Here is a 71,765-nt window from a genome sequence, read left to right on the forward strand (position 1 = left end):
CCCTCCCACGCTTCTGACTGTGCCAGGTGCTTGTATGAATAAATAAATAAATCTTAAAAAAAATACTAACAAAAAAAAACAGCTTTTCCAATGCAAAATCCAGCCTGACTCTCCCTTGCCAGAAACCCTGAAGGCGAACTTCTTGCCTATGGAGTCCGCATTCATTAGTAAGGTCCTAGTGTCATCTACCCCGACCTCCTTGCAGCCCCATAAGGAACATGGAATCGCTCAGGATCTTTTTTGCCTCCTGCCACCGGCCTCTGTGGCCGCCACCTACAGCTTTGTTTCCTCCCGGGTTTGATTATCCACACGTGATAGGGTGTTGGTGTAAAAAAGTGCTTGGGAGCGTGAGCATGGGCACGCGTGCCTGTGATGACGGACACCTGCGCTGAGAAGCCAACGATCACAGAGAGGCAGAGGGGGAGACTGTGCAGATTGCAGGGGGAGGGAGCAGAAGGCACAGTTGCTGCCTGTCTTGCCTGCCTCCCTGCTGCTGGTCTACCTGTGTGTCCAGCCCCCTGCTTCAGCGTTAGAGGCACGTCAGATATACCTAAGGCCCCAAGACTCTTTCTGTTTCCCTGAATCAGCTAGGAGCCTGCCCAGCCTGGGACTGGTCCCCTACAACCCCGAACACTTTCTTAAACTACTTGCTGTCCCTCCCCTCCAAACCTGGCAATTCCCTGATTCGTGTATCAGAAATGCTCTTTCATCCCCCGCCTCCATTCTCTGCCTAAAGAACTCTTTATCACTCTACAAATGTGACTGAAGTGCCTTCGTAAAGCTTTTCCTGATCTCTCTTTACAACCCTCTACAGCCCCAGCACACAAAAGACAGGGGTGACCGCTGTGCCCTGCATGTTCACCCAGGACTAAAGTGTACCCCGAATGTAGGGCTCTGAGTACTCAAACAGGAGAGTCCCAGACAAAAAGGCTTTGTCACTCAAAATTGCCTGGGGACACTGCTTTGGAGTTAGTCATCGTTCTGACAGGAGTGGGCAGCTGAAATGCTGCCTGGCTCAGCTTCACACCCCCAAAGACCCAACCAGGCATGTATGAAGTCTGTACTCAGTAAGTATCTGCTGGCGAGATTTGTGGAGATAGCAATTACTTGGGGCAGGACAAAAGCTAAAGGTCAGGGTTCAATGCCACCCCCTTTCCTGTAGGACCTTGGCCAAGCTATCACTTTCATCAATACATTTATTTGTCCCTGAGCATTTAAGGCAAACGTCTTGGTCTCACGAGCCTATTTCCTCAGTTGTAAAATGGAGCTTATAATATACATTTCCGAAAGAGGCTGTAAAGATTAAATGCATGTAAAGCAGTTGCCAGACCACCTGGCCCCTAACAAGCGCTCAATAAACGTTAGCTGTTATTACGATTTATTATTATTTAAGGAGTTAGCACAGTCATTCCATGAGGGTTGGATTCCTTCCCCTATTAAATGAATGAATGCAGGTGCCCTTAAATGTAATTATACCAGAGAGAAGGCTCCCCTTAAAACAGTGGTCGGCCACCTTGGATAGGCATTAGAATCCCCCGGGGAACTTTTACCAAGAAGGATGCCCAAACCCTGACAAATTAATTCAAATCTCCAGCGATGGAGCCAAGCCTCAGCTCCTGGAAAGGGCTCCCCCGGTGATTCTAATAGGCCACTGGGTTGAAAACCTCGGCCTTAGGGCACTGGGTTAGTTGCTCTTTAACTCCTAATTGCTGCGCTGGGTCTTTTAAAACAGCTCTCCCTAATCGGCTGTGGTCAACAGCCAAGGCTGAATCCCCTTTTGCCCTCTCGTATTGTCTTCAGGGCCAGAACTGGGGCCTTCCCAGCAGACCTGAGGACAGCCAGGATCCCTCTCCTCTTTTTTTTTTTTTTTTTGATTGCTGATTTATTGTTTATTTCCTCTTTTTTTCTTTAATTTTTTACATCATTTCATTTTTAAACAATATTGCTTCCCCCCACCACCTCAGGTGGAGTCCCCATAGAGTTTCCTTCCCCAAGGCACCCGTGCACCATCACCTCAGGCCCCTGTGCTCCTCCCTCCCTCCCTCTGCTCCCTCTCCCTCCTTGCCCCCTGCAGGATGTCTCTGGTTTATAATTGTCTGTTTTTGCTTTGTTGTGTTTTTTATGATTACTATTTTTTTACACTGATGTCTTATTTGGTTCCCCTACATTCCTGCTGTAAGTAAAACCATCCAATATTTTTTTTCCTTCTGGCTTATTTCACAGAGCATAATTCCTTCTAGCTCCATCCACATTGCTGCGAATGGCATGAGTTTATCATTTTTGATTGCTGAATAATATTCCATTGTGTATATATATCACATCTTCTTAACCCCGCCTGGCCAGTACCCTCCTTCCTCACCCCTCTCACAGGCCCCGGCTGCCCCTTCCCTGCAGGGCCTCCACTGCCTGATTCTCTCAGGAATTTAGAAAAATGGAAGAGGTCACTTCATCAGAGTCCTCCCTAAGGAGACAAACTGTCCATTTTTCTAGCCTGTGTTCCCCAAACTGGGGTCTATAGACATCCCTGGGATCTACCCGTTCTGTGCGAGAATTTTTTTGTTTGCATTTCAATTTGCTGATCATCTAAAATACAACGATGGTACCTTATCTGGTGCCCGTTGGAAGAGAACCACTGCAAGATCTGAGTGCCTGTTCTTGTTTTGTAACATGAAGTCCGTGCACATATATTCACATAAACGTGAAGTAGTCCGACGAGAGGGAACCAGCGGGAAACTGAGGCCTCCAGAGCAGGAGGCAGGGGAAGAAAAACCAACTGGGTATGACCAGCAAGTGGCCATTACAGCCAAACTGGCTGCAGAATCGGGAGATGTTTGCGGTCCTATCTGTGGATGTGTAAGTTTGCAGCAGCTTCTTAGCTGCAAGTAGTAAGTATACATTAGGAGCTATTCTTTTCCCATTCCAAATACAGTATCTAAAGTAGATCCTAATAGGGCCTCCCTGGTGGGGCAAAGGGTTAAGACACAGCACAATGAAGCTATCCACAGCCTCTGCAGCACGAGTTCAATCCCCTGCCAGGGAGTAGGCCCACATGGCGCAGCAGACCTCTCCTGTCTCCCTGCTGCTCCCCTCAGCAGTGTATTTCAGTAGATCTACCTGTTCTGTTCCCCCCTCTGTTTCTGCTGACTCCTCTCAGCCCCTGCATCTCTGGTCTGCACTCAGTTCTTGTATGCATAAAATAAATAAATCTTAAAAAAAATGAAAAAAAAATTCTAAGTAATATAAATGCATTAATAAAGTCTAAGTTTTATTTTACTCAATCCTTTTTTAAAAGGGGTACAGTCATAGGCATTTTTTTATTAGATTCTTTTTTAATCCAGAGAAGGTAACAGTTGCACTAATTGCTGATACACGTCATCCTGGGGAGCTGGGCTTTCCCCCTCAAAATGCATACTGAAGTGCAGATAAGTAGATCAACCACAGCCATTATAAATATCCGGGGGATGTGATTTCACAGCTCTGATTTTCAGAAAACTGCTGACTTTTTTTTTTTTTAATTCTATTTGTTTGCAGTAACAACTTGGTAATACAACACTGAGAACCCTGGTTCTTTGGTGTGGCTACAGAGACTTGGTTGTGGCGGATGGCTAGGATTTTAGATAACATTTGCATAACCTGGACAGATTTTCTCTTCCTGCAACTGGGTGATTTTGCCCCTTAGTGACATCAGGCTGAAGAACGAGCAATCCCACTCACTCCTATGTGCACCCCGCTACCGCTGTGGAGTGGAGCTGCACCTCCACACACCCCCCCCCCCCACCCATATCCCCACCCGATGGCCCAACTCTCCTCTCAGGGCACCATGCTGGGATCCTCAGCCAGAATGGTGTTCGGTGTATTACTACAGTGTTGTTTGAAGGGTGACTGTAGAATTACCCTTATGGAAGTTATCTTCCATATCAGTGACTGCTACCCCTACCACCACCACCCGGTTTCAAATGCGCACTAAGCAACTACTATGTACCTACCTCAGTGAAAAGCACAACTATGTCATTCATCTCCCCCAGTGATCTTTCAAGATGGCTAAGAGCAATAACAAACTCACAAAAAATAGCTTTTGAGAAAGTGCCTAATGACACTCTTGCATCTGTAAATCCCAGCTCCACCACTTATGCTGTGCCCTCCTAGTTTCTTAACCTCTCTGTGCCTTGGTTTCTGAATCTGTAAAATAAGAATATTTGCACTACCTCAGAAGGCCACTGTGAAACTAAATGAGATCACGCCGGAGACACACTATATCAATTGCAAATTATCTTTAGCCACAAACAAGGCACAAGGTGTGTGTTCTTCTCACATAAAGAAATCATCTGGGGCCTCCCCAGTGGTGCAGCAGTTGAGCACTGGGCTGCGAAGCTGCCAGCAGCCTCTACAGCACCCGTTCGATCCCTGGTCACCGGCGAGGGTCCCACATGGCGCACAGACCTCGCCTGCCGCCCGCTGCTCCCCTCAGCAGTGTACTTCGTCAGTCTGCCTGATCTGTTCCCCACTCTGGCTCTGGTGAATTCTCTCACCCTCCCGCGCTTCTGACTGTACCCAGTGCTTGTATAAATAAATAAATAAATCTTTAAAAAAAAAAAAAAAGAAAGAAATCATCCGGAGGTGGGTGAGAGCTGGCACTGGCCCAGCTGCTTGAAGGTCCTGGGACTGAGGCTTCTGGTTTCTCATCCTCACCACGCACATGGCCGTGACATGCGATAATGTGGATGGAACTGGGAAGGCTGAGGCTACGTGAAATAAGTCAGAAGAGGAGAGACAAATACCAAATGGTGTTTCTTGTATGTGGGATACAGAGAAATCAAACAAAGGGTCAGAGAAAACAAGCCAATAACAAGCCCCTGACATCTAACCGCAAAGGAAGTCAACCAGAGGGGGTGTGGTGGGCGGGGAAGGCGAGGAAGGGCCCCACAGAGCATGGTAGAGGTTATGGGGGTGCTGGTGGTGGAGGCCATACAAATGGTGAGGTTTGCACTTAATAACCCCCGAAACAGAAACACCAAGTAAACCAACTTCACCTCAATAAACAAAATTGTTGGGGGAGGCCAGAAATACCCCGTCTCCACTATTCCTTCATGTTCAGAATAAAGATTCCCAATTTTCTCGATAATTCCTCCTTTCCAGACACGGAGCCTTTTCTGGCGCTTTTCCTCTTTCACGGATGTCACCAAGGGCTGCGGTGATCAGACTCAGCCGTGCCCTTCTTCCTGGCATGGACCCAGCGCAGAGAAGGTTGATTCCTGAGGATAATGCGCTCCCATCCCCACAGACTTCCATTCCTTTGTTTTTTCTGATCATCTGGTTCCCTTGTTCCTAATCAGTTTGTGTTTTTTGATAGATCCATAAAGTTTTATATTTTGAAGAGGGAAAATTCCTGGCAGGAAGTAGGAGGGCAGGGCTACAGCAGGCCAGAGGGATGCTCCTCACAATCGAGTTCCCCCTAAGCACCTAGCAAGAAGCCCCCCAGGGTTTCCAGCCCAGCCGCCACCGCAGCTGAGCTGTCACCTCACTGAAACAGCTTCCAAAGCACAGCGGTGACTCCACCTTGCTGAACTCAACAGACATTTAAAGTTCCTCTCGTCCTCTGACTATCAGCAGGTGGAGCGCCTCTTGAAATGTGCTCCTCCTGGGGCCTCCTGCAGCTCCTGCTCTCTGCTTCTCTGCCTGCCTCTCTGGTGGCTCCTTCTGTTCACAAAGCACTGGCGTCCTCAAGGCTGGGCCCAGAGCCTCTTCCTTGCTCAACGGCGTCTGTCCTTACACCATCTCAGCCACCCCAAAGCTGAATTCCCTCCTACAGGCTGATGTGTCTGACATCCCCTTTGCACCGCGGGCCTCCGAGCACCAACCTGTGGCGGCCATCATGGGGAAACATTCGGGCAGAGCGTGCACTCTGCGCACACAGTGCAGCAGGCGTAAAGCATGAGAGCACAGTGCTCCTCGCACCTGGGCAGTGACCCCCCCCCAGATACCATCAGAACCAGGGCACTTGGAAATAGAATTGATTCCGAGTCTGAAGCAAGAAAAGCACACGTCAGGAATATCTTATCCTAACAGGCAGCGAGGAAGCTGTCACACACTAATGAGGGGGTGTCAAATGACTTCGAAAACAATTTGTACACAAATTATGCCCAAAAGGAGACAATTCGAACATCAGTGTCTAATAACTGCAAACAATTGAAATAATCCATTTAAATTCATGAGTCTACACTCTGGTTTTTAAAATCTTATTGATTTATCTTTAGAAAGACTTATTTAAAAACTGATAAATGGGGCCTCCCTGGTGGCGTAAGGGGTTAAGACACAGCACTATGAAGCAATCCACAGCCACTGCAGCACGAGTTCGATGCCTGGCCAGGGAGCTACCCACATGGCACAGCAGACCTCTCCTGTCTCCCCACTGCTCCCCTCAGCAGTGGATTTCAATCAATCTGCCTGTTCTGCTCCCCACTCTGTTTCTGGTGAATCCTCTCACCCACACACCTTAGGCCTGTACCCCAGTTCTTGTATGCATAAATAAATAAATCTTTTTTTAAAATATTATTTAAGGGCCTCCCCAGTGGTGCAGTGGTTGAGCGCTGGGTTGTGAAGATGCTCACAGCCTATGCAGCGCCGGTTCGATCCCCAGCCACCAGGCGAGGGTCCCACATGGCACGCAGACCTCTCCTGCCACCCGCTGCTCCCCTCAGCCGTGTACTTCGTCACTCTGCCTGCTCTGCTCTCCCCTATGGCTCTGGTGAATTCTCTCACCCTCCCATGCTTCTGACTGTACCCAGTGCTTGTATAAATAAATAAATAAATCTTTTAAAAAATATATATTATTTTTAAAAAACTGATAAATAAGAAGAAAGAGCTTATACAAACTGTATCTCCAGGTAACTAAAGACTTCTTTATAGAAGTGTTTCAGCTAATAAATGAAGACCACATGATACAAGTAGATTCTCATCCTTGTAACCCTAATGAATTCAAGGACCAAGGTCAACAGCACCACTGAGATCACAAGGAGACACAACCTATACTAGGTGCCTCTGCGCAGAAGTCCATAAAGTCATCTATGAAGGATTTCTTGCCCAAAAAATAAAAGTTTAACCTCAACTTGGTAGAGTTTCCAGATCTCACAACCAATTTAAAGGAAATATAGAGGGCAGAGGAACCTGTTAACGTATAAAACCACAGGGGCACGGTCAGCAAATCCAGACTGTAGAAATTCAACATACGAGACATATCAATCAAGCATGTAAATCCTAATTATATCTTGATTCATACACCTAAAAAAAAAATGAGACAATTGGGGCACTTGGATTGACTAGCTGGTGACTAGCTTGACTAGCTTCTGATTGACTAGCTGGTGATATTTATAAAATGATCGTTTCCAGTTTTTAGGTATGATCATATAAAAATTATGTATCATAGTGATGATATTATAGAGGTTCATGCTCTTCATTGATGAAATGGTATGACGCTGGAACTGACTTCAAAGAAATCTATGAAAAGTAGGAATGGGTCAGAGTAGAAATGAAATAAAATTGATCTTGAACCACCCTCTGAATTAGAGTTTATGATATTATTCTACTTTCGAAAATGTTTTAAATGTTTGCATAATAAAAAGTTTTTCAGGGCCTCCCCGGTGGCGCAGCGGTTGAGTGCTGGGCTGCGAAGCTGCCTGCAACCTCTGCAGCGCCGGTTCGATCCCCGGCTGCTCCCCGGCCACTGGCAGCGGAGGGTCCCACATGGCACGCAGACCTCTCCTGCCGCCCGCTGCTCCCCTCAGCAGTGTGCTTCGTCAGTCTGCCTGTTCTGCTCCCCGCTCTGGCTCTGGTGAATTCTCTCACCCTCCCGCGCTTCTGACTGTACCCAGTGCTTGTATAAATAAATAAATAAATCTTAAAAAAAAAAAGTTTTTCAAATAGTGGCAAATGAAAAAAGAGGATGTCTACCACGCAGTTTATGTAAATTTAAAGTATTAAAGGACATATGTCAAACATTACAACAGTTGCTTTAGGAAGATTGAGGAATAGACATGGAGAATAAGATAAAAATATGTAAAACAAGAAAGGAAGCCTACATGGACCAACAGTGAGGTGGCATTCACCCAACCCTCTGCGTCTGAAATCAAAAACTTCACAGTTGTAAAAATTAAATGAGCTATGTGAGTACTATTCCTGGTATAGCATAGGTCCTTAATAAATATTCATTCTCCTCCATTCATTCTACTTCCTAACATATCCTACCCTACTAAGGAATAAAGGTGACCTGATAAGTTACTTTAAGGTACTAAGCACTGGACACAACTCAGCAGAGGCTTCCCAAGGAGGCAATACTTCAATAAATCACAGGGCCTCCCTGGAGGCTCAAGGGGTTGAGCACGGCACTGTGAAGCAATCTGCAGCCTCTGCAGCACGAGTTCAATCCCTGGCCATGGAGCTACCCACATGGTGCAGCAGACCTCTCCTGTCTCCCCGCTGCTCCCCTCAGCAGTGGATTTCAGTCATTCTGCCTGTTCTGCTCCTCACTCTGTCTCTGGTGAATCCTCTCAACCCCCGCATCTGTGGCCTGTACCCCAGCTCTTGTATGCATAGGTGAATCTTTAAAAATAAATAAACAAATTGCTAACAAGTAAACTTGGAGCATTCCAGAAATTCCCATTTCTTTATTCCAAGCCCTAAACAAAAGAGCCAACAGTGGCTGTTGTAAGGGGATCCCAGACAGGCTCTTCCCACCAGCCCACAACTCTTCAGGATGGGTTTATTTCCACCTCCTTCTAAATTGAACAGCTCGACACTAAAAGCACACCACCTGCTAGCTCGTCCAGGGATGCAAGAACTCTGGGTTGCATCTTGATCTTAGCTGAGCATCAAATGAAATATTATATTCTGAGCTTTGCTCTTCCATCCAGCTGGAAGGATTTCCATTTCATATCCCACCGTGGCCATGACCACACTCCAACCTCTACACACCCTTTCCTCCTCCCGGCCTCTATAGCTGTGGCTGGCACATCTCTGCAAGCACTAGACGAATTTTGAATTCAAAATCACATTCCGGGGCCTCCCCCGGTGGCGCAGGCAGTTGAGCGCCATGCTGTGAAGCTGTCCGCAGCCTCTGCAGTGCAGGTTCCATCCTGGCCAGCCGGCGAGGGTCCCACATGGCACAGCAGACCTCTCCTGTCTCGCCCGCTGCTCCCCTCAGCAGTGTATTTCGTCAGCCTGCCAGTTCTGTTCCCCACTCTGTCTCTGGTGAATCCTCTCACCCTCCCGCGCATCTGGCTTATACCCTGGTTCTTGTATAAAATAAATAAATATTTTTTAAAAAATCCGGGTGACTGGTTCATTGGAAATCATTCAGAGGTGGCCAGTGACTCACCCCATAAATGTGAGGTCCAGCAACTGGCTTGCAGTCAGTGGTGCCTGACAGCTGTTTTGAGGTTGAAGGTGAAAAGCAGCCAGAATTCTGCCAGCCTTTTATAATAGAGACACCCCTGGTCCTTCCCTTTGGGGCTGCTAGGATGAAATGCAATCACTCAGTGGTGTTCCTGTCTACAGTTTGGCCCCAAAAGGTCAAAGATAAAGTCAGTTGTAAGAAAGGAAAGGACATTCCACCACCCAATGCACACGTCTCTAGCATATTCTGTGTGTCCATCACCATGTCAGAAGATGCAAGAGAGGATCACTCACTCTAACACCTCTGCTTTCAAAATTTTAATAATCTTGTGAGGAGTGTAGAAAACTGCACAGCACAATACGAGACAGCACACCTAAGTGACCAGATAACTGGGGGGCACCCCTCTCTGTGGGATAACTTTTCCCGAATAGTAGACCCGAATTCTCCATGTGCCCAGATGCCACTGCCTACACAAAACCCTTCTCTGGTGACGTATCTAGGCCCTCCCTTTTCCGGCTGGTGCCTCCACGTGGCAGCCTAGGACTCAGGAGACCTCATGCCCTCTGCAACTCAGGCCAGGAAACAGGCCTGCCCTCCACCAATTTCTTGGCTGTTCAAGAGGAAGATGGAAGGCTTCTGGGGGTATTGCTACATTGGAGTGAGAGTGGGGTGAGGTTCTCTCCCCAGATTCTTGCTTCTTGGATCCGGATCCAGCGTTATTTTGAGCAGATGCCCCCATGTGTGTTTCCACAGGGAGGTCAGAAGCGCTGACAGGAGCAAGTAACTGATAAAATCATCGAGGATCAAGGCAAGCCTTGCCTTCTCCCAGCAGGCACATCCCGACTCGCTAAGCCCCCTCCAGCAAGGTGGGATTAGACTCTGCCACGTCCGGACCACTCAGCCGCCTTCATATTGCTGGGAACAATGTCAGCCTCCCGCGGCCCAGAAGGCTAATATCTGTCACAAACTCTTCCTTGACTCATTCTTCTCGCCCCTCGTTCTCAGCCTTCTAAGCAAGCAAATGAAGGCTTTCAGCTAGAAGTGATTGAGTTACCTAAGCCGACTAACCAGAAAAGGTAGAAGCAAACAAAATAAGAGCTAAAATTTAAATTTAGCCAAAGGGATTGTACAGCAAGGAATAGCTTTTCAATCTGAGAAACCAAAGGCATCTGCCTAAGAAAACTGACTTAGGCATTGCTTATGCATCAGGGGCTCCTGTGTTAGCTGAGAGAGGCTCGGACGCCTGGACGGGGCATTGTCTTGAGAGGCTGTGGATGCTGAGAAAATTCAGGACAAACTGGCGTGGATGCGTGACCTAACCCATGGGACTGGCTGCCTCTGCGATCATCCATCTTCTTGGAGCTTCCACAAAGAAATGCAGTCCAAGGAGATTGAGCCCATTTTAAAAAAAAGACACTACAGGGCCTCCCCACTGGCACAGCGGTTGAGCGCTGGGTTGTGAAGCTGCCCGCACCCTCTGCAGCACCGGTTCGATCCCCGGCTGCTCCCCGGCCACCAGAGGAGGGTCCCACATGGCGCGCAGACCTCTCCTGCTGCCCACTGCTCCCCTCAGCAGTGTCCTTCGGTCCTTTTGCCTGCTCTGCTCCCCGCTCTGGCTCTGGTGAATTCTCTCACCCTCCCACGCTTCTGACTGTACCCAGTGCTTGTATAAATAAATAAAAATAAATCTTAAAAAAAATTAAATAAATAAAATTAAATTAAAAAGCACACTACTCAGGACAGCCTCCAGAACCATTAGTGCCCTCAGTGCAAACAACCAAAACCACCTCTCTTAAAAATTGGGAAAGTGCTGGGAATATGCAGGGTGACCTGCACCAGCCTGCAATGTAGGGATGAGCCATCAGTCCTGGGAGGCTTGAAACCAGACCCTCTCCAGGGGTCTGAGAAACTAGAGCTGATTGACAGCTCTTGAGGTCCCTAGTGCTAAGATAAATATGGAAGCCAAGTCCTTCCTCCCTTGTGTGTAACTCCTACTCAGGATTCCAGGTTCCCACAGAGAGAGCCTGACACCCAGCTGGTTCATATGCCCACCCCCTGTCCAGGCTGACTGAGGCATTTTGACTGACAACCCCAACAAGTGAGCAAAAAGGGATCTGGGCACCACAAATACACACCCGCTTTGCCATCTCTCACCAAACTGGGAGCCGTGGGCTTGGAGGGGGGACATCAGGGCTGGAGGGAAAAGCTAAGTCACGAAGGATTAAAGGGAAAAGTTTGGTCACTGAGAAATGATGCTTTCTCTGTCTCTTCACCTACTTCTCTACAGGTACAAAGTCACTTCATGTCTCTTGCTCTGCTACCTTTCCTCCATACACACAAGCAATCTACTTTCATCGTTATCTACTTCATCATCACTGTTTCTTTAGGTCTCCCATTGAAAATTTTCCATGTAAAATGATTATTTGTAGGGCCTCCCCTGGTGGCGCAGGCGGTTGAGCGCAGCGCTGTGAAGCTGTCTGCAGCCTCTGCAGCGCCGGATCGATCCCCGCCGGCCTCAGAGCAACCCACATGGCGAGCAGACCTCTCCTGTCTCGCCCGCTGCTCCCCTCAGCAGTGTATTTCATCAGTCTGCCTGTTCTGTTTCCCGCTCTGTCTCTGGTGAATCCTCTCACCCTCCCGCACATCTGGCCTGTACCCTGGTTCTTGTATAAATAAATAAATAAATCTAATCTTTAAAAAAAAAAAACACGATTATTTGTAAATCATCACCTTTTCCCCTGGACTGCCTTTGCCTTCCAGAGGTAAAGTCAGGGGGGCGGGGGGCGGGGGGTGGAGAATAGACATACTTAGTAAAAACCACAGATGGAACCTGCTGTATCCTTAAAAGAATGTCCTCCCTTTGACCGAGTCTGATTGATGAGTCTGCAACCCTCCCACTGGACATCTGCAAGAAAAGTTAGTCAAACAATCAATTAAGAAGAACACTACGTTAAAAGTGTATTTATTACTTATTAATGACCTTGTTTGATGGATTTGCTTCCATTTTATTGGTGTTTTTCTAAATGACCCAATGTAAATTGACCACTTAATCATTCTTACTTGTAACCATTCACCCAGCTACTCAATGGAAACTGGCCGCAGGCCCACCGGGCAGCACAGGCTAGAGACCCCTCAACACCCTCCTCTTCTTGGTCAAGGGTCACTGTGTCCCAACTCAGCCCGCACTCCCCACTCGCAACCCCTCCCCTGATCATGGGACAGTCCTTCCACAGCTGACCTTGTCCTCGTTCTCAGCTGGGGATCACATTTAGTCCTTGAGCTGCACCTGCCGCTACTGTCTTCCCACCCCAGGGTTCTGCCCAGCATGCGTTCATCCACCTGTTTTCCCTGAAGTCCCGCACTGATTTATGCAAATATGCTCTTTCTTTAAAATCACCTCATGTCCTTCTAGTGGCAAGCCTACAGCTGGCAAGGAGGGGAGGGGGGGCAGGGGGAGGGGGGGCAGCACTCCCAGCCCTCAGTGACCTTTATGCTCTCTCTTTCCTCTCTCTGGTGTTCTCTCATGGTCTCGCCTTCTCTGTAGCCACGTCACTTGTCTCCTCCCGCAGCCGTCCCTTATGCCCTGGCCTCTAGGATCAGGTGTGCACTTTCACCTGCGTGCGCACCCGCACTCCAGGTGTCCACAATCAGGCACGTGTGCCCCGTGCCCACGCTCCCAAGCACCTTCTGCATCAACACGATCAAGGCCGCAGGTGCTAGCCACAGAGGATAGTGGCCCCCAATGCCTGGTTAATTCACTTACCCTACAGTCAGTAACTAGAGTTAAACCGAAACTGCATGGTTAAATTGGCTTCAGACCCAAAAGTGCAAGTCGAGGGCAGCGAGTATCTAAACTTTTGGCTGAGACTTGCTTTTACAGACACAGCAGAGTCTGGAGGCTCAGGGACAGCCCGCGCGGCGCACCGAGGCTGGTGACTGAGACCACAGAGGAGGGTACCTGGAGAAAATTCCTTCATCCTTCATGTAGGAACTGCCCTGTAACTAGCCAGTCATTCAGCCGAGTCCACATTTCTTTGCCCCAATCCGCTTTTCAGCCAGTGAAATTTAACTCCATTGTTCTCAACCCTGGTCCCCAAAACCTATAGAATCTCACTTCCTTTCTTAATTGGGGAGGCAGACTGGCATTAACCTCCTTGCCTACTGATGCACAAATAGAGCTGATTCCTCCTCTGAAACCCCTGGGGCACCACTGGTCTGCTCCCACTCGCTCCACTGTCCAGTAAGGCCGCTGTGACCCTTCAGCTTCAGACTCTCAGAGAGGGGCGGGACGCTAATCTTTCTGGTTTTGATGTTAGGTTTCTCTTGTTGTTGTTGTTGCTGTTAGCACATCAGGGGTGCTAATATCTCTGAGGCACATGCCTGCCTGGGTTATCACAGGTGTGAGAGCAACACTTTCCAACAAGCTGTCACTGAATATAACCTCCTGAAAGCTCACCTGAGCACCTGACCAGGCTCCATGGCATCCAAACCCCTGTGTGAGGTGTGGGGCTGTTCCCAACCAGGCCACAGCCAGAGCCCGGGAAACCAAAACTAATGGAGGCTCATGAAGCATGTTCTGCTGAGCAATATAGGCCTCTGTGCCAGGTGCTTGGCTAGTTGTTTGTGAAAACTGGTCAAGCCCATTAAATTGGCTTTACTGTTGAATCACATCCCACTGTTTGCCAAACACATTCTCCTTGCTGAAGAATGAAGCCTGAACGTGTCCCCGGTGGACAGGCTGGAGTCCAGGGGGAAAGTGCTGGGAATTGGGGCCGGGTGCCTGCTCCGCCGCCACCACGCTGATGAGCAGAGACAACTGTCTTGCCTCGCTGCGACTTGCTGTCCCTCGGAAATCAAGGTTCTGCCTGCTCCACCCTAGTCACAGCCAAGCAGAGGGAGTTAATGAGATGAACCACGTAGAGCATTTTGAATAGATGAAAGCGCCCTTCAGCTGTAAGAAGGCCGAGTCGGTCACCGAGAAGAAAGAAGGGACAGAAGAACCCGCTGGATTCCACATTTCTCTCTGACTCAGCTCTGCTGCTTGTAGATCAGGTAGAGGCAGAAGACAGCTGGGGGGTCTGACTCGCTTCAGAGCCCAGCACTGAGTGATGGAAACCGGGAAGAGGAAGAAAGAGCAGGAGACTGAAAGGCAGATGCACACCCCAAAGTAAGCATCACTTGACTTGCTGGCCAGAGATTTATACCCGTGGCTGAGGGTCGTCTACGCCAAGAGATGGCACAGAAATCCTCCAACACTGCAACACACTTACGTAATTCTATATATAATATAACACACACTGTATATTACATTATATAACACATGCTAGTGTCATCGACAGGATATAGAGAACCTAGATCATAGGCAGTAGCATGTTATGTATATTCGCATAGAGCCTATATCCATCGTGTACTGCTGTGCAGCGGTGACATATATTCTGAGAATTTCCTCACTGTGCAAGCATCATAAACTGCTCACAGACCGAGGCGGGCCGCCAGCCACACCCCTGGCTATCCACAAGGCCGCCGACGAGGATGCTGCTTGCTCGTTGTTGGCCAAAGTGTCTGTAGGGTAAGGAAAAATGTCAGGCTTTTCTGCCCTCCTGCCATCAGGACAGATGATGGATCCTTGCGGTCCTGAATGCATGCCTGACGGCGGGCACCTGGAGTAGGGTGTGGGCATAGGTAGATGGGATTCACCTGGGCTGAGACTGGGCTTTTAAGGGCGGCGTCACGGGGACGCCAGCAGAAGCCGAAAGAGAAGCAGAGCCATGAGAAGAGCAGAGAGAAGGCCAGAGAGAGCCCAGATAGAGTGAAGATTTGCTGGAGGCTGGGAGTCCTGCCAGCCTCCCGGCCCCCCAGCACCCCTGCCTGGCTTGTACCTGGTAATCCCAGTAAAATAGCCTGCAAAACCACTGAGGGCTCCAGGACTCCTCCTCAACCCAGTCTGCTGGATCAGAAAACCTGCACTGTGCTCCGTGTCCTGACCCCACAGTGTCATTACGTGGCGCGTGACTGCAGTCAGGGACTCCAGGGTTGCTGGGCTCTTGCTGAAATTCCCTCATGTTTGAGTGCTGGCTCAAACTTTAGAAAAAAAGAAAGTACCATGTGGGGCAAACAAAACACTGGCAGCCAGAGAGCAGGGGCGTGCTCGGGTGGAGGCTTCCTACCCGACTCCTTCTGGAGGCTGCGTGGCGAGGGGATGCCAGCAAGTGTGTGCATTTGTGCATTTGTTTCATTTTGTCTTGTTTCCTACTTTGAAAAGCTAAAGGTCAAGTTCTGGAATATTTTTTTTCCTCTCATGATCTCTGTGGCAAAGGGACTTCAAGGTAAACAGTCGCCTTCAGACATTCTGGCTCTTTCTCCCTCCTGCCCCCAGGACCCAGCAGATAAGCAGCTAAATCCGAAGATTTGAAGGGGTTGGATTTCTCCTCCCTCCTCAGGCTGCGGCCTTGTCCTGTCCCGGGTGTTGAAACACAGTGGTGTTTTGTTGACGGCTGTTTCCCTGTGACTGGGCGGTGGGGGAGGGAGACACTGAGGTTTCGTTTTACCCGATAAGATGTTATCCTGCCTTAGGAAGCAGGATGAAAAGCAAAGGTGTCCAATGAGCTCCAGGCACGAGCAGGCGGTTCAGCCCTGCACAGCCAACTCCTGTGTCTTCTGAGGCACCGTCAAGGCCACTTGCTGGGGCTCTGCTGCTCAAGGCAGTGGGCACCTTCTCGAGGCAATGCCTCCAACGGTCACAGAGCATCCATGGAGGGTCCCTGCACTAGTGAACCATCTCCCACCAGCACCTACCTCCCAGCAGCAAGAGAACATTCCAGGTCCCTGAAGCACCAGCGCTGCCATCAAGCATGAGATGACAGGGGCCGGCTCGAATCCCCCACCCCTACCAGACCCCCAGAGAGGGGCTGGCTGCAGTGCCGCGGGAGGTGGGGGGCGTGAAGTGCCCGGGCGAGGGGACAGAAGAAAATGTTCTCAGAGCTTCCCTGCCCAGGCACTTGGATTGCCCGGCCGCCTCCCACCCCCCATCTGCCCCACTTTCTGCAGAACCCTGAGTGGCCCAGGCCCAGGGTCCATCTCCTTAGTGCTTCCCCATCAAGGCCACTCAGCGCGCAATTTTCCACAGTGATAATCAGTAAGCTTGCAGGGAAGTGTCTCTCTTCACCCTGGATCAGACAGAGCTGAGGCCTGAAGGCCACCTGCTGCTCTCCCAGCCCCTGCTCCAACATCAACCCCCCTGGACCCACAGAGGGAGAAGCTGCTGGAGCAGCTGTACTGGGGACAGGGGAAGGGGGGACTTCCCGCGGCTGGGGGGACTGGGGAATGCTGTGTGAAGAGTCAAGGTGTTGTGGAAGGAAAAAGCCACCCCACAACCCTCCTTTGGCCCATGGGGGCCAACAGTGTCCTGAATTAGGGAGGCTTTGTTTCGGAGGCTCCGCTCTGGAAAAAGCAAGAGCCCATTCTCAGAATGATGCAGGAAGAGAAGAACTGAAGAGAGAAACAGGCAAAGTAGTAGTCCTGCTCGGCTAAAGGCTCCCCCCACAGTCTGAAGGAGGTTTTGGCAGAATCCGCAGGTGAGGATTTACAACAGAAAAGTGCCAGTCGTGGCAAATCATTCCACCTCACGTTCACAGGGGGCCGGGCACCGTGCTAAGTGTCCGGCACCTGTGAATTCTTTGTTTCCTCCCAGCAATTCTGTGTGGTAGGCACTTCCAAGCCCCAATTTGCTAAGGAGGAAACTGGAGCACAGAGAGGTTAAGTGAGCTGCCAGTGGTCACACAGCTAACAATTAGCAGAGCCGGGATTTAAAACTCGACCCTGGGAGCGCCTATGGAGGGCTGCCTCCTGCACTTTGATACTATAAATAATAACAAAGGCACAAAGAGCACGTCCTCAGAAACAAGCACTTTATTTCAAAAATATTTTTGTCTAGCACTCTCCTGGTGTAGGCCCCAGAGACAGAGTGGGGAGCAGGTGACATGGGGTCCTGCCCTCACAGGTTTCTCTCGGAGCAACAGAGAAGTCTCGTCAACTGCTCCTAAAATCAAATGTGTAAGATGCACTTGCAGAAAGTGCAACAAGTAGGATTTTCCTCATTTTGCAGATGAGGAAATTAGGATTTTAGAATAGAATGTAATATAACAAAAAGAACATACCAAATTTTAATTTTCTGAATGTCATTGACATTTGCGTAGGTGCTCAACATATGCCGAAGACCTGACAGAAGACACTGAAGGAGGGCCTCCCTGGTGGCACAAGGGGTTAAGACGCAACTTGTGAAGCTGACCGCAGCCACTGCAGCACGAGTTCGATCCCCGGTAGGCCAGGGAGCAACCCACATGGCGCAGCAGACCTCTCCTGTCTCGCCCGCTGCTCCCCTCAGCAGTGTATTTCAGTCAATCTGCCTGTTCTGCTCCCCACTCTGTCTCTGGTGAATCCTCTCAACCCCGACACCTCTGGCCTGTATCCATAAATGAATAAATCTTTAAAAAAAAAAAAAAAAAAGACACTGAAGGATAAACTGAGAAAAGTCTCCTTCCCCGCCCTGGCCCAGCCCCAATGAGTTCCTAGAGCTACCAGTGTTGGGCCCCCTCTAGAGACAGATCTGGCAACCACATATACACCTCCCCTCGCACCCCCGTCCTGCCCCGGGTGCCTCCCGGCGTGGGGCAGCTCCTCGCACAGGCACGTCCACAGTGTCTCAGCCAGTCTCCTGCAGGGGTCTCAGGTGACCTCCAGTCCTTCACTAGCCCAGACAAGGTTGCCCCTAACGATGCAGAACGTTTCTCATAGGTGAGTGTATCTGCAGAATAAACTTCCAGAATTCCCAGGTACATGGCTACGTGCACTTGTCATTTTTATAGACATTAGCCATGTCAATCATCCCTGAGGTGCCCCCAAGTCACACTCACCCGGGGACAGGAGTGCAGTGTCACCAGAACCCCAAAACAGTGCAAACCTCTGCTTGGAGAATGAAATACTAGGGAGACTGCCCCCTCCCTCACCACCTGGGGCCTTTGGGCAGCCGCTCAACCTCAGCTGCTCAAGTACCTCACCATAGTAGACTTAGGAGCACCCCTGCCCTGTGTTGCTGGGTTGTCCCACACGCAGCCCCTTGGAGCCAAGAGGAGGACACTGGAGGAGCAGAGAGAGTAGCTCGGGAGAGACAGCTCCACGCCAAGGCCAAGATGGAAGCCGACCATCCCAGCCAGGGGCACGACAGGCCAGCTGGCAGCAGACAGCAGCTAAACGGTTCCGGCTCCAAGCCGGCAGGCACTGCACAAGCTGTGTGACCTTGGACAAGCTGCTCCCTCTCTTCTTCTCTCTTCTGTAAAAAGAGTGAGGTGGCACATGCAAAATACCAAGCAGCCAGCAGAGTCTCAAGCTAGAATCATGATCTGCAGGGCGGAGGGGTGCCAGATCCAGGTCCCCAGACCTCACCATTCCTGAACACATCTACACCTCTCCCTAGATCCCTCCGGTTCTCCACGGAGCATGAGGCCTGTTCTGCCCTTGCAGGCCCTGCAGACCTCCATCTCTGCAGGATCTGTGAGGACAAGAGTCCAGCGTCTCTGTCCCTGGGGCAGGGCCCTAGGCCATTCAGCACAATCCCCAGAGGTCCTTCCTTTCCCCAGTTCACCTCGGACTCCCCAGCTGCCAACCTATGCTTGGTAGTCTCCTCTCCAGAGAAAGCACCTGCACACACCCTGTCTCAGGGGCTGCTTCTAATAGAGCCCAATCACAACAGTCAGCACCACTGAGTAGAGACCAGAAGGTCTGCGGTGGGACCCAGCACCCTGTGGGTGAGGCAGGCACCACCCACACCAGATCTCAGACTCTCAGGCTCAGAACAGTATATCCATTTCTATTTTTCCTCAACTTTTATTTGCCAACTGTTTACATAACTAGACAATTTGGGGGGTACAGCTTCACCCCTCCCCATGTGCACATGCTCACTCACCCAGCACTCGCTCTCCGGGATGCCCGACTCCCTCCCTGCCTAGCGCCTCCCCCCACCCCAACCAGTATATTTTTCACAGTCTAAGAATTCTTGGGGTTGTGTTTTGCCAGTTTCTTTTCTTTGGTTATTTACTTTTCACCAATGAGTGAAGCCATCCAGTAACTACAATATCTTTCACTCAGGCGCATCACTTCAGGCTCCATCCGTTTTGTCCCAAGATACCATTTCATCTTTTTAATAGCGCAGCTGTGTTTCTGGGAGGACGTAGTCCACCGTCTCTTTACCCAGCACGTGTCGATGGCGCGGAGGCGGTCCCGGTCTTGACTTCTGTGGATACTGCTGCTGTGCGCCCAGGAGAAGCTCTTCGTGCTAGAGTTTCACATCCTCCAAGTACCCAGCAGTGGTACTGCTGGATCCTGTGGTATTTCCATTTTCTATTTTTTTTTAATAATTTTTTTTTTATTTTTAAAGATTTTTTTTTATTTATTTATTTTATTTATTTATACAAGCACTGGGTACAGTCAGAAGCGCGGGAGGGTGAGAGAATTCACCAGAGCCAGAGCGGGGAGCAGAGCAGGCAGAAGGACCGAAGTACACTGCTGAGGGGAGCAGCGGGTGTGGCAGGAGAGGTCTGCGCGCCATGTGGGACCCTCACCTGGTGGCTGGGGATCGAACCAGCACTGCAGAGGCTGCGGGCAGCTTCGCAACCCAGCGCTCAACCGCTGCACCACCGGGGAGGCCCTCCATTTTCTATTTTTTGAGAAATCTTCACAGCATTTTCCAGGGAGGATGCACCAAATTACATTCCCGCCAACAGCGGACGAGAGTCCTGTAGAACGGCTTCTTCTCATAGTTCGGTCACGGATGCTCTGGGGCCTGAGGTGGAGCCTGCTCAGAGGAAGCCGCCACCTCCAAGCATCTAGATCAATCTAGATCCAGATACGGTGCAACTATGACTCAGCTTCTATCAAGAAAGGAAAATGAATGACACTGTCCAGGCACAGATGGAAGATGGAAAGGTCAGGCCTGGGTTGGTTTCCAAACCAAGGCCTGTGATGGCAAAGGGAAGAGCAGGCGACTCTGAGGCCAAGCCAGGCGAAAGGAATGTAGCACGATCTTTTTCAGGGGGTGAATTCTCTGATAGAAGAAAATCAAGGCCAGGGGCTCCCCTGGTGGCGCAGCAGTTAAGCGCTGGGCTGTGAAGCTGCCCTCAGCCTCTGCAGCACGGGTTCAATACCCGGCCACCAGCGAGGGTCCCACGTGGCGCGCAGATCCTGCCGCCCACTGCTCCCCTCAGCAGTGTATTTCGTCAGTCTGCCTGTTCTGTTCCCCACCCTGGCTCTGGTGAACTCTTTCACCCTCCCGCGCTTCTGATTGTACCCAGTGCTTGTATAAATAAATAAATAAATCTTAAAAAAAAAAGTTAAAAAAAAAAAAAAAAAAAAATCAAGGCCAGCCAAGGGAAAACCTGGCCTCCGAAGCCTGTCCCACGCATGCCCGTTGTTTTGGGTCGTGCGCCCTGGCGGAGTCCTTGGAGAAATCATTTGGCCCAGGTGGTTGGGGTTGAGTCTGCTTTTGCAAATCTGCTCCATCCTCCAGGGTTGGCCTGAATTCAACATTACAGGTTAGGAGGAGAAGAAAAAGTCAAGAGGTTCCGCTGCCTCTTCCAGGAAAGGCAGAATGAACGCCAGCGAACTTTGGGAGCGGGATCATTAGCGTCTCATTAACGATTCTCATCTCTCACCCAGAGAAGGTACAGGAAATCAATGCCTAGGCCACCAGCTATAATTGCCACTGTCCTTCTGAGCTGGGGGGCTGGGGGGGGGGGGAAGGCCAGGCCTTGTGGCTTCTTGCAAACAAAAGCCCCATTCGCTAATGAGGCTTCCTAATCTAGGGCAGGAGACACGTGGGCTATTATTAGACATGCGTTTCACTTCACTGCGCCACTTCACAAAGGAAACTTTGCTTCTGTAAATTAAAGAACGATTTTTTAAGTGATGGTGGCCACTGGCTAACTTTGTATGAAGCCTCAAATGCTGTCAGGCTTTGGTGCCCAATCGGTAAATTGAACAGACTGGCCAGGCAATCCCACAGACTCTGTGCCACTCCAGCAATCTGTGGTTTTGTTCCTCTCAGCCCTTCTCCCCATAGAACGTCCTTCAGGGCCTCCCTGGTGGCGCAGCGGTTGAGCGCTGGGTTGCGAAGCTGCCCGCAGCCTCCGCAGCGCCGGTTCGATCCCCGGCCCCGGCCACCGCAGGAGGGTCCCACATGGTGCGCAGACCCCTCCTGCCGCCCGCTGCTCCCCTCAGCAGTGTGCTTCGTCAGTCTGCCTGTTCTGCTCCCTGCTCTGACTCTGGTGAATTCTCTCACCCTCCCGCGCTTCTGACTGTACCCAGTGCTTGTATAAATAAATAAATCTTTTAAAAAAATAAATAAAATATAAAAAAAAGAACGTCCTTCAAAATCCACTTTTTTTAATATTTTATTTTATATAATTCTTACATCATTTTTCATTTTTGCACAATGTATGCATTTCCATTTTGGTTATATTCCCCATACAATTGCACCCCCGCTCCTTATTTTGACCCTAATCCTTCCTCTACCCACCCTCCCCTCCCACCCAGTAATGTTACTTGTTGATTTTGATTTTTACTTTATTATACTTAGTCTTTTTCCTGGTCCCTTATTTAGGTTTTCTAAATTCCTGCTATGAGTGAGACCATCCGGTATTTTTCTTTTTCTTTCTGGCTTATTTCGCTGAGCATGATCCCTTCCAGCGCCATCCATGTTGCTGCAAATTGCATGTGTTTATCTTTTTTGCAAAATCCACATTTCTTAACGGAAAGAACATCTGTTCTTTCTGACCCTTGGTGGGGTCTTTTTGGTACCACCGCATCTCATGTGGCCTCAGAAGCCCCACCCAAGTTCCCCACAGGAGACCCCATCTGCAGCCCAAGAAGCTCGGAGGAGAGGGTGAAAGTGGCCCCCTGCCAGCGTGTGAAGAGCTCAGCACCTCTGTCATTCCAGAAGCCAGTCACCGTGGCTTGTGCCAGGTCTTGTCCCGACTGAGCTGACAACTCGAATCATCACCTTAGGGGGGAGTCAGTGGGGAGTGGAGGGACCAACCCTCATTACGAAGGCGTGAAAACCTATACTCATAAAATGGGAGAGAAAATTCATCTTTGAGGTTTACGGCCAACAAAATCTGCAGTGTCTCTTTTATGGATGCTTTTAATGTTCGCGGCTGTTCGCGGGTGACCCTGGGGAAAGCGTGAGGTTGAGCATCTTCCTGAACAGAAACAAGAGGAAGTGACTCTGTCTCCCAGGTGGGTGGTCGTGCTCAGACTGGAAACCAGCCACGGGGGTCCCAAAGGGCTCCTCTAATGTCTTTCTCAAGACCCCCAGCTCGCCTTCCTTCTTCCCTCTTCTCAGTTCTGACCTCCACTGCCCCCTGCAGAGTGTGCCTGGCACCTGCGTCAAGGCGTGTCCCCGCCCAGCCAGTCTCCACAGTTCTTAATCAAGAAGACTTCTTACCTGTCCCCCCTTCACACCTTCCATAGCGCCCCGTCGTCGTCTTCAAGATAAAACTCAAACTCTCAAGCAAAGTCTGACACAGAAAAGGCCTAACACGACAAGCCCCTGCTTCCTTCTTTGGCTGCCCCTCGCACCTACACAGTGACCACAGGGAACCTTCTACTCAGCCTGGGAACTACTGGAGGTTCTGGGCACGGCCTCTCCCCATCCCACGCACAACAGCGCTCATCACTGGCCCTGCGCTCAGACTCCTTCCTCCAACCCAGACCGAGGGCCAGGCCTCCCGGACTCCCTCCGTTCCACCCCTGGCCCTTGCCTCACTGCTTGTCCAGCTAGAACACACATCCCTCCCGCCCCAGCTCACACATCACCTCCTCCAGGCTGTTCTCCCTGACCCCAACTTGGGTCCTGGCTGACTGCCTCGCCACCGGGCCTCTGAGGCATGGTGTGCTCAGTGAATAGCTGCAGCCTGCCAGATGGTCTCCAGGCCCAGCCACAGTCCCTCAGAGCGGCTGCGGAACTTTCCTCTGCAACTCTCCTCCCTGGGAAGGCTTCATTTGCCACAGCAGCCCCTCAGGCAGCTCCTGTGCCATCTGAAATGTCTCCAGCTCCGTCCTGGGCTCTGGGCTCCTTGCGCTCCTTGGGGGTCAGGAGCCGCCCAGTTCCCGCTGCTCCCTGCTTGCTCTGGGCAGAGCCGCGCTCCATCGTGCTGGAAGGGTCGCTCCTGCCCAGAAAACAGAAACCTCCTCCTGGCCCAGATCCCAAAACCAACAGTCCTGCAGAGCCATGACCGGCTCTCTCCTCCCCACCTCCTGATTTCTGGGTGAACCCCTGAACCCCGCTCTGTCTCAGACCCCCTCCCGCTGCATTCACATCTGCCAAGGGGGCGCGCATTCCCTGGAGCTGCAGGCGAGCCAAGCAGGCTCCGGTTTCGGCGAGGGTAACCCCGGCCCTCCGGGGCCCGGAGCCGAGGCGCCCCCGGAGCGGAGACGCCCCCTGCTGCCCCTGCACCTCCAGGCGGGATTCCGGGTCCCTCGCCCCTTCTTGGCCTCCAGGCCGGGGAGAGGCAGCCTGGAGGGGGGCTGCTCCCCTCTGCGTTTTCTCCTCCTTCCTCCAACCACTGCCCGGGCCGCCCCGCCGCTTCCCCAGATGGCTGCAGCCTGAGACCCGCGCCGGGCGGGGCGTCCGTGGGGAGCTGAGCGAGGCTCCGCGAGGACGGGGGGCCGCGAGGGCTGCCCAGGCAGCGGCGGCGCCCCAAGGCGCGGCCTCTCCGAGGCGCCCCCGCCCCGCGCCCCAGGCCCCCCGCGCGCAGGCCGGGCCCTCCCGCCCGGCGCGAACCCACCTGGGCTCCGGCGCGCGGGCTCCATCTAGTGCTGTCTTGCGAGGCGCAAGCTCGGGGGCGGCTCCTCGCGGACGTTTCCTGCCAAGACAAGAACCGCGCCCCGTGGCTCCCGCTCCCACGGCGTCCCGGGGCCGGCAGCCAGCGAGACGGCACCCCGCGAGGGCGCGCCCCGGACCCGCGCGCCCCGACCCGGCGGAGACGCAGCGCCGGGCGCGGGCACCGAGGCGCGAGCAGCCCGAGGCTCGGCACGTGGCACAGGCGATCCCGCGCGCTCGCAGGAGGGGCCGAGCAGCAGGGCCCGCGCACCTGTCACCTGTCACCTGTCACCTGTCTCCCGAGACGCGCTGAAGGGAGAGGATCGTCTGCGGAGAGAGGAAAACGTACGTGCCCCCTAAAGGGGAACAAAAAAGAAGTTTCAAGGATCCCAAAGCACCCAAGAGGCCGCTTTCAGCCTTTTTCTTACTCTGTCCCGAGGATCGCCCCAGAAATCCAAGGAGACCCCGCGGCCTGGCCTCGAGGGGTGCAAGGAAGCCGGAGACCCTGCGCTGGGCTCTGCTGCGGGGACACCTGAGCGGCGGGGGCAGGGGAAGGAGGTCGCTGCACCTGCGGCTGGAGAAAGCCTGAGGTGGCCTCGGGGAGGATCGTCAGGACTGAGAACAGCAAGAGAGCCAGGGCCAGGGAGAGACCAGGAGGAAGATGGAGTGAAGACAAGGATGAGGAATGTGCTGGCTTTTCCTTATCGATAAAGCATTTAACTCCCCTGTGCACGGCTCACGCCTTTTAAGGAAAAAAAAAAATGTAAGGAATGGGGGGGGTTGCAATTGTATGGGGACTATAAAAATAAAATTTATTATTTAAAAAAAAAGCACTGAAGATACAGAATCTTGTCCATAGACTCTATAGCTAAGAGTGAATAAATGTTAAATTTCAAGTAAAAAAAAAAGAATAATTATAATGAACAATAAAAAAAAAATGTAAGGCAGTGAGGGTTTGTCAACTGCAGTCTTTTCTCTTCTTTTCTTCTCTTTTCTTTTCGTAGAGTTTACACTCTCTGAAGGTGTCTTTAGACAGCCCTGTTCTGGGAGTACTTTCAGTGCCCGAGACTTGCCTAGTGCAGTAGGGGGTTGTAACTCGGCGTGGAAATTTATTTTTTTTTATTTTTAAATAAATTTTATTTTTATATTCCCCATACAATTGCAACCCCCTTATTTTGACCCCAATCCCTCCCCTCCCCGCCCCCCACCCCCCATAGAGTGTCTCTGGTTCATAGTTTTTTGTTGATTTTGATTATCACTTTCTTATAGTTATTCATTTTCCTGGTCCCTTATTTAAGTTTTCTAGATTCCTGCTATGAGTGAGACCATCCGGTATTTTTCTTTTTCTTTCTGGCTTATTTCGCTGAGCATGATCCCTTCCAGCGCCATCCATGTTGCTGCAAATTGCATGTGTTTATCTTTTTTGAATGCTGAGTAATATTCCATGGTGTATATGGACCACATCTTCTGGATCCAGTCATCTATTTTTGGGCATTTGGGCTGTTTCCAAAGCTTAGCTATTGTAAACAGTGCTGCTATAAACATAGGGGTGCAGGTGCTCTTTGGAATTGATGTTTCTGTGTCCTTTGGGTAAATACCTAGGAGTGGAATTGCTGGATCCTATGGAAGCTCCATTTTTAGCAGGCTGAGGAATCTCCACACAGCTCTCCATAGTGGTTGGACCAGTTTGCACTCCCACCAGCAGTGCAGGAGAGTTCCTTTTTCTCCACAACCTCGCCAACATTTGTTGTTGCTAGTTTTTTTAATATGTGCCATTCTCACTGGTGTAAGATGGTATCTCATGGTAGTTTTGATTTGCATTTCCCTGATTACAAGTGATGTTGAACATTTTTTCATATGCCTGTTGGCCATTTGCATTTCCTTCTCAGAGAAGTTTCTTTTTAGCTCTTCTGCCCATTTTTTGACTGTATTATTTTCTTTGTTGTTGTTGAGTCTCATCAGCTCTTTGCAGATTTTTGTGATCAGTCCTTTATCATTAGTGTTGTGTGCAAAAATGTTCTCCCATTGACATGGAAATTTAAAGCAGGTTCTTATCGGTGCACATTGCAAATGAGTTACATGTGGGGATGGTAGTTTTTCATCCTCACTTGTCTCTGATGCAGCCTACATAAAGTAATTGTTGTTCTGTTAACTGAGTATCATTCTGTAATTGCAAAAAAAAGTTGCAGCTGTTTTGATGACATTCTGAATGCTTCTAAGTAAATACAATTTTTATTACAAAAGTAGTTTTCAACGTTTTATATAGAAGTAGTTCTATGATATTCTATAATGATATGATAACAATATAATGATATTTTAGGAGAAAATCAGCTTTACCACTGCTCTAGCACCAAGTGGTCAAGGCTTTTTCCTGAACATTTTCCATCTTGCCCATTGCATTGCCTTTTACAGAAAAACTGTGAAATAAAAAAGGAAGAAAGGAAACACTGGCATGGACCATGCTACTCATGCCGCCTGACAAAGGTCCAGGCATGGGGAAGATTTCTGAAAAGTCAGAAAACTCGATAGCTGGCTCCTGCTGCTTCCTTTCATTTGTTTGTGGCAGTTTTTGAAACCATGGAGATTTTCTATAAGTTTCAAAATAACACAATGAATGTTGGCATTAGTGCCTGTAATGCACACTTCAGTAGTTTGAGAAAAGCACTTTCTAACATGAAATCGCTCCCGACAACTCTCCACGCCCTTCAATTTATAATTCCGTTACTATGAGTAACACTGAGTTCTCTAGCAAGCCACGCTTGGTAGAGCTCTTGGAATCGAGGCCGGCAAAAGTCCCCCCACAAGAGAAAGCCCCTGAGATGCCCCAGGAGGCAGAGGGGTCCGAGAAGAACACACCACATGCTGTTCCCATGACACAGGGACCCCCTGGTTCTATATAGGAAATAGAAGGCCGCCCTCAATTTTACAATGCCCACTTAGCCTTGTTTTAATTACCTACTTGACTGTTTGAATCACATTATGTGTAGCACCTGTTTCTATTTTCTGAAAAACATACATCACCAAGGAAAATATGTTGCCATGTTAATGTAACCAAGCAACCAAGTTAATCATATACTGGGAAAATTAGAAAAAGGACTGTGCACTGTTAATGATCATTAATAATTTCTGAAACAATGTAAAAGTGAAATCACATGATTGCATGATGTAATGATGACATAAAAAATTTCTGATGTATAAATAAAGGCCCACTGAGACCCTCAGCAGAAGATACTTGCACCAATATAAGAGTGTCTGTGTCTGCCTCACCCCACTTTCCCTCAGCCCCCCGAAGTTTTCGCACACCGTCCTCTCCTTTCAGGGACTCCTGACACGACATTCTGCTAGAGCGGGACTCCAGCAAAACACAAAGTTTTTGTGCTTAAATTTTTATCAGATCCATAAATTGATAAGGGACTGACCACAAAGGTCTACAAAGAACTCACACAACTCAACATAAACAAAGTAAACGATCCAGTCAAAAAATAGGCTGAAGAGCTAAAAAGACACTTCTCCAAAGAGGAAATGTGAACGGCCCATGGTATATGAAAAAATGTTCAACATCACTTGTCATCAGGGAAATGCAAATCAAAACCACAATGAGATACCACCTTACACTAGTGAGAATGGCACATATTAAAAAAATTAGCAACAACAAATGTTGGCGAGGGTGTGGAGAAAAAGAAACTCTCCTGCACTGCGGGCGGGAGTGCACACTGGTCCAACTGCTATGGAGAGCTGTATTGAGGATCCTCAAACTGCTAAAAATGAAGCTTCCACATGACCCAGCAATTCTACTCCTAGGTATCTACCCAAAGGATACAAAAACATTAATTCAAAAGGATACCTGCACCCCTATGTTTATCGCAGCATTATTTACATTAGGTAAGATATAGAAACAACCCAAATGCCCAAAAATAAATGACTGGATCAAGAAGATGTGGTACAGGGCCTCCCCTGGTGGTGCAGTGGTTGAGCACTGGGCTGCGAAGCTGCCCGCAGCCTCTGCAGTGCCAGTTTGATCCCCAGCCGCCGGCGAGGGTCCCACATGGCGCACAGACATCTCCTGCCATGCCCACTGCTCCCCTCAGCAGTGCATTTCATCCGTCTGCCTGTCCTGATCCCCGCTCCGGCTCTGGTGAATTCTCTTACCCTCCTGTGCTTCTGATTATACCCAGTGCTTGTACAAATAAATAAATAAATCTTTTTTAAAAATAGTTAAAAAGAAAAGAAGATGTGGTACATATACACCATGGAATATTACTCAGCAATCAAAAAAGATAAACTCATGCCATTTGCAGCAACATGGATGGAGCTGGAAGGGATTATGCCTAGTGAAATAAGCCAGAAGGAAAAAAGAAAAATATCGGGTGGTTTCTCTTATAAGAGGAATATAGGGGAACCCAATAAGGGATCAGGAGAAAAACAATAATAATAATAAATAATAAACCAAAAACAGGCAACTATAAATCAGAGACATCCTGCAGGGAAGAGGGAGGGAGAGGGATCAAAACAGGAGGGACGAGCACAAGGGACTCTGGTGATGATGCACAGGTGAACTAGTGGTGGGAATTTTATGGGAACTACACCTGTGAGGAGAAAGCATACATTGTGCAAAAATGAACAGTGATGGAAAATATAAATAAATAAGTAAAAAAATAATTTTTTATCAGAGCCAGAAAAGGGGCAGTGTAAGTAAAATATTTTATAAAGCCTTGTTTACTACTGTCACAACTCCTTACTGCATGTTAAATAGTTACAAGTAAATTTTCTTGTTAATATAAAAGCAACCCTGGTACAGGGCCAGTGGTGCTAACTGATGAAACTATACCTAGAGATCTACTGGTCTAGGGGGTGGGTTATGTTGCTAAAATTTTAAAGGGAAGAAGAGGGAGCAAATTACAGGTAATTGTGAAGAAAATCAATCCTTGGTTAATCTAGTAAATCTAGTATCAGGTTTCTAAGCACCAGTACCTCAGAAGGTTAATCCAGCCTTTCTTTTAAGTGAAACTGCAAACAAATCTTCCCTTGCTCCACAAGAAAATAAAGAAATGGAAGGGCTCCCAGCAAGTTGCACCAGAAAAAAAAAAAAAGTCACTCTGGTGTTTTAATCCTCACCTCAGGTTATCAGTGTCACTGAGGACTTCAAAATATCCTCTCTGCTCACAGGAGACCTTAAGCTGAAGGGAGACTCACGGGGCAGACCCTTCTTCCACTACTAGGCGCCACATCAGCTACAAACAAACCCTCACCGCCTCGCATTTCCTTTTTCTTTTTCTTTTTTTTTAAGATTTATTTATTTATTTATTTATACAAGCACTAGGTACAGTCAGAAGCGCGGGAGGGTGAGAGGATTCACCAGAGAAAGTGGGGAGCAGAACAGGCAGACTGACGAAATACACTGCTGAGGGGAGCAGCAGGCACAGCAGGAGAGGTCTGCGCGCCATGTGGGACCCTCGCCCGGCGGCCGGGGATTGAACCAGCACCGCAGAGGCTGCAGAGAGCTTCGCAACCCAGTGCTCAACTGCTGCGCCCCTGGGGAGGCCCTTCTTTTTCCCTTTAAAAGGCGTGAGCTGTGCACAGGGAAGTTAAATGCTTTATCGATAAGGAAAAACCAACATATTCCTCATCCTTGTCTTCACTCCATCTTCATCCTGGTCCTCTCCCCGCCTTCTCTTTCTTGCTTTTGTCAGTCTTGACGATTCTCCTTAAAGCCATGTCAGCCTTTCTCCAGTCACGTGTGCAGCGACATCTTTTCCCTGTTTCCTTCAGCTCAGCGTGTCACTTGCAGCAGTGTTCAGCCCAGGGTCTCCCGGCTTCCTTGCACCACCAGTGGCCAGGCCGAGGGGTCTCCTTTGATTTCTGGGGCGATCCTCAGAACAAAGTAAGAAAAAGGCTGAAAGCAGACTCTTAGGTGCTTTGGGATAGTTGGGGAAAAAATAATAATTCCAGCCAACTCTGAAGAAAGGGACTTTATTCAAAGACATACCTTTGTTAGATATCATTTCATTTAAAGTCATAGTTTAAAAGAACCTGTTACAGGGCCTCCCTGGTGGCGCAAGGGGTTGGGACGCAACCTACAAAGATGTCCGCAACCACTGAAGCACGAGTTCAATCCCAAGCCAGGGAGCTACCCACACGGCACAGCAGACCTCTCCTGTCTCCCTGCTGCTCCCCTCAGCAGTGTATTTCAGTCAATCTGCCTGTTCTGTTCCCCACTCTGTCTCTGGTGAATCCTCTCACCTCCCACACCTCTGGCCTATACCCCATTTCTTGTATCCATAAATAAATAAATGTTTTAAAAAGAAAAGAAAAGAAACTGCCATAGCATTAAGTAGGTTTTATTCAAATTTGGTTTTTAAATTTTCATCTGTGAAGCACCCAAATAGTTTTTTTTTTCTCAAGCAAGAGCTTAGCAGTATCCCAAAATGAAGAAGATATATCAACACAGAGAATTTATTTAGCTGAAAGCAATGAGGCTAGAGTCCAGCCTTTCAACCTTCTCCATACTCCCCTAAGATTTCCTGGGCTCCTCTGGGGACCTTGAAATACCCTGGGACACAATGTTGAGCTCACAATTAAGCCACACTTTCTAAATCCAACACTAGAGGGTGCAAGACTGATCACCTGCTGAGTTCTACTTTCATTATTCTATTTGTGTCCAGGACAGTAAAGATTTCTGTTGCAAGAGACATTTTATGAGTCTATTTTTCAAATCAAGAGGTTTAACACTTTGGAAAATATAGGTCATGGTTAAAGCAAAAGCTGTTGTAGAGTTCCCCGGAAAATTAAAAAATTAAGTAACACCACAATTCAGTGAGATCAGATTTCCAGGACCTCAAACCAGAAAACAGCTTTAAAAAAAATCCACCAAGAAGGCAGTACGCTTGGGCCTTGAGAGGGAAAAAAAAAAACATTTAAAAAGCTTAGACTATCATAAAAAAAATAATAAAATAATTACATCTTGAACATAATGAAACCATCTCTTTCAGCCTAAATTAACTTAAAGGTCAGTGATGCATAAATTACATGGGCTCATAAAATGCATTATGTAAATGATGATTAAACCAACACCCTGTTCTTTTCTTATTGCTATCCTGTTAACTGTAAAAAACACTAGAACAGGGCCTCCCCGGTGGCGCAGCGGTTGAGCGCTGGGTTGCGAAGCTGCCCGCGGCCTCTGCGGCGCCGGTTCGATCCCCGGCTGCTCCCCGGCCACCTGAGGAGGGTCCCACATGGCGCGCAGACCTCTCCTGCCGCCCGCTGCTCCCCTCAGCAGTGTGCTTCGGTCTTTCTGCCTGCTCTGCTCCCTGCTCTGGCTCTGGTGAATTCTCTCACCCTCCCGCGCTTCTGACTGTACCCAGTGCATGTATAAACAAAACAAACAAACAAATAAATAAATAAATAAATAAATAAATAAACATGCCTCTATTAAAAAAAAAAAAAAAACACTAGAACACTGGTATGTTTTATTTAATAGTAACACATTCTAAAGATACTATGTTTTCCTAAGGATATTTCTAATTAAAAAAAAATAACCCAGACACCTAACTCACTGACATTTCATCAAAGGTGACAAGTAGATCAGCTCTGCAAGGAAGGAGTCATTCAGAAGACTGCAGTCATGAGACTTAGCCAAGCAGCAAACAGGCATTTTCGAAGAATTAATCATTTAATCTCCATAAAAGCCTCATGAGTAGTTTTACTGGGATAACTTTAGGAGGAACCAAGTGAGAATTCTGGACCACCCAACTCAGACCTGTGGGTCTGGAATCTTAGCTCCTCAGCGTGAAACAGTGATCTGCTCTGCACTCATCTGCGTGGGACAGCTATCACTTTCTGTCTCTTGCTATCTATTAAAGAAAGTGACCCAATGAAAAAGTCTTTAAAGAATTTTCACTTTGTCACCAGATGGTGTCTAGATTCCTGATAATTTGGAATATTTTATTTTTGCTTCTAAACATGAGACATGGACCCAAGAACCAAGATGTCAAGATAAGCCCAGCAGGTCTCCCTGGTGGCACAAGGGGTTAAAGCACCACACTATGAAGCAATCCACAGCCTCAGCAGCACAAGTTCGACCCCTGGCCAGCCAGAGAGCAACCCACATGGCGCAGCAGACCTCTCCTGTCTCGCCTGCTGCCCCCCTCAGCAGTGTATTTCAGTAGATCTGCCAGTTCTGCTCCCCACTCTGTCTCTGGTGAATCCTCTCACCCCCTGCATCTCTGGCCTGCACCCCAGCTCTTGTATGCATAAATAAATAAATCTTTAAAAAGAAAAAGATAAGCCCAGCTCCAACGTGTCATAAAACACCCAGGAGTCACAGAAAAAGGAGCCTAAGGAGAGATGATACCCCTATGTAGCATGCTGTCCTGGCCGGGATTCTGGAACAGAGATACCAAATAATAACTAAGGAAATCTCAGTAAAGTATGGAAAGGACTTTAGTTAATAATACTGTAACCAGGGCCTCCCCTGGTGGCACAGTGGTTGAGCGCTGGGCTGTGAAGCTGCCCACAGCCTCTGCAGCGCCAGTTCGCTCCCCGGCCTCCGGCGAGGGTCCCACATGGCACGCAGACCTCTCCTGCTGCGCCCACTGCTCCCCTCAGCAGTGTATTTCGTCAGTCTGCCTGTTCTGTTCCCCGCTCTGGCTCTGGTGAATCCTCTCACCCTCCCGCACTTCTGACTGTACCCAGTGCTTATATAAATAAATAAATCTTTGAAAAAAAATAATAATACTGTAACCATAGTGGTTCATTAATAGTAATGATGGCACCATACAACATAAGATGTTATCAATAAGAGAAATTAGGTTGAAGTTTATGAAAACTTTCTGATCTATATTCACTTTTTTTTATAAATCTAATATTCAAAAAAAAGTTTATTTTTAAAATACTGAAGGGATAAAAGATATACTAACAAAAGACACAAAACAATAATTATATAATGCTTTTCCTCATGACATTATTCACAATGTAAAATAAAATGACTGGTGTCTACTGGGAGATGACTGAATAGACTATAGCACACCTACAATAGAATGCTAAGCAGCACCAGAGAAGAGTAGGGAAATTCCTATGTGGAATAATTTAGAATAATGTAAGCAGAGACTAGACTGTGAGCTAAAGACAAAAAAGCAAGGGTGGGGCCCAGCCATCCTCAGTCTTTTAATATCAACATGGCAGCCCTGCTCCACCCCTCATTCCCAGCATTGTCTGCTCAGGAAGTCAGGGGGGAGAACCCAGAAAGCTCCACCTTTTACTATGAAATTTCCTAAGAACGGCACCCACTAGCTTGAAGGTTATTCTGTTGCTCTTAGTGCATTTGATTAAAGAGTTTGACTTTAGAATCATATATACAAAAAAAAAATCATATATACAAAAAAAATACAAAAAATATATATATATACAAAAAAATATATATATCATATATACAAAAAATATATATACAAAAAAATATACAAAAAAATATATACAAAAAATATATACAAAAAAATCATTATGAATATTTTATTCAAAAATATACATAACATTAGAAAAATAAATAGACAGACATAGAAAACCACAAACCAAAAGGAGAAAGAGTAAGAAAGAGAGAAAAAAAATTAAAAAACTAAAAACATACTAAAACAAATGAATCTAATGGAAGATTAACTTGGAGGTGAAATTATATACACAGAGAAATAAACTATTCAAGAAATTTTAGAATACAGATTTTGTTTCTTATTTTTTTTTAACCTGGGTCTTGGGTAGGGGAGATAAATTAAATTGTATTATTTTTTATGGGGGCGATACTGGTTTAAAACACTGTACATGATTTAGGGGTACAGGCTCACACCTCTTCAGATGTGTTACCACAATACCCCCACCACCAAAGCCACCATTAGAATAAAGGTTTTGACTGTACACACTTAGTGAAGCAAGTTAAAGGACAGAAAGAGCTGTAAAGAAATATTAAAAGCAGTATTTAATTTATTACCTTGAAACTAATTAGGAAAAACAAATAAGTAATTATATTATTCACATTAGAAATCAAATTTTTCATTATTAAGAGAGAGGAGGGGGAAGGGATACAGAGCTGGAGCAAGTAGAGAGGGGTGACTGGATGGTAGTGTGTGGAAAGCAGACCTTTAGGGTGCACTTACGGGCATGTGCCATGGTATAACAGACGTTTGCAGGGTGAAGCTATAAGCCTGAGACTTATACCGTGTTGTCAGCCAATGTTACTCCATTTTAAAAGAAAGATACAGGATAAACAATTTAAAAATAATAAAATCTAAGAGGTTGTACAAAAGCCTTGGAATGATCAATTTGATTATAGCTACCAATAGGAATTCATTATTTATTTTCCTTTTGGCTACCTAGGGGCTCTAGAAACAACGGCAAAGTCTGAACAGGAACACAGAGCAAGCACAGGTGGTGGCTTCTAGCCACCGTTCCCCACAGCATCACCAGACATCATGCAAATATAGCAGGTTCTGGGTCTGAGGAAAGAAAAGTCTGGGACCTCTTATGCAGAGACAAAGAGGTTATCTAAGACTAACAGTGTCATTTCAAAAGCACACATAAAAGGATCCTCAATGGCTCTAGAGTATGCAATTATCAAAAAGAATTATCACTGCACCTACTAAAACATATGGAACAAATAAAAATCCATGAGTTTGTGCCAGTAGTAAAAAAAAAAAAAAACAGCACCAGCATAAGAAACTTCTGAAAGATGTTTAAGCTACACATCTTACTCTGAAAATGAGCCATACCGATCTTGAATATCTATCTATCTAGGTAACCAAATAGTCCTAGTTAATGAGGGAAGAAAATTATAAAAGTGAACTGGAAGGGGGGCCTCCCCGGTGGCGCAGTGGTTGAGCGCTGGGTTGCGAAGCTGCCCGCAGCCTCTGAGGCGCCGGTTCAATCCCCGGCTGCTCGGACACCGGAGGAGGGTCCCGCATGGCGTGCAGACCTCTCCTGCTGCCCGCTGCTCCCCTCAGCAGTGTGCTTCAGTCCTTCTGCCTGCTCTGCTCCCCGCTCTGGCTCTGGTGAATTCTCTCACCCTCCCGCGCTTCTGACTGTACCCAGTGCATGTATAAAACAAAACAAGCAAACAAACAAACAAATAAATAAATAAAACATACCTCTATTTAAATAATTTAAAAAAATGGATTTTTTAAAAAAAAAAGTGAACTGGAAGGGCCTCCCTGGCAGCGCAGGGGTAAAGTCTCAGTGTTATCAAGCTATTGCCAGCCACTGCAGCCTGAGTTCGATTCCCAGCCAGGCAGCTACTACACACATGGTGCAGCAGACATCACCTGTCTTGCCCACTGCTCCCCTCAGCAGCATATGTCAGTAGATCTGCCTGTTCTGCTCCCCACTCTGTACTGGTGAATCCTCTCACCTCCCCCTGGCCCCGCACCTCTGGCATACACCCCAGCACTTGTGCGCATAAATAAATAAAATAAATAAATCTTTTTTTTAAGATTTTTTTTATTTACTTATACAAGCACTGGGGTACAGGCCAGAGGCATGGGAGGGTGAGAGAATCCACCAGAGACATAGCAGGGAGCAGAACAGGCAGAAGGACTGAAGTACACTGCTGAGGGGAGCAGCGGGCGAGATAGGAGAGGTCTATCACGCCATGTGGGTATCTCCCTGGCCGGCCGGGAATCGAACCTGCACTGCAGAGGCTGTGGACAGCTCCACAGCACTGCACTCATCCCTATTGCACCACCAGGGAGGCCCCATAAAATAAAATAAATCTTTCTTTTAAAAAAAAGTGAATCGAGGGCCTCCCCTGGTGGTGCAGCGGTTGAGCGCTGGGCTGCGAAGCTGCCTGCAGCCTCTGCAGCACCGGTTCGATCCCCGGCGAGGGTCCCACATGGCACGCAGACCTCTCCTGCCATTCCCGCTGCTCCCCTTAGCAGTGTATTTCGGTCCATCTGCCTGTCCTGCTCTCCGCTCGGCTCTGGTGAATTCTCTCACCCTCCTGCGCTTCTGACTGGACCCAGTGAATGTGTAAATAAATAAATAAATCTTTAAAAAAAAAAAAAAAAAAAAAAAGTGAATCGAAAGAGAATACAAAGGATGACCATTTTGCAACTCTTACTAAAATAAAATATTTGATACTAGAAATAATAATGTTAAAATTATTAAGAAAAAGGTTGACAGGGAACTATACAACTACATTGGGAAGTCACAATTTAGCTTCACTGAAAGTAAGCTAACTAGATGCTATGAATGCCCCAATGCAACACAATGTGAAGTATTCCTATTTAAAAAAAAAAAAGTTAAACATGAATCTACCCAAGTTCAGATCAAACATCAGGATCAGGGCCTGAGGGAACAAATTAACAATACTAGGAAGAAACACTCAGACACATCCAGAATACGGCTGAAGTTCTTCAGTAAATCAAAGGGGGGGGGGTAGGTAAGAGGAGAGGAGAGATCAAGTGATTTAAGAAACATAATGTCCAAATACAATGTGGACCTTGTTTCAGTCCTAATTTGAACAAATGTAGAAACACATTTTTCTGTCAGTAAGGAGGAAAATGTAGACCTACTATTAGATGATATTAAGAAAGTATTACTATCTTGGTGGGCAGAATAATAGCCCCCAAAGACATCTACACCCTAATTCCAGGACCTGTGAGTTATTTTACATGAAATTAAGGTTGTAGTGAAGTGAAGGGTTTCTCTCTCTAGTCAGTTTAGGACTACACCCCCTTATCTGGGTGGGCCCAATATCATCACGAAATTACGTAAAAGGAGACACAGGAAACTGAAGGAAAGGACTCCAAGCCCTGGAGTTACCTGGATGTTGGAGGGAAGAATTTTCTCCAAAAGCTGGAAAAAGCAAAGAGATTTGTCTCCAGAGCCTCCAAATTCCAGACAGGAATTGCAGTCCTGCCCAAACCTTGATTTCAGTTCAGTGCGACGGGACTTGTAAATTACGGATCTGTAAGATAATGAATATATGTTGTTTCAAACCATTTGTTACAGCAGCCATCTTTAGAAAACAGAATATTGGTGTATTCCATAAGAAAATGTATTTTATAGAGACATTCTTGGAAATATGTGGGGATCAAATGACATGATGTCAGCAATTTGCTTTAAAATGCTAGAGAGGGCCTCCCTGGTGGCACAGGGTGTTGAGTGCAGCACTGTGAAGCTGTCCACAGCCTCTGTAGTGCATGTTCAATTCCCGGCTGGCCAGGGAGACTCCCACATGGTACGGCAGACCTCTCCTGCCTCGCCCGCTGCTCCCCTCAGTAGCGTATTTCAGTCTGTCTGCCTGTTCTGCTCCCTGCTCTGTCTCTGGTGAATTTTTTCACCTTCCCACGCCTCCAACTGTACCTCAGTTCTTGCATAAATAAATATATCTTTAAAAAAAAATAAAATTGTAGTGGTAGACAATGATAAGCTACAGTCAGAGGGTTTCAAAATCAGAGTAACATTTGATAGTCATAACAGATATTTTAAAAAACAAAGATGCTTCAAAAGAGAAACCAAAGATCAAGGTATCCTAACTATATGCATACATGTACTTAAAGACTAGAAAAAATGGGCCTCCCCTGGTGGCTCAGGCAGTTGAGTGCAGTGCTGTAAAGCTATCCCCAACCTCTGTAGCGCTGGTTCGATCCCTGCTGGCCTCAGAGCAATCCACATGGCACAGCGGACCTCCCCTGTCTCACCCACTGCTCCCCTCAGCAGTGTATTTCAGTCAGTCTGCCTGTTCTGTTCCCTGCTCTGTCTCTGGTGAATCCTCTCACCCTCCCGCGCCTCTGGCCTGTACCCCTGTTCTTATATAAAAAGAAATAAATCTTTTAAAAAAAAAAAAAAAAGCCCCTTGAGCTGGTTCTCATGTTTGGGAAGGGCAGACCTGGACTTAAACCCGGCCCCTCACACTGAACTTGCATTTGTATCTGTCTGGGGCTGGTTGTTATTTTGTCATCAGAAAAAGAAAACGTTGTTCTAAAAAGACTCATCACATACTCTGTAAATTTCCTACAACTGAAAACAAGGAACTGGCATTAACGTTTTAGCATCTGAACTTGGCTCTGAGAGTGAAATGCTCTGTCTACAGGTCTGGGCATTATTTAAGGTCACGGCTCTAATAGTCCTCGGCTTTGTAGGCAAACCTGGGCTCCGATTCCAAAGTCCGTCTGGAGTTTGCCTGGCTCTATGTTGGAGGGTTATAAATAAATACATCAAGTGCCAGTTACTCCATCCATGGCAGTTCTTATTAATATGAAAATCTCCTTCGCAAAGGGCTTTTTCTACTCAATAGAATTGGCCCAGTGTAGAAATCCTGTTAAAAACAAAACCTGTGTAGAAAAGCCCAGAAGGAGATGCATGTTATTTGCATAGATTTGCATACCAATCAGTAGAGGGTGAAATTCCTCATTAAGGGGTGGATTTTACCTGGCTACTGAAATCCAAGGAGATAAATACTTTTAATGAATCTGTAACAAATTAAGACTAGTCTCTCTCTCTCTCTCTCTCTCTCTCTCTCTCTCTCCCCTACCCAGTTCACTCCTCTCCCCAAAATAACAGTAACTTCACCAAGTTTTACCTGGAATTGGAATAGGAGTAAGGACAGTAGGTTAACCCTCATGAGGTTGAGGAGTCTAAAAGAAGAAAGGAAGAAACGCGCCTCACGCCAAGAGCCAGTTCACAATCCAAAATTAGAAGCCCTCAGAGGGCAGATCCTGCATGGGAAGACCAGACCAAGGACAGGACCATGAGGCTTCCCAGCACCCTCCACTTCTCTGGCATTTCTCTCAATACTGATACCCCCCAAACTACACTCTTTCCAGGTCATAAAATGGTAAAAAAAAAAAAAAAAAAAAAGATTGTTTCTTCAGTTACGTAAAGGGGAAAGACAAAGAGCTTATCTCAGTCTCTAGGGCCTTCAAAGGACAGTTCTGGTCAATGACAAAAGAAAATTATAGTTTATTATGGAACAATTACAAAGGAACTTAAGTTGTCAGTCTGGCCCTCATGTTACAATGTTTCCCTTCTGAAAGGCAAGAGAATTCTCATAGGATCCAGAGGTGCCTTCAAAGGAGACTGCCTTGGGTCTCCCTGGTGTCCTAGGGGTTAAGACGCGCGCTACCACCACGACAGCCTGAGTTCAATCCCCAGCCAGGGAGATACCCACATGGAGTAGCAGACCTCTCCTGTCTCACCCACTGCTCCCCTCAGCAGTGTATTTCATCAGTCTGCCTGTTCTGTTCCCCACTCTGTCTCTGGTGAATCTTCTCACTCCTGCACCTCTGGCCTGTACCCCAGCTCTTGTATGCATAAATAAATATATTTTTTTAAAGATTTATTTATTTATTTATAAAAGCACTGGGTATAGTCAGAGGCATGGGAGGGTGAAAGAATTCACCAGAGCCAGAGCAGAGAGTAGAACAGGCAGAGTGACAAAGTACACTGCTGAGGGGAGCAGCGGGAGGCAGGAGAGGTCTGCACGCCATGTGGGACCCTCTCCCGGCAGCCGGGGATCGAACCGGTGCTGCAGAGGCTGCGGGCAGCTTCGCAACCCAGCGCTCAACCGCTGTGCCACCAGGGGAGGCCCCTAAATAAATATTTTTTAAAAACAAAAAACAAAGGAGATTGCCTTCCCACAGGTACCACTGAGCTAGGAAAGACACAGGTCACCTGAAGCATAGAAACAGAAAGCACGACGACGACGACTATCAGATGTCTTGCCTCTATGCATTCCTTCCTTTGTAACAGTGCACAGGACACCCAGAAAAAGATGACATTCCCTAGCTTCCTTTGCAACTAGTTCCTTTGCGACTAACTCGCTATGCTCCAGACAGTGTGGTAGAAGTGGAAATACTGCTGCTCCTTGGGTGTGGAAGTGGAATCCCCCTGCTCCTTGGGGGTCTGGGAAGGACCTTTAAAGGGAAATGAGTCAATTAAAAGGACCCCAATCCTCCTGTGACCTTCCTTCTTCCCGCTTTCTGGGGTGAAGTCAGGAAGTCTGGAATTCTGGCAGCCATCTTGAACCAAGAAGTGAAGTCCTTAAAGATGGTAGACCAGAAATACCTGAGAACCCCGATCCCTGATGATCATGCAGCCACCATGCAAATCCTAGACTGCTTACCTCGGAATCTTATGCTTACATGAGAGAGAATGAAATCCTCCATGTGTATACCATTTTATAGTACTGGCCTGTTTCACTTTTTAATTTTGGAATCATTCCAAATGTATAGGAAAGGTACAAAGGTAGCATAGTAGGTTCCCATAACCTCTCACCCACTTTTCTTAACGTCAACATCTTACATTACTGTGCTACATTCGTGAAGATTAAGAAGCAAACACTGGAAGATGACCGGTAACTTGAATCTGACCAGTTTTTCCTCTAAAATGTTCATTTTTCATTCCAGGATCCCATCTAAGAGGCTACACTGCACTTAATCACCACGTAGCCTTAGCTTCCTCCCACTGGAGACAGTGTCTCAGTCTTTCCTCTGGCTTTTCATGACCTTGACCCTCAGAAGAATCCTCATCAGCTATTTTGCAGACAATCCCTCCATTTGACCCCCTCGGATGTTTTCTCATAACAGATTGAGTTTATGTGTTTGTGGGGAGAATACCACAGGGGTGAAGTGACCTTTTCACTACATCATTTCAGGGGTACATGCTATTACCATGATATGCCATTGCTAGTATTAAGCAATGCTTACATTCCCTAGCTTCCTTTGCAACTAACTAACTTGATTCCAGAGATGCCTGCCAAGTTTCTCCACTATCAAGTTATCTTTGCCCCATACTCACTTGTCTGAAAGTGAATCATCAAGCCCAGCCCATGCTCAAGAAAAGAGAAATTAAGCTCCATCTCCTGGTAAGAGGGAGAGTCTACACATATTACTTGACATTATTCTGAAGAAGCTTCTCTCCCACTTACATATTTATTCAATCATTTGTTTATATCTATATAGGCTCATGAATATTATTTCCTTTGGGTTATAATACAATGCTACTATTATTTATTTTGCGACTCGAGATGGTACAGTATTGGCTATTGGGATCTCTTTCGGATGAACGCCTATGTCCTATGGACATAAACCCCATCCATTTTTTGGGTTTAGTTTCATTTTGTTCTATTTTGGTTTTGACCATTTATTTATTTTTGTAACTGCAAGATGTTCTGGGCTCATCTTATATCTCCCATACCCCAATCCCAGAATCAGTCAGTTTTCAAAGGAGCCTAGATCCTTTGACTGGAGAATGATACTTAGCAATGAAGGTGTGGGCTGTGAGGGTGAGCATGTCCTTTGCTGCTGGGGTGTCACTTTTTCAAGCCCTCTCAGCAGACAGTGCTAGAATAAAGTGTACATAGGGCCTCCCTGGTGGTGCAAGGGGTTAAGCACCGCACTATGAAGCAATTGCAGCCTCTGCAGCATGAGTTCAATCCCCGGGCAGCCAGGGCAATACCCACATGGAGCGGCAGACCTCTCCTGTTTTGTCCCCTGCTCCCCTCAGCAGTGTATTTCAGTCAATCAACCTATTCTGTTCCCCCACTCTGTCTCTGGTGAGTCCTCTCACCCCCCACACCTCTGGCCTGTACCCTGGCTCTTGAATGCATAAATAAATAAATCTTTTATTTATTTTTTTTTAATTTATACAAGCACTGGGTACAGTCAGAAGCACAGGAGGGTGAGAGAATTCACCAGAGCCAGAGCAGAGAGCAGAGCAGGCAGAAGGACCAAAGTACACTGCTGAGGGGAGCAGCGGGCGGCAGGAGAGGTCTGTGCGCCATGCAGGACCCTCCTCCGGTGGCCAGGGAGCAGCCGGGAATCAAACCAGCTAATGGGGTCTTTTGCTTTATACTGTCATAGCTCAAGCATTCTTGGAAAAGTGTAATGCATACCCCAGGAGTTGGGGTCTGGCTATAAATACAAACACTGGTGTCAGCCTCCCCTCTAGAGAAGAAGAAGAGCAGTGGATGGGTTGGGGAAGCAGGCAAGGGAATGGTGGGATGGAATTACCCCTGACGGAAGGGGAAAAAGACAGGTAACCTTGTTCAACATTTGGAATAACAGAGACGCACAAGCCCCCACATGCCAATGGTGCCGAGGAAAGCAGCAGAACTTGAGTCGTCCTGAATTTGCCCTGGGCTAGGCTTGCTTGAGTTTTACTCCTGGGCTAGGCTTGCTAGATAAAATAAAGGTTTCTGAGTTAAATTGGAATTTCAGATAAACAACAAATAAATTGGGGCCTCCCTGGTGGCGCAAGGGGTTGAGTCTCAGCACTATGAAGCTATTGGCAGCCACCGTAACATAAATTCCATCCTTGGCCAGGGAGCTGACCCACATGGAGCAGCAGACCTCCCCTGTCTCACCCACTGCTCTCCTCAGCAGTGTATTTCAGTAGATCCACCTGTTCTGCTCCCCACTCTGTCTCGGTGAATCCTCTCTCACATACACACCCTCCCCACAGCACCTCTGGCCTACACTCCAGCTCTTGTATGCACAAATAAATCTTAAAAAAAAAATATTGGTGTAAGTATGTCCCAGGCAAATTTCCCAGGCAAACACTCCCAGTTTAGAAATTTCAATTTGACTGAAGTCTTATAATTTTATCTCCTTAATCTGGTAAACTTGCAGTGGGGGCAGAAGTTGAACTCACAGTGGGGGCAGAAGTCCTGTTACTCCTATGGGAGTAACAGGAGTTTAGCTAGGGAACGTGTCATCACATCCAAGGAGTACAAAGCCCTGAGCTCCTGAATAATCGCTGCACCTGCTCCCAACAAAGCCTGCCATATAAAGGGCACATCAGCAAAGAACAATCTATAAACAGGACCAAAGTCAATAAACGTGGTATTCCTAGGTATCCTTCAGAAGTCAGCTCAAATGTCACATCATCTTTGAAGTTTCTTTAATTCTGGCTCAAGCCAAACAAACAGCTCCTCTGGATATTCTCCCAATCCCTGCACCCACAGCCCCATGCAAACCCCAGCAATCAGAAGTAGAGGCAGGCATTGCTGGGGGTTGGGGGTGCTGCAGAGCTAAGGCTGTGGTTCTCTGAGCTCCCTGCATGCAGAACATCCCTCTGCCCATCTCTGCAGCCTCAGTGTCCACTGTAGGCCCAGATGGAGTATGCAGAGGCATTATGAATGTTTGTTCAAAGATCAAGTGAGTGAATCATCTCTTCCAGTTTAGAGAGGAGGAACCAAAGTTCAGAGAAGTTCAGTTTGATTCAACTCAATTCCACACATTTTTTCCAATGGGCCTTCCATGCTCTCCTTTGAATATTCCCTGGTTTATGAAAAGCAGTTTACAAAACCTTCCAAAGATTCACTTTCACACAAAAAGGAACAGACCTTCTGGGACTTGAAAGGATTCACATTCTCAAGATTCTCCAGGCAGCCAGGTCATGCAGAGTGTGCTGCAGGAAGAACTGTTTCAAATCTGCAGCTGCTGGGCCTCTGGCGGGAGCTGTTGAACCACTGCTTCATAGCGGAGGGGCTGGGGGCCCAGACATGGAGCAAGGGAGAGCCAGGTGGAATCCTGGAACTGAGAGTCACACCCCTTCACCTGTATCACAACCCTCTGGATTCACAACCCTCAGATTCACAACCCTCTGGCCACCACTTTTAGGTTGCCCGTATCAGTGAAGGGAGAGTTTCTTAAGGCCGTTTTAACTATGACACAAAAATCAGGAGCCAAAAAAATATTATAACTATCAAGTATAGAATTTACCTTGCTCTCTACAGAGAATTGTCACAAACACTTTAATTATACCTAAGCATTTAATCCTCACAAAAGTCATATGAAGTTGGTAGATGAGGAAAATGAAGCAAGACAAGCAAATCTTCTAAGACACAGAGCCTGCTGGCGGAGCTGAAATTTGATCTAGGTAGCCTAACCCCAGATCCTGTGCTCTAATCCATAATGTACACTGTCAACGTCAAAGGTAAATTTCAAACTGGAGGGAAAAAAATTTGAGATTCATATCACAAAGGACTTATCTCCCTAATAGATTAAAGAGCTCCCCTAAGAAAAAGCCAACAACCCAATAAAAAATAGGCAAGTCATTAAAAAACAGATAGGTCAGTAAGACTGAACACCTAACAAGAAAAACGCAGATTCTGACCCGAGGGAGATACTATTTCATACCTGCCAGATTGGCAAAAACTCAAAAGTTTGACAAAACATTCTTTGTGAGGTGGTGGGGAATTGCTGCGATGATGCGAATTGGTGCCATACCCGTGGAGGACGATTTAAAACAACATGTCCATACACCTAGCAAGTTATCTGCAGGTGACTCACACACGCAAAACAACATTAATGCAAGACCGTTCGCTGCAACCTTCTTCATGACAGCAAATTCTTAGACACACAACCACAAGGTGTACAGTAGGGACAGGCACATAAATTTGGCACAGCCATTTAATAACAAGTAAAAAGATGGAGGGAGCTGATTATGGATTAGTACGAGACCATTTCAAAATAATATATGAAGGAAAAAGGCAAGATGCAGAACAGTGTATAGAATATATTATCCTTTTGTGTCTATTATAACACCTTTGTGTAAAAAAAAAAAAAGGTAAAAGAATATATGTTATGAGTTCCATGGAAACAAAAAAATACCTTTGGGACAAGACAGGAAATGGGTGGGTGGGAGGCAAGGATGGGAAGAACTTCCTCCATATACCTTTTGCATTTTCTGAAACTTGAACCACTCATCTGCAGTACTTATTTTGAAATTTTAACAAAGAATTTTTAAAAGAAACCAAAAAAGGCCTTTGGAAAAGCCACTGTCACTTTCTCTAGTTCCAAGAAGACAACTCAGCACCCCTGTGAAGAGGCAGACGCCTCGTGAACTCATCAGGGCTAAAAATACAAAAGGGACATCAGAGATGTGGGGGGCATGGGAGACTGTCCCTCAGACCCCCCCACTCAGCTCCCAGGACTTTCCCATTATCCTCCTGAGGCTCATTCAAAGCTAAGACTCCAGGGCCTCCCCGGTGGCGCAGCGGATGAGCGCTGGGTTGCGAAGCTGCCCGCGGCCTCTGCGGCGCCGGTTCGATCCCCGGCTGCTTCCCGGCCACCGGAGGAGGGTCCCACATGGCGTGCAGACTTCTTCTGCCGCCCGCTGCTCCCCTCAGCAGTGTACTTCGGTCCTTCTGCCTGCTCTGCTCCCCGCTCTGGCTCTGGTGAATTCTCTCACCCTCCCGCGCCTCTGACTGTACCCAGTGCATGTATAACCAAACAAACAAACCAGCAAACAAATAAATAAAGCATGCCTCTATAAAAAAAAAAAAAAAAAAAAAACAAAGCTAAGACTCCAGAGCCAGTGCCATCTGGCTACATGGGTAACCGTGGGCAACCAGGCTTCACTTGTGGTTGTCATAGCAACACGGATGTTCCTACAGTTGGGTTTTCATTGTGAAGTAATTACTAGACCTTGTGCTGGGCTCCTCCACATTCACAGTTATTTACATCCATGACGATTATGAATGAGCCTAAATTAGATGCCATTTCAGTTGAACTGTTAAGAGAGGCTGTGAATGGAGCTGGATTTACATACCCTTCCACCAAAGACTGGCCAGACTTCAACTGTATACCGGGCGAATTCCAGGCATGAGGAGCGCCTGGTGCTGCAGCCACCAAAAACCACTGGATGACCAATGACGTGCCACACTCCAAGTCAAGAGCAGCAGCTCCTTCTCTACCCTCCCCACCTACAGTGGTAGGAGCAAACCCCATAGTCTCACCAAACATGGATCGGATACCCAATGGCACAGAAGCCAAAATCTCTGCTCCGAATTTTTGAGAACAGAAGCAGTGTAACGCGAGGCGACCTAGCAGGAGACTGGAGGAAGGATCCCCAGTGTCCCTGAGGATAGGGCTCAGGCAATGTTCTTGGGGTTGAAGAAGAGATCTAGAAAATGCCAGTGGGTAGCATCTCATGGGGTACTTTCTGCTCCATCACAGTGTCACTCAAATTTGGGTCCAGAACTACAGCAAACTGAGCTCTCCTCGCTTCTGAATGCGCATCTTACCACAAGTCAGACATCTTAGCTCTGCCTTCCTGGCTAGTTTTCGTCCAGACAATGAGAGCTCACCCTGGAGACAGCAAGCACTCTTCCTGGCCTGTGCTCAGAAATATAATTTGTCAACTTATGAAAGAGGAGGGGGGCCTCCTCTGATGGCATAGGGGTTAAATCTCAGCACTGTCACTGAAATGGCCTGAGTTCAATCCCCGGCCAGGGAGCTGACCCACATGGCGCAGCAGACCTCTCCTGCCTTGCTGCTGCTCCCCTCAGCAGTGTATTTGAGTGAATTCGCCTGTTCTACTCCTCACTCTGTCTCTGGTAAATCCATTCACCCCTACACATATACATCTAGCCTACACCCCAGTTCTTTGACACAAAAAATAATTTTTTTAAGTAAAAAATAATAATAATAAAATTACATTTGTTGTATATTAAAAATAATTTAAAAAAAAAAAGAAAGAAAGAAAGAAATTTTAAGGGGTTTCTTTCCTTGCTTCAAATGGGCAGGAGTACTCATTGCTGCAAGCCCGCCCTGCTGTTCTTGCAAGATAAGTGGAAGCAGGAAAAGAGGATCAAAGCCAGGCCTCCCTGGTGGCGCAGCAGTTGAGCACAGCGCTGTGGAGCTGTCCACAGCTTCTGCAGCACGGGTTCGATCCCTGCCAGTCTTGGAGCAACCCACGTGGCGCGGCAGACCTCTCCTGTCTCACCCGCTGCTCTCCTCAGCAGTGCATTTCGTCAGTCTTCCTATTCTGTTCCCTACTCTGTCTCTGGTGAATCCTCTCACCCTCCCACACATCTGGCCTGTACCCCGGTTCTTGTATAAATAAATAAATAAATTTTAAAAAAAGATGATCAGAGCCATCATGGGCTCAGCAGGCTCTTGTTCAACCCAGTTTATGTAACAAAACTTTCTGATTTACTGTAACTTTGTAAAACCCACAGTCCTATTGCAACAGGGTGGTCCCCAGGAAAGGGGGAGGTTCCCTGCCCCACCCAAGGGAGGTGGAGCTGAGCAGGGAGAGGAGAAGCTGCAGAAGAGACTGAGGAAGGAAGCAGGATGGAGCCAGGAGACCTGGAGGAGGCACATGGAGCCTAGAGACACGTGAAGAAACTGCGCTTGTCTTTTGGTCGTGGACTGGGTGACACAGATGTGGGTGAGACCCGTGGGGAGGTGACAATGGCAGCTTTTATCTTGATGTTGATTTTGCTCTTTTCCTTCCGGGCTTGTCTGGTTGTTTGTGACCCTTTTCTGTGGGTCCCCACTGGAAGATGCTTTAGACTTGTGGCAGGCCTTGGGGCCTTGCTCTGGGCCAATCCCATTTGGATGGACTTTTACCCACGAGGGGATGGGTAACTTTGGGTGCTTGATTTAGAAACTAGATTCTTTGCCTTACCTGTATTGTTTCCTAGTTTTATTAAAGTTCCTTTTCATTAAAGTCTCCTATGTTTTGTGTTGATGCGGCGGATGGCAGAACCCATTTAGAATAGGCAAGTTTGCGGGGTTTTGGGCTGCCCCTCTCCCTGTCCTATAACACTATCTTAGCCCCACTTTACATGGCAAATCCTCAAGTTTCAGCTGCCCAAAGTAACCCTACTGGAAGACACGGGGCCAGGTTCCCAGCCACGACTGGGTTGCTTCCACCATGTCACTCAGGAATGGACGTTTTCTGCGAAAACTACATATCACAATCCCATGTTACCTCAATTTAAAAAAAGAAATGACGAGACATGGATGCTGCAACAGGAGAGTTCTGTCTGAGCACCTGGTCTGGCAGGGTCTGTACCCCACCAGGCCCCCTCTCCAGGCCAGGGAGGGGCTCATCAGTGAAGTGCTCCCAGCTGGGAGGAGGAGCCAGGCCCATTCCATTGCAAAAGACAAAAGCCACAGGGAGTGAGTCTGAAAGGAACCCCTCTATCCTGCTCTCCCCTGACGAGGGAAGAGCGACCAGGATGGCTGGCGACTCCCGACCCACCATGTGGTAATCTCCCTGGCCTGCCGGGAATTGAACCAGTGCTGCAGAGGCTGGCCAAGCAGGAGAAGGATACAGCACGTTAGGGCATACATCTCTGTTTTCAGAGTTTTCAACCGCAGTCTTTGGACCAGTCACCCCAGAATCACCAGGGAGCTAGCTAGCCCCACTCAGCCAGCATCCCAGGGGCCGCGCCCAGCAACCTGAGCTTTAACAAACACAGGTGACCCCAGTGCCAGTTCGGGTTTAACACTATTTCTCTGCAAGAGAACTCACCACAGGTGTTCTTTCCAGAGCTCTGCTTCCCAACTTGCCCATTCAAATGGAAGCTCTAGCTCCTTTTAATTTATTCAACATAGAAAATGGTGACTCTTCTTACACACACCAGCACCACCACCAACCTAGCACCTCTGGCTATACCCCAGTTCTTGTATGCATAAATAAATAAATGGTTTTTTTTTAAATGTGAAACTTTGGGGGCCTCCCTGGTGGCACAGTGGGTTGAGCGCTGCTGTGAAGCTGTCTGCAGCCTCTGCAGCACCAGTTCAATTCCCAGCCGGCCAGGGAGATACCCACATGGCACAGCAGACCTCTCCTGCCGTGCCCGCTTCTCCCCCCAGCAGTGTATTTCATCAGTCTGCCTGTTCTGTTCCCTGCTCTGTCTCTGGTGAATCCTCTCACCCTCCCGTGCCTCTGGCCTGTACCCCAGCTATTGTATAAATAAAAATTTTTTAAAATGTGAACCTTTGTAGAGACTGAAAGGCCAGGGTTTCCTGGGCCACAAGGTCAGAAAGCCTAAAAAGCACAGTCAAGAAAGCGTCCCTGAACCATTCAGAAGTAACCCCCACCCCCTGCCGCTGTACCCAAACTTCCAATCCCAGACCTTGGAGCTGAGAACACTCACAGATCACGGCCACAGTGTAAGCAGCGAGCATTCCTCCAGGAAACCAGAGCTGCCATGGCATCCTCCTAGTCACATAATGTTTTCTGCCACTAAAGAGGTTTTGCTCAGGCAGCAGCTGCACAGGTTCATTTTCTTATGGGTATATTTCTCATAACACAGGGAGCAGCACAGAAGTAGGGGGGCACAGTAAAAAGCCACAGGCTCTGCATCCTGCTGTTGAATCACAAGTCTCCTTCACGCGGGACCTGGGGAAGGCAGCGCACACTCCCTTGGTTCAGGTCTCCAGCAGGCTGTGCCGCGAAGTGCCTGGTACAATACTCGAGATGAGACAGACCCGCAACGAATATCTAGAATATCTATTACTCGCGTCCTGGTTCCCTGGTGGCCGGGAGCACAGACTTGGAGGTGGCCAGTGGTCCAGGTCCACCACCTGCGGTACCACCGCAGCCACCACTAGATGGCAGTGTTGCTGCCAAGTGATTTGCTAATTCATACTGGTCCTCAGCAACAGCATTATTTCTGTTACTCAGTATTTACTCATCCATTCGTTCAGCAAATATTTGTTCCACACCTGCTATGAACCTGCACTCACCTAGGCTGCAAGTGTTGGCGAAGGAAAACATGTGGACTTCATGGTCTAGGAGAGGAATCTGATCACGAATCACAGCGACAAAATATCACGCCTTTGGAGGTGCTACTGGGGGAGAACCAGCTGGGGAGGAGGTTCAGGAGGCAGGTAAAGCACACTCAAGAAAGAGATGTGGGAAAATGAAGGCGCAAGATCCAGAGGGAGAGGAATGGGCAGGTGATATGTGGGCTGGGTAGAGGGAGGAGCCTGTCTAAGGTAGAGGGTGGGGGACAAAAGGGCACTGCAGGAGGCTGGGGCCCCAGAAGCAGGGCGCAGGAGAGGGCTACCTGTCCTACAAAGAGCCAGAGTCAGATATATGTGCCTCCTGAGCCTTGTTCATTTGGGGACTTAGGTCTAGATTCAAAGCACAGGAGGAGCCACTGAAGGTCTGGTCAGGGAGAGCATGGGTCACTAGGTTGGATTTGCACTGATGAGCTCAGATCTGCATTTGACCTGGTCACTAGGGGAACCAAGATGATGAAGGAGAGCAGTTAGAGCCCATCTCTGGAGCCAGGTAGGAAGGCTGTGTCCTGGATCCTCTCTGGAGAGGAAGGGCAGGGTGGAGACAGGAAAGACCCCAACTCAGAGCCTGGGGGGTAGAGCAGCAAAGGAGCATGCCAGAGGTGGCCCCCATGTTTGGGTCTCAGACAGGACAGCAAGTGGAAGGGAACGTGAAATGGGAAAGGGTTTTGAGTGGTGTTCTGGGTATTGGTGAAAGTCAAGAGATATCCAAGGGGAAAAGTCCAGAAGTCAAAGCACCACTCAAGTCTACAGTTCCAGGACCAGGATACCGCCAGCAAGTGAAGCCAGGAAAAAGAAGCAAGGTCACCTGCATGAAGACAAACCTCGAGGATACTAGAATCCAATAACTGACCACCAAAAAGAAGAGTTGCAGCAGGCCTCACCCGAGACCCAGGTCAGGGTGGAGAGAGGACTGTTCAAAAGAAAGTATAAAAAGCACAAAAACTGGGAGACAACAGGATTATAAGAAGCACGTGACTCAGTGCCCTGCCAGCAAGTTGCTCTTACTTCTCCCAAGTCACTCTCAGAGCAGGGCGGACCAGCTGGGCCTGGCCCAAGCCCCAGGCCATACCTTATCATACAAGCAACCTCCAGCACTGACCTTGTGAGAGGAGAGGAGCTTGGCCTGGCAGGTCAGCAGCTCTGAACAGGGCTCCTAACTCAGGAGAGAAGGTCTTGTGTCCACTCCTGTTTCAAAACAGTTAAAGCACAGTCTGTTTCACTATTATTTTGTTTTTCCAAGAGAGATAATGACATACACAGACGTGGATTCAAATCTGACCTCCCACCTTTATAAATTATTAGGGTCTTATGTAATTATATACTTCTCTAAAGTCTAATTTCCCCAAATTGAAAAATAAAGTTATCTGGGCAACTAATTCATATAAATAAAAAGATACAAAGAAGGAAAGATAAAGCAAATGTGGCAAAATGTTAGCAACAGTTTTGCAATGTGTGTATCAAATGAACTCTCCACACACCCTCAACTTTCACAGCCTCAGTATCTCAATAAAGCTGGGGAAATGGTGAGTCTGGGTGATACATTAATGATCCTATTCTTGTCATTTTTTTAAAGATTTATTTATTTATTTATACAAGCACTGGGTACAGTCAGAAGCACGGGAGGGTGAGAGGATTCACCAGAGCCAGAGCAGGGAACAGAACAGGCAGACCGACGAAATACACTGCTGAGGGGAGCAGTGGGCGTGGCAGGAGAGGTCTGAGCGCCAGGTGGGACCCTCACCAGCTGCTGGGGATCGAACTGGCACTGCATGGGCTGCAGCCAGCTTCGCAGCCCAGCACTCAACCACTGCGCCACTGGGGAGGCCCTATTCTTGTCATTTTTCAGTAGGCCTGAAGTTTTCTAACTAAAAAGTGTGAGTAGGTATTAAGATTGACCATTCATTAAAAACCACTCAATTTGGGGCCTCCCCTGGTGGCGCAGTGGTTGAGCGCTGGGCTGCAAAGCTGCTCGCAGCCTCTGCAGCTCCTGTTCAAACCCAGGCCGCCGGCGAGGGTCCCTCCTGGCATGGCAGACCTCTCCTGCCGCCCACTGCTCCCCTCAGCAGTGTACCTCGTCAGTCTGCCTGCTCTGCTCCCCGCTCTGGCTCTGGTGAATTCTTTTACCCTCCCATGCTTCTGACTGCACCCAGTGCTTAAATAAATAAATCTTTTTTAAAAAAAGCTCAATTTGGATGATGAGAGTATGGGGTTTCCTCACATTACTTTCTATTTATGTCTTTTTAAATGTTTTTCATAACAAGAAATTAAAAAAAAACAAAAAACAGGGTTGCTGTGAGAAGGGGATACAGAGAGCCAGCAAATGGTCTGTAGTTTGCTTAGTGGTGTCTTATCCTTAATCCATTTTTAATTAATTCCTTAATAATTAATTCATAATTATTAATAATTCTTTTTTCCACTTGCCCTTGGGGGGATGGGTCAGGGAAGGTTAAAGGTGCCCTACAAGGCAGTAGTTAGATTTTTTCCCAGCTGAAAATGACTAATGACTAACTGGAAGCGTCACACCACTTCTTAGATTGAAGACCCTGACAGCCAAGAGGACTTCCCTTCTGTCAGGAATTCCAGTCCTAAGGCGTGGAAAGCCTCAGGCATGCTGGGGACAGGGAGGGAGGACACAGGTCCCACTTAACTGCACATTTTCCCTGCTGCTCAGGCCAGCACTGGAGGACCCAGACTGAGAAGTGTCCCTGCCCCAGTTTGGGAGCAAAGGCCCCCAATTTTCTGTCACAATCCTTTTTTTTTTCCTTTTTTTTTTTAAGATTTATTTTATTGGGGCCTCCCTGGTGGCACAGGGGTCTGTGCCAGAAATAAATAAAATAATTTTTTTTTTTTTTTTTTTTTAATAGAGGCATGCTTTATTTATTTGTTTTCCTGGTTTGTTTGTTTGTTTTTGTTTATACATGCACTGGGTACAGTCAGAAGCGCGGGAGGGTGAGAGAATTCACCAGAGCCAGAGCTGGGAGCAGAGCAGGCAGAAGGACCGAAGTACACGGCTGAGGGGAGCAGTGGGCCGCAGGAGAGGTCTGCGGGCCATGTGGGACCCTCTTCCGGTGGCCGGGGAGCAGCCGGGGATCGAACCGGCGCCGCAGAGGCCGCGGGCAGCTTCGCAACCCAGCGCTCAACCGCTGCGCCACCGGGGAGGCCCTAAAATAATTTTTTAAGTTTTATTTATGCATACAAGAGCTGGGGTGCAGGCCAAAGGTGAGAGGGGTGAGAGGACTCACCAGAGACAGAGCAGGGAGCAGAACAGGCAGATCTACTGAGATACACTGCTGAGGGGAGCAGCAGGCAAGGCAGGAGAGGGCTGCTGTGCCATGTGGGTCAGCTCCCAGGCCGGAAATGTGCTGCAGTGGCTGCAGATAGCTTCATAATGCAGAGACTTAACGCCGTGTGCCAGCAAGGAGGCCCCCACAATCCTTTCTTGCTCCCTCCTCCGTCACCTCAGCGCCAGCCTCACTGAACAACCATGGGTGTGACCCACCTACAGTATGTTCTTGCCCTTGCTCAGGTCAGCTGAGGGCTGGCAGGCCCTACCCAGCCCTTTCCCCAGCAATCCTGCCTCTCTCCTTACCAGCTGGGGGAAGCTGAATTAGCTGCTTAACCTCCTAAGACCCTCTTTTCAAAGGGGAGATGAATACCTTCCTCCTAGATTTGTTCGGGCCGGTCAGGAGAGATGGCACTTAGCATGAAAAAATGGCTGAACAAATGTATTACTACTACGACGACGATGATGCTGATGACGACGAACTTAGCAAACTCCACTGACGTTATCTTATTCCTGCATCTTTTTCTTGCTAGCTCATAGGCACCTTGGGAGTAGGAACGTAACCATTATTAGGGAATACTATGTGTTATCACTGATGATACCCGGTGTCACTCTGAGGTAATATCATGCCTCTCTGCATCTCTTGTGTCTATCCAGTACCGGGAGCAGAGAAGATGGACGGACCTGCAGACTGTCACGTACCAGAATCACAGGAGGATGTTTTGTTTCAAAATGCAGCTCCCTGGACCCCAGCACACTGGAGGAGGGGCCTGGTGTGTGCACCAGAGTGACGGCGCCAAGGGCAGGCCTTCTGTAGTCTTTATCAGACCCGACAGGGACAAGGGTGTTTGCTGAGTCACAGGCAAAGTGTTACCAGACACTGCCCAGCAAGCCTGTCCTTCCCTGCCCATGTTCCCAGGGCTGCAGAGACAATTACCACCCCCTGGGTGGCTTAAAGCAAAATTCCGTGCTCCCCTAGTTCTGGGGTCCTAATGCCCCAAGATGTAGGGGTCGATAGGGTGACACTCTTCCTGAGGCTCTGAAGGGAAAGCTACTTTGTGCTCTCTCTTGTCTTCTAGTGCAGCCACACTCCTTGGCATCTGCTGCGGGCGTACAGACAGCTCACTGGCACCCCCATCTCAGCAGTCACCACCCAGCTTCTTCACACAGTCAATCCTTCCCTGCCCCACTGTCGTGAAGATCCCTGCAGAGGCACTGAGGTGACCTGGGAGCCAAAATTACCTCCATCTCAAGATCCTAGCTTAGTCATCTCTGCAAAGTCTTTTTGCTTGTTTTCCCTTGATGAAGTAACATTTACAGGTTCCAGAGATGAGGAGGACTTTTTTTTTTTTTTTTGGGGGGGGGGGAATGGCCATTAATCAGTCTACCAAAAACCTGAACTTTATCAGAGTCAATGGAGACAGATTTTAAAGCTTCCCACGATTCCAATATAGCTATGAAAACCACTGACTTACTACAGAAATGAATGAATGAACAAACAACTTTCTCTCCTGTGGAAAACCCCTTTCTCCATGTCTTCACTGAGTGCCGTGAGGTCTAGCCCTGCAGGCAGAAAGTCCTTCCTATACTACCCCACACCTAAAAGGCCTAACCAGCATTGATCTTGGAGTTCTCCTGGCTCCTGACATGCAACGGGCCTCGAACTGCCCATCAGAGAAGACAAGGTCCCTGCACCTGTGTCACCTCACTTGTCTGTGATGAGAGGGGCTTCAGCCCGGCTCCCCAGCTTCTCGTTTGCCCACAGATATGTTTGAGGAATACTGAACAAAAACGCCCTGTTTACTGTTTGAGTTTATTAAGGGAACAAGGTTGCTGAAATGTCTGGGCCCAAGGCCGCTGGAGGATCTGAGTCCAAGTAACCCTTGGTGACCTGAACTCTAGGCTTCTCCCCCCAGGGCTTTTGTTGTGGGGAACAAAATGGAGTGAGCGGATAGGTGTTTAATGACCAGTTCCCCAGAGGCAAAGCCTCAGTGTTCCCCTATTCATTCCTGAGGTGTAAGTACCCGGCCCATGGGCTGCCAACAGGTGAGCAGGACCATTCTCATAGCCAGCTGCACCCCAGGTCCCAGCCAGCCCCCACCCCACCTGCACTCTTCTCCCTTGAGAACTCAGGAAGGCCGACTACTGAGAGTCGACTTCGTAAATTCCAGTGTTTAAAATATTCACCAGAGCCTCCCTGGTGGTGCAAGGGGTTTAAAATATTCACCAGGGCCTCCCTGGTGGTGCAAGGGTAAGCGCAGCACTATGAAGCTATCCGCAGCCTCTGCAGCACGAGTTCAATGCCTGGCTGGGCAGGGAACAACCCACATGGCGCAGCAGACCTCTCCTGTCTTGCCTCAGCAGTGCATTTCAGTAGATCTGCCTGTTCTGTTCCCCACACTCTGGTGAACACACACACACACACACACACACGCGCGCGCGCGCGCGTACGCACCTGCTCCTCAGTTCTTCTATGCAAGGCCTGCCTCTCCTGCTGCTCCCCTCAGCAGTGTGTTTCAATAGATCCGCCTGTTCTGCTCCCCACTCTGTCTCTGGTGAATCCTCTCACCTCCTGCCTCTCTGGCCAGTATCCCAGTTCTTGTATGCATAAATGAATAAATCTTTTTTTAAAATCTATGCAAAGTAAATAAATACATCTTTTAAAAAAAAAATACCAATGCATTTCTTCCAAAGACAGTCTTGGGAGACAGTCACATCCCCTGAAAGCCCTCCATGGAGTTCTCACACACCAAGAGTTCTCAGCTTGGCCATTTATGGTCAGCTCCATGGTTATGTTGTAACCGTTATCGGTCCTGAAAACAAGCAGCTGTCAAGCACCAGATGTGTTCACAGAGAGACCAGAATTAGACGCGGTCATTGTACAAAGGTTTAAAATACAAACTAGATCGCCAAGAGATAATGTAGTATTTCATTATCAAGGCCTCAGATCTGCACAGCACTTCACGTGTACAAGGTTTCACGTGGAATCTGCGGTCAGGCCCCGATGCAAATGCTGCTTTCATCGCTCAACCTGCTCCAAGTGTAATTTTCAACAGTTTACCTTTTTTTCATGTGGAATAAAATTCATAGGGTTGAAATTCAAATATTGCAAAGACTGAGGGGAGGGAAGGGGGGGCAGGGGGGATTTTCCTAGCTCAATGCCTGAGTAACCCACCTCTTCTCCTCGGTATAACGTTAACCCTTCTTGCTCCCCTCCGGCTATTCCATGCACTTAGGCCACAGACGAGGGGCGCTCGCGCCATCTGTGCAGCGGACAGCACTGGACGCGGCGGCCACCTGGGGCCTGTTTCCCGCCTGCAAAGGGCGGAGGGGAAGGATCACAGGGGGATCAAGCACTCCCCCCTACATGGGGTCTGCCCCCAATGAGGGCGCTCCCCTCTACTGCCCCCTAAAAGAGCTGTGTTAGGGGGGAAAGGATGTCCTAAAGCTAATATCGGGGCTGCCCTATAACAAAAGGGCTGTGGGGCACAAGGAGTCTTGGGCGATGCTCACTCAGTGCTGCTTGTGAACCGTGTCCCCGCCCCAGGGAGTGCCCCATCAGGGTGCAGGGCCTGTCTCTGGCGAGGATCCCCTGGCGCAGCTGGGACCCCCGGCTCCGAGGGAGGGACCCCTCAGCGGCAGGTGTGGGGCAAATAAAAAGAACCAGGCTTTTCTGCCCTCCTGCCATTAGGCTTGATGATGGCTCCCTGCTGTCCTGCATGCACGCCCGATGGTGCCCCTGGAGTGGGGCGTGGGCATGCCTAAGAGGGGGCACCTGGGCTGAGACTGGGCTTGGAAGGGCGGCGTAGCCGGGACAAGGACGCCAGGAGAGCAGAAGCAGAGACAGCAAGAACGAAAGAGCAGCAGAGGCCACCAGAGAAGGCCGGAGAGCCCAGAGAGTGAAGACCTGCTGCGGGGGAGGGGGGGGGGTCTGCCAGCCTCCCGCACCCCCCCAAACCCCCCCGCCCCCCTGCCTGCTGTGTACCCAGTAAAATCCCAATAAAAGGCTGAAAAGCCCCTGAGGGCTCCAGGCCTCTCCTTCACCCAGTCTGCTCGGGTCCCAGGGCCCCTGCTCCGTGTCCTCCTGGCCCTACACAGGGTCCCCTTTCTCAAGAGCGAACCCCGGGCCCCAGGGCGCGGCGACGACTCCCTGAGCAGGCCCCGGCGGCGGGCGGGCCTCCCCACGGGCACGGAACGGGCAGGAACGGGCAGGCTCGGCCCCAGCCGCCCGCCCCGAGGCTCTGCGGGCCGAGCCGCACCTGGCCCGGGCGGGGCGCGGCGGGGCGCGGCGGGGGCTCGCGTTTCGCAGTCGCGCCCCCGAGGCACGTCAGGGCGCCCCTGGCGTCGAGCGCGTGCGACGCGGGAAGCCTTCGCGAACGTTCGCTGGGCGCGCGCCCGAGCCCGCCCCGCCCGCCGGCCCGCGAGACGCGGACGTGCGGCGGGCCGGCCGGGAAATGGCGGCGGGGCGCGGTCAGAGCCCCGCGGCCGGCCGCCAGGGGGCAGCCGCGCGTCTGAGGGCCGCGGCCGGATGGAACCGGTCTGGCCGGAAGTCGGGGCGCCCTTCGCTTCCGGCGCGGCGCGCACGTGGCCGGCCGGGTGCGCCGCGAGCACAAGATGGCGGCGGGGCGGGGCCGCGCGCCTTGGGGCCGCGTGTCCTTTGGAGAGCGGCGCTCGCGGGGCTGCGCTGCGCCGGGCGGGGGGGCTGGGGCGCGGCCCGTCAGGCCGAGCCTGCGCCCTGAGCGTTCGGAGCCGCAGATTGGGGTCTCCGCTCTGCTCGCCGCTCAGTCGGGGCCCCTGTCTCGTGTCCCCGCGTTCGCGGCTCCGGGCGGCCGAAGCGCCTCCCCGAGGGCCTGTCCTCCCCGGGGGAGATGGGCGCCGCAGGGCGAAATGCGCGCCCCTCCGCGCCAGCTGGGGGCCCCGTTTCCGCCGTGGCGCCAAGGTGTGGCGCGGACTCCCCCTCCCCCGGGGAGGGCCCCGCGCGTGGCGGCTTTCGCGTCGCCCGGCCCGGCCGAGAGCTGCGTGGGCTGCGCGCAGAGAGGAGCCGCCCTGCAGCGCCGCGCCCTGATGGTGACCTCCCCCCGCACTTTTTTTTAAGGGGGAAAAAAAATGCTGTCTGCGCGGTGCCCGGCAAATGCAAGAACTGCCCATGACCGCCCGGCCTTTGAAAGACCCAGTCCCTGCCGTCCCCGACCAGCCCCTCGGTCCCTGACCAGCCCCTCTGCGTCCCTGACCAGCCCCTGTGTCCCTGACCAGGCCTGGCATCCCTGACCAGCCCCTCTGCGTCCCTGACCCCCTCTGCGTCCCTGACCAGTCCCTCCGTCCTCGACCAGCCCCTGTGTCCCTGACCAGCCCCGGCGTCCCTGACCAGCCCCTGCGTCCCTGAACAGTCCTTCTGCGTCCCCGACCAGCCCCTGTGTCCCTGACCAGGCCCAGCGTCTCTGAACAGCCCCTCTGCGTCCCCGACCAGCTCCTGCGTCCCTGACCAGCCCCTGTGTCCCTGACCAGGCCCAGCGTCTCTGACCAGCCCCTCTGTGTCCCCGACCAGCTCCTCTGCGTCCCTGACCAGCCCCTGTGTCCCTGACCAGGCTCTGACATCCCTGACCAGCCCCTCGTCTGACCAGCCCCTCTGCGTCCCTGATCTGCGTCCCTGACCAGTCTCTGCGTCCCTGTCCCCTGACCAGCCACCAGTCTGCGTCCCTGACCAGCCTCTGTGTCCCTGACCAGCCCCTCTGCATCTCTGACCAGTCCCTCCGTCCCTGACCAGCACCTCTGTCCCCGACCAGGCCCGGCGTTCCTTGACCAGGCCCCGTTCTTGACCAGTCCCGTCCCTGACCAGCCCCTTTGCATCCCTGACCAGCTCTTATGCGTCCCTGACCAGTCCCTCTGTGTCCCTGACCAGCCCCTCTGCGTCCCTGACCAGCCCCGGCGTCCCTGACCAGTCCCTCTGCGTCCCTGGCCAGCCTCTGCGTCCCTGACCAGCCCCTCTACATCCCTGACAGTCCCTCCGTCCCTGACCAGCACCTCTGTCCCTGACCAGCCCCTCCTTCTCCAACCTGCCGGCTGCCCCGCTCCACTTCCCGTGTCACCCCGGGTGGGAGCAGCTCTGCCCGAGGTGTATTTAGAGTAAAGAGCTGCTTCTTGTTGGGTTTATTTATTATTGTGTCGTCTTTGAGTTAAGATTCCGATTCCCTCCCTTGCTCATTTGAAATGTGTTAGCTTTGGGGTAGGTTTTTTATGTTTTCTTTTAAATAAATTCGCTCAAAGTTTTGAGAGGTTTCATTCACAAATACTTCGATGAGAAGTTTTGGGGGGGTGATATTTCGGAAGGAATGAGGCGCGCTAGCAAACACGGTTCCATGACCTCTGTGAGGGGGGTTTACCCTTGGGGTGCTATCAAAACGGCGTCGCTATTAAGCCACAGGCTGAAGAGATCAGGGGGCGAGAAGGGGGGAAACAGAGTTCATCGAGGGTTTATTTTAAAACTTACACCCGGATGTTTGACCCAAGCAGAGGTCTGAGACAATTTCCCTTCAGTCAGGCCTTTTTATTTGTCCCTGCCATCAGAGATTTCTCTTCAAGTTCGTCCCTCATTTAGCAGAGAGGGCTGGAGGAAGTTTCCAAAGGACCAGAGGATAAAGAATTCCTCCCCACAGCCTGGGAAGAGAATTCCGCTTCCTTTATTCATTTCTTCAGAAGGAGCCCTGCCCCTCGATGTCCTTATATTTTGCAGTGATTACCTCCTTTCTTGTCTCCTTTTGTATGTATGATTCAGCTAGAATTTTGGGAGACTTTTTATGCAAACGCCACCGACAGGCAGGAGCCCAAGAATTAGAGCACCCTTCAGCCTTAAATTGGTTGCTTCCAGAATTTCATTAACACTGCCTCTCTGTTAAGAAGAAAAAGTGTATTTAAAATTTTAAAATATACCCGATTTGGCAAATTAAAAAATCAGAAAAGTGAAAAGAGAACTACAATAATTTCTAGATATTGCAAGAATTTCAGAACTTCTTGTCGTAGGTATAGATTTGTTTTGAGAGGCTTTGGCTGTGTGTACAATTTGGAACCCTCTATTTCTAAAAATACATCAATAAAGTAAATTGTACATTACAAAAACATGAAAAATGCAAAGAGAAAAAAAAACACCCAGAACACCACTGCCAAGGAGCAACCACTAGAAAACAAGTTGCCTGAATGTCTGTATTTCCCTTAAAATAACACCGTAGCTAGTTTTGTAACCCACATCTTGTATTTAGCCATATATTGTACATTTTCTTACGTTAAATAAGAATCTTTATGATTTTTAGAGCCAGCATAATATAATATCCTATCAGTTAAGTATACTATAATTAACCCTTCTTTTATAATAGACACCAAATCTGCCTCCCTTTCTTTTTTTTCCCTTGCTCTTATAATGTTGGCATGAGTATTTCCTGTACAAAAAATAATAGTAATAAGGTTTACAATCAATCGGAACAATTTAAGGTTCTTTGATACACCTTTAACTCCCCTAATTCCCTCTGGAACTTTTTAATTACTGTGCATCTGCATTCCACCTGAGGTCAAATTCCATGTCTTGCACATCAATTGCCCTCATTCTTCTAAATTTATTTGTTTTTGTTTTAAAAAATTATTTATGCATAGAAGAGCTGGGGTACAGGCCAGAGATGGGGAGGGTGAGAGGATCCACCAGAGACAGAGTGGGGAACAGAACAGGCAGATTGACCCAAGTACATTGCTGAGGGGAGCAGCAGGCAGGTCAGGAGAGGTCTGCTGCGCCATGTGGGTTGCTCCCTGGTCGGCTGGGGATCAAACTCGTGCTGCAGAGGCTGCGGATTGCTTCATAGTGAGGTGCTTAACCCCTTGTGCCACCAGGGAAGCCCTAAATTTGTTTGTTTTGGTTTTAATTGTAAATCACATTCTTGGTGTACTGATTTGCTTTGGAGGTGTGTCTGATAAGCTCAACATGGGTGTGTCACTTCAAGTTCAATAGTTAAAGGGAATCCTTTCATTGTCAGCCTATTAACAATCTTAAGCTGCTTTTCCCTTTAATTCATTTCTATATATAGATGTAATACAAAAGAAATTGATTGCTGAAGTTTTCGTTCCATTGTACAGCAAGTATATAAACTTTGTGCATCTCCAAAATTATGTAAATATATATGAGTTTTTGTGGTTGGATTTTTGGGGTTTTTTGTTTTTTTAGGCAAACAACCTCTAAACATGTATCATTTAATTAGCTATTTTTGATGTTTCATTGTGGATATGCTGCTGGACTTGTATTTATAGGGATAAGGAAGATGGCACTGTTGAAAGCAAGAAGACAGTGACCCTAAGGTTTTTCTCCTCTAGATTAGGATGATTATACCGGGAAACCATTCAATAATTTTCCACAATTCAACACAATCTTGCCTCAGCTCTCTAAAAGTGATTTAGAGAATGCAAAGCATTAAAGGGAAATGCACAAATAGTGGGGAAAGCAGCAGCAGCCATTACAGGAGCATCTTCAAACCCCCTCAGAGAATGTAACACTCTGTCCTGGAGTAATATCACTTACGATCATCCCTGCTACTTTCAAAAACCCAAGCTTCTCTTTAAACGAAATTCTTCTAAACACTATGCCTGGAATAAAATATAGTTCACTGGATGAAGAACACAATTCATTAAGAGTATTTATTCAGAGGATTTGGGACTTTAAGAGCTACGCTATGTGGCCATCATTATCCTATAATTGTCTTGCTTTTGATGACAATACACCAGTGTTTGAGGCCGGCTACTAAGTGGTCGGATTCTACAAAATGCACATGAGACTTTTTAGCTATCCAGTCCTATGCATCTGAGATTAAAAATCTCTTATCAGAGATTTGTCCCCTGTGGTCCTTTCAAAACAGCTCTAGATTTTTTTTTTTTTTATCATTTACATTACATAGCTGATTTCCAAGACAGCAAATGGATAAAATGGTTTATTTTACCTTTTAAGGGACATTTGTTCTTTTAAGGGACAGTTGTCTCTGAAAAGCTTTTAGAAGCTGTAGCTCTTCAAAACCTGTCTCAGAGCTGAAGTTTAAAATCTGTTACTGATAGAAATGAAAAAGGAGGGACAGGGACAGAGAAGAAGGAAAAAATATATTTTTTTTGTCTCTCGAGACTTTGAAAACATCTAGATTTCACTCATACAATTAGTGCCCAGCAATGAAAGGAAAATGTCTTAACCCAACCAACCCTGCTGGAAATTAAAGGGTGCAGCCAGGTCACCATAAATCTTAGCCTCTAGGCCCCAGAGTCTTGGCTGCTGTGTTGGCAAGTGGGAGACACAGATCCAGTAAGGGGAGTGCCCTCCAGGCCCAGCCATCTCTCTCCCCTAGACTCCCGGCAAACCCCTGTTCTCCACCATATCCAGAAGCCTAAAGCCCTGCTCTCATTCTTGCAAAGCTTCGTGGAGCAGTGGTTAAGAACGGGGGCTTATGCATCAGAGGAAGCGAGAAGTGGGCTCTAGACCCATCATTTACAAACTGTGACAGCGGGCGGGTTAATTTCCCTGGCCCTTACTTTCCTTCCCCCAAATTGTGGATACTTCTTTCTTTGTTGTGAGGATGAAATGATGACCTGTATGCAGTGCTTGGCACAGTGCCTTATTTAAGGTCTCAATAGACAGTAGTGGTTAGCAATCCTCTCCTTCCCTCACCCACCCACTTCCCACCCACCCACTTCACCCACCCACTTCCTACACTCATTTCCTCACTTTGCTCTGACCAGCTGCCTCCTACCTGATCTCTAGTTCTCTAGCAGTGTTCCCCAAGCTGCTTGCTATTCTTTACACCAATCTTCCTTTTGAACGTGCTCTTTCTTCTCTGATCTGCCTGGTAAATGCCTACTTGTTCACCAAAATGAAACTCAACCCTTACTATCCTGATGATGACAGTGTAAATTGATAGAACTTCTTTGAAGAGGAATTTTCGAATAACTATCAAAACTCAGATACAGGAATCTGTGCATCCAAGAATTCTACTTCCAGGCATGTTACCTATAGAGATGCCCCACACGTGGGCAAAGGGGCAATGAATACAAAGATACGTCTCATGTAATAAAAGATTATATGATATCCTACTGATCCAATAGAGCACTAGGTTAAAAATGGTGACTTATCCCCATAATGAAATGCTATGGAGTTACTTTAAAAAATGGGCAGTTCTCTGTATCATTTTTTCCGAAACATATTGTTAAATGGGAGGGAAGAGGGAATCAAGGCATAATAAGCTGAGTAAAAGATACCTCCATTTACTTAAAAGCGAGACAGAAGTGATCTATCAATGGGATGGTGGTGATTGCCTCAGACAGTCAAGGGTCTGGATGAGGAAGGACTTCCTTTTCTTTGTTCATTGTTCTGATGGGGAAATGTCTAGCTATTTGTATAAAGTATTCAATTTCCTTTTTAAAAAAAAATTTATGTATCTATGCATACAAGAACTCCTGGGGTACAGGCCAGGGGTGGGGGGGTGAAAGGATTCATCAGAGACTTGATTCTGGTTTCAGTTTTGTGGTTGTTGGTTGGTCCTGTCTTAATTTTTTAAAAAATCCACAATGTCCTCACACTCCTGGCCTTTGCACATGCTGTTCCCTCTGCCACTGTCCTTTCCAACTTCTCCCCCAGCTTGGTCACCTTCATTCAGTCATTTCCTCCTGTGAAGCTTTCCTGTTTTTCCCCTGTCTTAGATAAATTGAACTTGATTTCCCCACAGTTCTTTGATTAAACTTATCATATATTGCCATGTTCATTTTAAATGTTAGTTCACCTAACAAAAATAGGGACTCTTCAAAGACATGAATTTTCACTGTTCCAAAAATTCATGCCTGCCTTGCACATAGCAGACCCTCGGTAAATAATTGTTGCATGAATGTATGAATGGGCAAGTTAGCAGTAAGTGCTCCTGCCATTTTGATGGGCTGTGCCTGGTGACCATCTGTTACTTAATTGAGCAACCTACCTGTATATGTTGTAGGACTGTATTTATATCCTAGCCCTGCACCTTGAACCAGGCACTGTTTGTGTTTCCCACTATGCAGGTGGCGAGACCACACCTGCCCTTTTTACAGCAGGTTTGCCAGATTAACAAATAAAAACACAAGTTGCCCGGTTAAACCTGAACTTCCTATAAACAACAAATAATATTTTTAGTTTAAGTATGCCCCAAATATGATTTATATTTAAAAAAAAAAACTAGTCATTGCTTATCAGAATTTCAAATTTGGCTAAATTTATCTGGCAGTCCTACCTCAGAGCCCAAATCCCCAATCTTGTCAGGTTTCCTGCGTTTAGACCCAGTAGTTTTGAAAGAACTGTATAAACAATGCAATTTTATCATCTTTATTAAATAAACAAGCCACAGAAATCTCCCAACTGTGGTTACTAACATTTTAAGTACATTTAAATATGCTTTTTTCCAAAAGTCTTTTTTTTTAATATTTATTATATTTTAACCATCAGAGATAGAGTCTAATTTACAGTAATTTAGGCTCCTAGCCACTTAACACGGAAACTTGATCTAGGAAGGAAAATCCAGGTGACTCCTGCCAGTCTGAATTCTGCGTGTGGTTTCTTTCCCTCTGTATTCTGCAGCACGTTTCAGACGAAAGCAGATGCTCAAGGGCACGGTGGGGCTGCTCGGAGCCACTGGACCCAGCAGAATCGTGGGGACAATGAAAAGCTTTTCTCTGCAGAGGGAAGGTGCAAGCCAGACACGCTACTGTGGCCTCCGCACCAGCCTCGGTCAGCAGCCATTTCACATTATCACGGATGAGGTGTCCCACAAAACTCTTTAAAGAGAAGCACCATCTTATCTGAAAGGGGGCATTTTCAAATTTCCATCTCTTAGAACTGGTGAACGATCTCGCAGGCCAAAACCGCAAGCACCAGCTGCAACCTCACCCATTTTTGTTTCAAAGGCACAGTGCCCACTGCATCAAATTACACTTCCTCTGCAGCTTCAAAGGAGATGACAATGTTTAGGACACACCTTTCTGTTAACCTGTAATTAGTTTTCTAGAACTTGTGAGACTGTAAAGTAAGATAATGTCACGCATCATCCCATTTTTAACATCTTGAAAATTACAGGGTAAATGCTGCAGGTGTCTAAACTCACACAACACATTGGCGATGGAAATGTGAGAAACTTACATGGGGGTGGGGAGAACTTGTGTTAAAAGGAGGCTGGAGCGGGGACGTGATGTGGCTTAATACCACTGAAAAGCCGCGGCGAGGAAAATCTATTTTCCAGGGCCGCGATAAAACTGGACCATCACCTCCGCGTTTTGTGAGAATCCACCTTGATAGCAGAGTCATGTCAGCTTGGGAGCCTGAGAACACACAGCGGCTGGGGCTGCCAGACAGCAGTTTACAGCAGAAAAGACAACAAATTACCACCGAGCAAACCGCCAGAGGTACTCCTGAAGGGTGGTGACCTTTCATCTTTTGAAATAGACTGAAGAAGCATCCATGTGTCCAAGGCATTGCTTTGGGAAGACCCATATTTCCCTTCCCCGCCCAGTTGTCTCAGGATGGCATCTAATAAATACTGCTTGGTGGGGGTCATCACCCCAAGGAGAGGGGTGGAACACACCCCGATGTGTACGTTGCAAAAACCAGAAGTGTGTTATTTGTTCTTTCAGGGGAAAAAAAAAAAAGCAATAAATGACCACTTCACTTGCAAATGATAAAAACCTCTAACGCGAAGGGAAAAGTTCCTTGACGACTAGGATGCAGAAAGAGATCTCATCGACTGTTTACTCTCCCGTAAAAACTGACCTATAAAGAGAATTTTTTCTGATTCATACTGCACCCAGCCCATTGCATCTTAAACACGTTTATCCTGCTTTCTGGTAATTTTTAGCATCACTTGTCATTCCACCCGTGCAAAAAGAGTTGACTTTGCTCCCGAGCCCAGGCAGGTTTAAACCTGTTGCACCCTCAGTGTGACTTTACCCAAGGAGCTGGTTTCGCCCCATTGCTGCGCTCAGCACTCTCCTGTGCAGAGCCCATTTCAGAATGGGTTTTTCCCCTTAGTTGGGTTATGAGGAAGCCTATTCATTCCGACATTATTTGCCAACATATGGACTAGTCTTGCCCTGGCAACAGATCACGAATCGAGTTTTATTTCCTAAAATGGACGCCCCGCTTCACTTTTCAGCTTATAAAGGCCAGCAGCGCAGGGCTTCTGCAGAAAAGGCGACGGCGCCTTTAAGAGGAAACGCGGTAATTTTCCACGGCCCCCCCCCCAACCGCCCGCCCCGCCCCGCCCACGCAGCAGGCGGCAGAGTGCGGCTGCGCGGCGCCCGGCGCGCCTCCCGTTGCCTGGATACCGCCTCCGCCGCCCCCGGGCCCCGAAGCCCTTTTGTTTCCAAGATGGCCTCCGAGTCGTGTCTTGAGAACAAAGCTGGTTGAACCTTCCCCCAACCCCCAAGCTTTGCAGAAAGCCATAATCGTAGGGCTGGCTTTAAAAGTGTTCAATGTCAATATTTATCTTACTATTAGAACTTCACAAAAATCCTTTCTGTTAGGCTGTCTGGATGGGAGAAAACTCCGGGGGTGCCTCAGGGGGTGCAGCCATGATGTCAGCATTTCCAAGGCAGGGCTTTTGGCTTCAAAGTTAGTTTTACATATGTTTGTTTTGGTGAGAAGTCTGGATTTTCCTGTTAAACTAGCCGAGGGGGAAGTCTTTTAAAGGGATTTAAAGCGGACTGCGAAGCTTAACTAGAGAGGCCACATAATTTTTGGAACTTAATTAGGGTAACAGCCACGCCACACCTGCTGTACCCCTCCCCCTTTAAAAAATACCTGTTGGCGGTTTTCTTCTTTTTTTTATTTTTGAAAGTTTAATTCCTGTATGAGATCTGATTTTATGATACTATTATGATAATTAGAAGACTGTACATCCCTCTGGCGATAAAAATATTTTACTCATTGTTGCTATCCAGAAGTGTTTCTGCCTATAACACAGCTTCAAATAACTTCAAATAACACAGCTAAATAATAACTGACAATGGAGGCATTCTAGTCTGCCAAGTACTGCGCTGTGAGGGCTCCCCTTTTACGGAGAGGCACTAAGGCACCAGGAGGTTTAAAAATTGCCTGAAGCACCACAGCTAGGAAGTGGTGGGACCAAGATTCAAACGCAGACGGTGTGACAGAGCCTGTGTTTATGCGGTTGTGCTCTGTGCTGCCGCTGTAAATACTGCAGGGAGGGCATGATGATGTCTTCTAACTGCAGCCTCTCAGGGAGGAGCCTGAAAGTCTCTCTCTCTCTCTCTCTGAAATCTGGTCTTCTTGGCGGTGAATAGACTTCACATTTGTATCAGGTCATTTAGATGCTTATACTCTGAGCTGAAAAACCCAAATCTAGCCAACCTTGGTAGTATTAGGGGGGAAAGGATAACAGTAGCAGGTGTTGGGGAAGTACAACTGAAGAAAAAATTTCCTCCCAACCCCCACCCCCAAAGTCTCTCAAAAGTAGAAGAGAAAGCAAAACAATATTCTTATTCAGTAAGCTTTGAAACAAAATATGATGTGCGTCACTGACAATCCATTCCGAATTGCCACCTTTTACAAAGTTAAGCAGATATACCTCACTACATACCTGTTCTCCAGATAAACAATAACAAGTGCTTAAGAGGACTTCTCAGCACAATTTGTCATGTGTAGTTTATCCTAAGGTCACCTGAGTACTTAGTAGCTGGTCATCTGGGGTGAGCTAATTAGTTTTTAGCCAAAGAGAAATAAATAAATATATATACTTTTTTTTTTTTTTCAATTCAGGAGGTAGGTTTGCAACTTGGACCCAGGTACCCAGGAAGTTAGACCCCTACCCTCCCACAGAAAATGGGTAATAAGGTGGCTAGCTTCCTGGGTAATTACATTTCAAAAGGATGGTTCCCAAGCTATTGAGAAAGACATTCCTGAGTTGACAAGCTGGCAACTGGCTTATTTAACTTTTAAAACGATTTACATACTTCTCATAGAGGGCAGAGGAAGAATTTACAATCACAAATTTTCTGAGGTAAACGCAGAAAGAGGGAGGGGAGTCTCGGATCCTCTGTCTCTCTCTCTCTCTGTCTCTCCCTCTCTGTCTCTGTCTCTCTGTCTCTGTCTCTCATTTGCATTTGCCCTGACATAGAATACACAGACAAGTCAGTCTAATTCTCCTAATCAAAGAGTCTGTTAGCACTTCGATTTTTTTAAGATTTATTTATTTATACAAGAACTGTGGTACAGTCCAGATGTGTGGGAGGGTGAGAGGATTCACCAGAGACAGAGTGGGGAACAGAACAGGCAGACAGACTGAAGACACTGCTGAGAGGAGCAGCAGGCAAGGCAGGAGAGGTCTGCCACACCATGTGGGTCATGTGGGTTTCTTCCGGGCAGCAGGCTGGGAATTGAACAGGCCCTGCAGAGGCTGAGGACAGCTTCACAGGGCTGCGCTCAACCAGCTGCGCCACCAGGGAGGCCCTTGCACTTCAATTTTTAGCACACTAGTCCACCCTTTCCACAGACTCAATGAGTCGAGTAGTAGGAAGCCAGGAGAGCATTTATTACTAAGTGCTGAGGGTTAAATTTTCTATTTTGATTCAAACTCTTACTTCCTGGTCTCTTTGAAATCACATCTAATTTCTAGCAGACGCTGAGTGAATCTGCATGCCATACCAGACAGTGTGAATGTGTCTTAACTGCCAAGTGGACTACAGGCATTAATGTTCTTTTGAGTTCAGTCAATCCTCGCTCTTCATTGAATCCCCTTGGAGATGTGGACATAGCACCTCTATTCTCCACTGACCACCTGAGTGTCAAACGCCTATCTTAGCTTCTTTAACAGAAGGCTTTAGCTGCTGTGGCCTCAGGGCCTTAGCATGTGCTGATAATTCCTCAGCCTGGACGGCCTTCCTCCACCATTTCTGCAGGACAGCACGGCTGTACCTTCCTTCTGGAATACTTCCTGGATCCACCTGTTTACCCACCTGCATGCTATTGGGTCTCAGCTGGGCTCCAAGACCACTTGGTGATGATCCTAGCATGGCACGCCACAGATGTGTATGTGAGGTCATGTTTAATGTTCGAGTCAGAACACTTGAGAACCAAGATCTTTATTTTAATCTTTGGAGTCCCAGCACCTCATAGCAGAGTCACTACACACATAGATCTGAGCCCTCAAACTGGTAGTTTTTCTGAGAACAAAGCATTTCTCAGTATCAAAAGAGAGAAAACAAGAGAGAAGCATCTTTCCAGAAAGATGAAAGAGAGGCCAATTCTTGGTGGGAATGAATAGTTGCCCCTTAAGAGGCAACATATCTGTCTCCATTTTTCTTACATCTTTCTGCTTTGCTGCTTTGTGTTATCATCCAAGCCCTTAAAGATGCAGGAGTTTTGGACTCTTGGAGTAGATACTCAAAAGCAGTTTGAAGGAATGGAGGGAGGGAGGAAGGGGAAAAAAACAAGTCCAGCAACTAGTTAAGATTACACACTTCTTAATCCAGCAATTTCAACGCACGTCTCACATCACCACATTTTTAATCCATCCTTCCATTTCCCGCTAAACAGCTCTGCTAATATTTGCTGCATTTGGGTCAGGTGTCATGTGAGGCAATCCTATAGCCCCTACTTTGGTGAAAACCAGTGAGATAAGTTGACAGATAGGCCCTTTGTCCCTGAGGCCTCCATAGACCTAGAATGCACTCTCACTCTCACGTGCGCGCGTGCACACATACACATACACACACGCGTTCACTTGCTGAAGGTAATTCATTTTCTAGAGTATTATCCACAGCATTTTCTACGTGCTAGAGAATGTTCGCTGGGTAGAACTATTTCGTAAAACTTACAAATGGGGAAATTGTTAGCACTGTGGCTATAGCAAAACTTACATATGAAAATGAGTATCTAAATAAACATTATCTTTGCTCCGTAAACACCAGGAGATAAGAGGCACTGACGCAAGCACAGTGGACATGAATATTGGTGCTCTGTCTCACATAAAACTGACCAAGAGAGAGTTAAGCTCTATTTCAGAAGTGACAAACATTGTTTTTATTTTTTTTTGTTAAAGATTTATTTATTTATACAAGCACTGGGTACAGTCAGAAGCGCGGGAGGGTGAGAGAATTCACCAGAGCCAGAGCGGGGAGCAGAGCAGGCAGAAGGACCGAAGTACACTGCTGAGGGGAGCAGCGGGCGGCAGGAGAGGTCTGCGCGCCATGTGGGACCCTCCTGCGGTGGCCAGGGAGCAGCCGGGGATCGAACCGGCGCTGCAGAGGCTGCGGGCAGCTTCCAACCCAGCGCTCAACCGCTGCGCCACCAGGGAGGCCTGACAAACATTGTTTTTAACACTAGAGATTTGTTTCATAGAGCTTTTGTTTTCTGGGAGGATTTTAAATGGTTATTTCCTCCTAAATTCTCCTAGCTTTGAGCTAACATTGCTTGAAGAAGAGTTCCCTCTGGCCTAATAGAGTGGAAACTCTTTTTGGACATCTTGAGATCTCCCTGTCCTGGGGAATGATAACATAGAATCTCAGCAACATGTTTCTTTCTGCTCCAAATATGTTGTGATATCAAGACATATAAACCAGGGGTCTCCTTGGTGATGCAGGGGTTAAAGACACAGCATTATCAAGCAATCTCCAGCCACTGCAACATGAGTTCAGGGAGCAACCCAGATGGCACAGCAGACCTCTCCTGTCTAGCCCGCTGTTCCCCTCAGCACTATATTTCAGTAGATCTGCCCATTCTGTTCCCCATTATCTGATGAATCCTCTCGCCCCTGGACCTATGGTCTACACCCCAGTTCTTTTTTTTTTTTTTTAAGGTTTATTTATTTATTTATACAAGAACCAGTGTATAGGCCACATGTGCGGGAGGGTGAGAGGATTCACCAGAGACAGAGTGGGCAACAGAACAGGCAGATTGACTAAAGTACACTGCTGAGGGGAGCAGCGGGCGAGACAGGAGAGGTCTGCCTTGCCAGGTCTATCTCCCTGGCCGGGCGGGATCGAACCTATACTGCAGAGGCTGCAAATAGCTTCACAGCGCTGTGCTCAACCGCCTGTGCCACCAGGGAGGCCCTACACCCCAGCTTTTACATGCATAAATAAATAAATCTTTAAAAAAATAAAAGAAAGAAATATAACCCAAACCACCCATCCCCTACTCCTTGTCTGGGATTTTTAGCCATTAAATTATTGTTTTGCCTGGCTTTATTCATCCTTTCCAAATGAGTTGAAGGATTAAGGCCCTGGGTATGGTGGAATCAGTTAGGAAAAATCTTACAGTTGATTCTGCCATACCAGGCCTTTATAGACTTCCTTCTAGACCCACTTAAAAATCAACTGAAAGCAGGGCCTCCCCGGTGGCGCAGCCGTTGAGCGCTGGGTTGCGAACCTGCCCGAGGCCTCCGCGGCGCTGGTTCGATCCCCGGCTGCTCCCCAGCCACCGGAGGAGGGTCCCACATGGCGCGCAGACCTCTCCCGCCGCCCGCTGCTCCCCTCAGCAGTGTACTTCGGTCCTTCTGCCTGCTCTGCTCCCCGCTCTGGCTCTGGTGAATTCTCTCACCCTCCCGCGCTTCTGACTCTACCCAGTGCTTGTATAAACAAAAAACAAACAAACAAATAAATAAATAAACATGCCTCTATAAAATTAAAAAAAAAAAAAAAATCAAC

General features: G+C 48.1%; 1 long non-coding RNA gene across 3 annotated transcripts; it reads right to left on the bottom strand.

Moving 5' to 3' along the window:
* Positions 1–22,128: 22,128 nt before the first annotated feature.
* LOC129145707 (uncharacterized) lies at positions 22,129–57,025 on the bottom strand. 3 transcript variants are annotated; one of them, XR_008551637.1, is made up of 6 exons: positions 56,248–57,025; positions 55,528–55,670; positions 50,889–50,974; positions 37,059–37,203; positions 24,226–24,303; positions 22,129–23,607 (listed from the first exon to the last, which is right to left on the bottom strand). It is a non-coding gene; the product is annotated as an uncharacterized LOC129145707 (long non-coding RNA). The 3 variants fall into 3 exon arrangements; XR_008551636.1 differs by lacking the exon at positions 55,528–55,670; XR_008551638.1 differs by lacking the exons at positions 22,129–23,607; positions 24,226–24,303; positions 55,528–55,670 and adding an exon at positions 29,782–30,130.
* Positions 57,026–71,765: the final 14,740 nt, after the last annotated feature.

The sequence above is a fragment of the Talpa occidentalis genome, unplaced genomic scaffold (assembly GCF_014898055.3).
Source record: "Talpa occidentalis isolate TD23 unplaced genomic scaffold, MPIMG_talOcc4v2.1 talOcc4.14, whole genome shotgun sequence".
In the NCBI taxonomy this organism is placed as follows: Eukaryota; Metazoa; Chordata; class Mammalia; order Eulipotyphla; family Talpidae; genus Talpa; species Talpa occidentalis.